The sequence below is a fragment of the Nuphar pumila genome, chromosome 7 (genome assembly GCF_984573655.1).
Source record: "Nuphar pumila chromosome 7, dmNupPumi1.hap1.1, whole genome shotgun sequence".
Taxonomy (NCBI): Eukaryota; Viridiplantae; Streptophyta; class Magnoliopsida; order Nymphaeales; family Nymphaeaceae; genus Nuphar; species Nuphar pumila.
This window is the reverse complement of record NC_143255.1, coordinates 108,143,236-108,215,324: the sequence shown is the minus strand read 5'-3', so window position 1 is coordinate 108,215,324 and position 72,089 is coordinate 108,143,236. Positions and strand designations below refer to the sequence as shown.

The 72,089-nt window shown below is 38.6% G+C and overlaps 4 protein-coding genes across 4 annotated transcripts; 3 read left to right on the top strand and 1 right to left on the bottom strand.

The window, feature by feature from the left end:
* Positions 1–5,849: 5,849 nt before the first annotated feature.
* Positions 5,850–6,633, top strand: LOC149832844 (abscisic stress-ripening protein 3-like). Its single transcript, XM_090012615.1, has 2 exons — positions 5,850–6,135; positions 6,314–6,633. Exons 1-2 carry the CDS (start codon positions 5,995–5,997, stop codon positions 6,488–6,490), a joined length of 318 nt encoding a protein of 105 aa, XP_089868741.1. The 5' UTR covers positions 5,850–5,994; the 3' UTR covers positions 6,491–6,633.
* Positions 6,634–36,639: 30,006 nt separating this feature from the next.
* Positions 36,640–37,334, top strand: LOC149832843 (abscisic stress-ripening protein 3-like). The gene is made up of 2 exons (XM_090014740.1): positions 36,640–36,798; positions 37,021–37,334. The coding sequence occupies exons 1-2, from the start codon at positions 36,658–36,660 to the stop codon at positions 37,195–37,197; spliced, it is 318 nt and encodes a 105-aa protein (XP_089870866.1). The 5' UTR covers positions 36,640–36,657; the 3' UTR covers positions 37,198–37,334.
* A 17,028-nt stretch (positions 37,335–54,362) lies between these two features.
* On the top strand, positions 54,363–55,153 carry LOC149832842 (abscisic stress-ripening protein 3-like). The gene is made up of 2 exons (XM_090014741.1): positions 54,363–54,659; positions 54,844–55,153. Exons 1-2 carry the CDS (start codon positions 54,519–54,521, stop codon positions 55,018–55,020), a joined length of 318 nt encoding a protein of 105 aa, XP_089870867.1. The 5' UTR covers positions 54,363–54,518; the 3' UTR covers positions 55,021–55,153.
* An 8,395-nt stretch (positions 55,154–63,548) lies between these two features.
* Positions 63,549–66,388, bottom strand: LOC149832841 (peroxidase 64-like). The gene is made up of 4 exons (XM_090012614.1): positions 66,185–66,388; positions 65,652–65,840; positions 65,201–65,363; positions 63,549–64,168 (listed from the first exon to the last, which is right to left on the bottom strand). Exons 1-4 carry the CDS (start codon positions 66,386–66,388, stop codon positions 63,774–63,776), a joined length of 951 nt encoding a protein of 316 aa, XP_089868740.1. The 3' UTR covers positions 63,549–63,773.
* Between the last annotated feature and the right edge of the window lie 5,701 nt (positions 66,389–72,089).

The window sequence follows — 72,089 nt, the reverse complement described above, 5'->3', positions numbered from 1 at the left end:
ACAAAACCTGTACATTGGTAATTCTTTTTAATAACGAATGACAAATATATTACAATTTATTTACGCATGATATGGCAACAACGATATGTACTACGGAAGACAATCCTGCAGCAATGGATACTTAAGAATACTAAACATTACAACAATTTATAATACTCAATGGTAAATGCTGACGTGATTGTAAACAATTTTAGAATGCTTACCTTATTTAGTTGCAACCCATCTAAAATGGACTTAGCATTATGAACTATGACGTTTATTCTAGCCTAATGACCGATCTTTGGAAAACCACAAATCAGAGGGCTATAACGTGAACGCAATGGGATAATATGTTCCAATGCCCAGGCCTAACAAAAACAATATTATTAGTAACACCACAACCTGCAATAAGATTTGTCTACAATTACTAAGTATGTAATCAACAAATACCTGAACAAATGACCAAAATCCCCCAACTGTTTTTGTACCATTACTCGCACGGTGGAGTTGACTGTACAAGTGTGCAAGCATAGCGACACCCCAGGCATAGTTGTCGACTTCGTCTAAGTCTGCCAGGTACTGCAGCCACATGAAACTTATTCTCGAACCAGAACAATCAGAAAATAATGTAAGACCAAAAAAATATAGAAGGAAGCCGCACAACTCTTGGTCAGCTATTTCAGATGCACAAGTAGCGGAGTGACCTCTCTATTTATTACGAAAAAATGACACTTTCATTGATGTGAAATTGATTCTACTAGAAATACACTGACTTCATTCATCCATCGACATTCCTAAAAGGGCCATGCATTTTTCCCTTGTGTTATAGTTTGAATGCCGTAATAGGACAACACTGCCATCACACTTAAGGCCAGTGATCCTCGCCACATCTTCTAGAGTCATGGTTATCTCAAAAGAATCAAACTGGAATGTGTTCGTCTTATCATTCCACTTATTTACCAGGTGGGTCATGGTATTCCAGTAAGTTTAAAAATATTGCTGGTCCAAAAGGCCATCAAAGTGCATATTTCGTAATCGGTCCTTCTGATATGCACTCAGCTGACCATACTACGACAGAACTACAAGCCATTGACACCAACCTTCGAGCTTTTCACCTGGTGCTCTACTTCTCTTGTGACTTCCCTGTAACACAAAATAACATATTATTCCTACCAATTGTAAATTAGTTTCATTTGTACTTATAAATAGTATTCTACTAATCGCTATAAATAATATTGGTTGCACACAAACTATCACAGTAATCGCTATACATATTAATACGTAACACAGTAATCACTATACCAAAATCGCTAAACATATTATTAAATCTTCACAGATAGGACAAATATATTTACCTTGGTCGCTATTTTCTCCTGTTCTCCCTCAAACCTGGGACTTTCTGGTGGGTCCACAGTCTCCAAGTGCCTTTCAATCTCCATCTCTATCGGCTCCACCATTGCCTGCCTTTCTCTGGCCTTCCTTTTCTCGCCCACCTTCTCCATCCTTTCTCTATTCTTCCTTTTCTCATCCTCCTTCTCCTTCCTTTCTCTCTCCCATTTCTCCTCCTCCTTCTGCTTCCTTTCTCTCTCCTTTTTCGCCTACTCCTTCTACTTCCTTTCTCTCTCCTGTTTCTCCTCCTCCTTCTCCTTCCTTTCTCTCTCCTTTTTCTCCTCCTCATTCTCCTTCCTTTCTCTCTCCTTTTTCTCCTCCTCCTTCAACTTCCTTTCTCTCTCCCTTTTCTCCTCCTCCTTCTGCTTCCTTTCTCTCTTCCTTTTCTCCTCCTCCTGCATCCTTTCTCTCTCCTTTTTCGCCTTCTCCTCGTTCTCCTTCCTCTCTCTCTCCTTTTTCTCCTCCTCCTTCTGCCTCCTTTCTCTCTCCCTTTTCGCCTCCTCCTCCTTCTGCTTTCTTTCTCTCTCTTGTTTCTCCTCCTCCTTCTGCTTCCTTTCTCTCTCCTATTTCTTTTCCTCCTTCTCCTTCCTTTCTCTCTCCCTTTTCTCTTTCTCCTCCTTCCTTTCTCTTTCCTTCCTTTTCTCTTCCTCCTACTTCATCCTTTCTCTCTCCTTTTTCTCGTCCTCCTCCTTCCGCCGCCTTTCTATCTCTTCTAATTCTTGTTTTCTTCTATCCTGCACTTCCTCCTCCTGCTTCTTCCTTTCTCCTTCCTTTTCTTCCTCCTCCTCCTTCCGCCGCCTTTCCATCTCCTCTAATTCTTGTTTCCTTCTTTCCTGTACTTCCTCCTCCTTCTTCTTTATTTCTCTTTCCTGCACTTCCTCCTGCTTCTTCCTTTCTCTTTCCCTTTCCTTTTCTTCCTCCTCCTTCTCCTTCTGTTGCCTTTCCTTCTTTTCCTCATTCTCCTTCTCCTGCCTTTGCATTTCCTTAGCTTCCTCAAACTTCTTCTCCCTCCTTCGCCTTTACTTTTTTTCCTCATACTGAGGAATATTCTGTTCCTTCTCTTTCTCCTCCTTATTCATTTGCCTTCGCCTCTCCTCCGCCTCCTTCAGTAGCCTTGCCTTGTTTCGCATCGCTCTACGCTCCAAGTCTCTCCTCTGACATTCTGCCTTAGTCTCCTCCACTATATTGCTAAAATACCTTTCCCACTCCTCCACATTCTTCTTCTTCCTTTCCATCTGCTCTGCGTTAATCCTCCGCCTTCTATTTATATTCTCATCAATATTTCTTTGCTTTGCCTTCTCTTCGTCATCCTTGTTCTGCATCATTCGTTCTTCAGAGTTCTTCCTTTGGTCCACAACCTCGATATCTGATGAATAATCCTCCACATAATACGATTTCAAGGCTTTTTCCCTGTCTTCATCGTTCTCAATCTTAAGTATATTTTGGTATCTTTCAAAAACCTTAGATAGATGGGACTGACAAATCACTTCTTTAATAGACAACCCATAGAACAACGGGGTATCTCTAATCTGATGAGGCACAAACATTGCTAACCTGCACAATACACTACACGATCATCATGATTAGAAATCGTCAAAATATTTGGGTTCATAAGTACACATCGTTGTAAGATTTATCATACTTACAAATAGTTGTATAAGAAGCAATTTTCAGATTGAAGAAAAAAACCTTACACGAAACTCACCGAAATGATGGGATTTTGGATATTCCAACTGTAGAGTAAGCAACAGTAACAACTAATACGCAACAGAAGGTGGCAACGATGCTGCGACTGCGCGTAAGACGGAAACCGATGCTCTGGAACAAAGGAAAGGATGCTCCGGCGACAACAGATGAAAGCATAGTATGCTCCGGTAGAGTTTTCTGCTTAGAGCGAGAATGGATTGTTTTGAACTATTTAAATCCTACAACATAAGACTTGCTACATACGCAAACTTTGCGGAACGTTTTGGCGCGATAACGATGAAGGGCATTTTTGTCCTTTTCACGAACCGACGATTCAGTTTTCTAGAAGGAGGGCATTTATGTCCGTTCGTGAAAGAGGAAGCGAATGGCGGTAAAGTGTACTTAAGTCTTTGCTGCGACACCAAATTACGATGCAGACACACATGGGGATACATACCGGTCTGCATCTTATACGTGGCACTATTTGGAACCCCCGAACATGAGATCTCAGTACCGGCCCTGTTCGGGGGGGGGGGGGGGGACATATAACCTGCTGATGACTACAATTATTATCTACGTTAATGGAGTATATTCTGTAATCTCAAAAAAGATTTCGGGGGTGGGGGAGGTTTTCCCTTGGACTATATATATATATATATATATATATATATATATATATATATATATATATATATATAGAGAGAGAGAGAGAGAGAGAGAGAGAGAGAGAGAGAGAGAGTAACTGAATTTGGAGTAGTATTTGGACAAGCGAAGAGATAACTTTAGTGCACCCAGTCTATTCCCCATAATTCTCTGATTTAAATTTGCCACAAAAATAAGCAAAGGAAATCATGCGTTTATCAAATTCAGATTTCTTTTATTAATTTTAATCAGATTCTGATTTGAAAGTCCTATACCAAACCTGACAGTTGTCTAGTCTGACTTACAAGGGGCTCACTAGTTCAGCTTCACATTTTCTTTGTAGTTGAACATTCGACTCAATCATGCACCTCACTGATGCAGGTATTCATGAAGAGTGTTCCTGAAAAATCCCACTAATTCTTCTCTCTTTTATCTCATTTCTAATTTCTTATTCTGAACTGTTCAATGGGTGACCTCTCGTCATCCTATTCTCTGTTAAACTTGTGCTGAATTCTTCCACAGTAATAAAATTTTCCTTAAAAAGTATCAGTTAGCATTCCTTTCTTATATTTGGAGGCAACACAAAGTTATCTTTTCTTTTTAAGGAATGACATATTTTATATAAAACTGCTAATGTTTCGACCTAAATGCTGATATTGTCAACATTCACGGGCTTTACTGGATGTTAACGATCCAACTAGTTTTAAAGAAACATGCTGATTCTATGTATTTGATTACCAGTAGCAAGAACAATATAAAATGTTATTTTTTTGGATTATAATTTGAAGAAATAGCACACGGCACAAAGACCCCGTCGCGTCGGCTAAGCCTGCCCCAAGAGACTATGCTACGCGTTGGCTTGCGTAAAGAAGGATGCCCACGGAAACCGAACCTTGACTGCCCATCTAGCAGCGAAGGCTGGGACTTATAAAATGTTATTTAAAAAAAAAAATGTTAACTTGGTCATTGTAATACTAAAACGACTTTGTATGTGCAACATTTATAAATTTATTACAAATGACATTGATGGAGATAATTAACAAAAAAGCTACCATGCCATTCAGTGGCAAAAAACTTGTGAATTGATTAACATACAATAAAACCTTTGTATAGTAATCAGGGGTGTCAACAGGTCAGGTTTGGTTTCGGATCCAGGTGGAACCAAACTTGGACCAGATTTTGGGATATGATATCTGGTCCAGACCTGGGTCTAATCAGGTTTACTATAAGAAAAATAATACCCGGATCTGATAAGAACCGCATGAACCAGACCCGGACCATACCTTGTCAAATAATATATTTTTATTATTTTTATACTAAAAAATTGCAGGTCTTAATCAAAATTCGGGTCGGGTTTGGGTCTGGTATAAAATTTACACTCAAGAATGTAATAAAACGCACCAAAGCATAGGCGCCAGCAGAGATAGTCCCAACTTCACCAAGAAGTTGCTAGAGCTTGTGATGCTTCAGTAGTTCCTGTGGGCTCTTGTGATGCGTCTCGTACAGTCGTACTCATGATGATGGAGGTTCTTTTTAGTAAACAAGATGATGGGGATTGAGATTAAATAGAACACAAATGGATGCTAAGGTTTCACATTTAAGAGATTAGCACAATCACTACTACAAGAAGGTGCCAAGAAGAACACTTTACGTGTGTCTGTGTGTGCGTGCGCGCTCCGTGTGCTCCTAACCGACAAATGAAAAGGCGTCAAAATTGTAAATGCGTGTATTCCTGACTTCTTTATCAAAGAATGTTTGCATATGTCCCCATCCATCTCTCACCATCCATGGAAGAAATGGACAGTTCAGATTAGACATTAATGCTTAGCGTTATCATCTTGAACCAGTAAGGAGGCCTTGAAAAGAGACAAAAAATACGTGTTGAATAATTTTTTTATCATAACAAGGTGGGACCGATCACTAGTGATCAATTTGGCGACACGTTATTGAATGAGGTTGGTTTGCTCCAACGACTCCTCTTACCTCCACATGCGTCCATTGATCTTCCACGGAGCTTCCTACAACATATAAAATTAACAATCTCAGATATGATCTTCCAGAAGCCTTAGCATGTAAGAAATAGAAAAGGGAAATTGGACAACTCTTTTCTTCATGATGTTTCTCTATAAATACTAGATGAAGACACCCATTTACGATCATCTCCAGCACTGCACTGCATCCTTCTCTTCTCTTCTCTGCTTTCCTATCTCTAGTATCATCACAGCATTAGTTTTTTGCATTTTCGGGGTAGGTTTGCTCTTATCTTAGACACAGCAGAAGCTACATTTTCCCGACACCATGCAGGCAGAAAAGCACAATCATCATCACCAGTTTCACAGGGAGAAGCCTGACAAGACTCCTGAGGAGCAATTGAAGCATCACAAGCACATGAAACTTCTTGGTGAAGTTGGAACTGTTGCTGCTGGTGCCTATGCTTTGGTAAGTATACGCTATTTCTGAAAATCAATATATATATATATATATATGAGAGCTGATCAGGTAAAATAATGTTCTATGTAAAAAGAATCAATTAGTAAAAACAAGAATAGTATTAGTATGAATATTATCTTCATAATTTACCAATTTTGTTGCTGACTTTTGGTTGGGACCCTTGCAGCACGAGAAGCACAAAGCAAAGAAGGATCCGGAGCACACCCATGGACACAAGATAAAGGAGGAGATTGCTGCTGCTGTGGCCGTTGGTAGTGCTGGGTTTGTTTTTCATGAGCACCATGAAAAGAAGGAAGCCAAGAATAAGATTAAGCAAGCAAAGAAGCATGGCGATGGCCATTGATTTTGACTATTTAGCTTATTGTTTGACATGAACTAGTTTATGTGATTCATGTACCTATACAGACTATGTGATCCACGTAATTATAATTATATGTATGATTTCTTTGATAGGCTTATTTAATAAAGAATATATATTTGATATAATCTTTTACACCTACAATCTAGTTGGGATCTTATGATTCTAGTCGTTTTGACTCAATCTAACCTTGTACATGTATTAAAGATGGTTGAGTTCCTAGGGATCGACCCTTGAAACACGTTTTTCAACAAAAAAAAAACATGTTCTTTTGTATCGATAAATTTAAGCGTGTTCAATAAAAAAACCTATACACAGGTTTTTTGCAATCCAAAAGCCAATCCCTACTACACGAAGCATGTAGATCACATTTATGAGGTTAGATTTGGCAAAATATAAAAATTAGGTTTTTTTTTTATAGGCAGCCTGGGGTTAGGAAGACCGCCACCAGTTATACAACTATACCATTGGGATTTGAACTTGCAACGTCCCAACACAAGGTGACGTGCATTCACTGCTCCTACCAGACCACTGGAGACCCCGTCGGTATGAAAAAATTGGGTTAAGTTATTTGCTAAGTCATTTGTACCTCCAAACATTACAACAAATGGGCAAAGTAGCGATGGATGCTGTCCAGTCGCATATTGCGACGGGGTTGTTCATTGCTACTGATCATCCCACCGCCCCGTAACGCATTGTGGCGAAACAAAGCTCCTGACTCCCTCACCCGTTGACGAAACAAAGATGAGACCACACAGAAGAACCCTCCCGTATTCATCTAGCATTTTTGTGCTATGCAGACTCACAATCGCTCTAGAATGTGGAAAAGCACAACTCATGTTACAAATCTAAGTATCGGGATTTTCTTGATAAGAGATATGTCCATAAGAATTTTGTTATTTCAAAAAATATACACATGCATCAGATTTTTAAATTTAAGATCTTGTATACAAACTAAAAACTAATATTTAAAAAATAAAAATGAAAACACGTTTGTGGTGTTTTGAAAAAAAAGTCTTAATGTGCATATTATGTGAGTGTTGCTGCATGGGGGCACTACCAACCATCTTGGCATTTCTTGATACGAGTGTGGTGTTCATGATCTTGAGAAATGTTGAGATGAATAGTAATAGTGCTCCTTGCATAAAAAGTGATCCCATCTTAAATATCAGCTATTGTTTTGTAAACTATGATCCACAAATGACCATGCATCGGTGGGAGGGAGGATCAGTTGCAATGTAATTGCTTTACTGCTATCTTTCAACAAAATCTACTCTTGCTGCAAAATTTCTTGTCAATATTTTTAAAATTACTCTAGACCGGACTCTTGTCATGGAATTGCATAGGTCCTGAATGTATTTTCATCAATTTAGATGAAATTATGGTACTTATTGGTAAGAGTTATAATTTTTCTTTTATTTTTCATAAATTTCTCGGGTTGTCTTACAATACATATCCAAAAATCAGCCAAAATATTCATAAATCAGTTTTACTGTATTTTTCATGATAACATCTAGCAAATCTGGTTCTATAAGCAGGCCTGATTTCTAGTTCGTGTTACAAAAATTGTAACCCCTCAAACGATGGACTTTTTGGTCAAGCCCTATTTCCTAGGACTATGTGAAACAAAACCGATTTGCAAATAATCTACAATACTACATAATTTTTCCAAAACCGGTTTTGGTAAAATCTCAAAGCGAATCTTGTTTTCAATGAAATTGATATTTTTAAAATATATTAGCATGATGCATGTCAAGTACATATATTTAAAACCTCTCTAATGCAAGGTCTATGGATAATTCAACATGGATCACCATAGATCTTGATTTTGTATTTTTAAAATATATTAGCATGATGCATGTCAAGTACATATATTTAAAACCTCTCTAACGCAAGGGGAATAGTTTTCTTTTTTAGAGAGTAAGAAAAGGAGGAAAGTTGGTCTTATCGCTTCTTTTTAAAAAAGTGACAAAATGAGCTTGATGCCCATATCCATCTCACCAACTACTGGGTCCCATTATTTGGAATGGTTTGGATAAACAATCAATCCCATCCACACTTGTGATTGGACCATGCAAATGCATATGGTCCACAAGATGGTGATAAATCAAGACAAGATGGTCCAATTCACGTGGTCATGTGTACACCTCCATCCCGTCTCAAAATCCTACCCTTTATCCTCGCATGGGTCATGATTTTAACCTTCATTCTTGCCTTCATCCTTGTTTCATGTCCTCCATCTCTGGTTCAAACGGGAAGAGGCGGGACAGGGCCCCGTCTCCCCTAGGTCCACTGCCATTCCTAAAGAAGGATCAGGGACATTATGGGGCAGGGCGGAAAAAAGTGTAAGTCCATCCTTGCATGTGTTTTGATTTTAACCTTCATCCCTACCTCCATCCTGGATCAAACAGGGCGATATGGGGCGGGACCCCGTTTTCCTCGGTTGCACTGCCATCCCTACTCTTGTGACTGTATTCCCTATATTCTCACTCAATAAAGGGTTCAAACAACGGCTAAAAGGAAACCAATGTGGAATTTGGTTCTCTGCATGGTTGATTGTGTCATATTTGGGCGTCCTACCAAAATTAGGACACCTTGGGCTGTAGAGACTGTCCTTCAAAATTTAGATGCTTGGCTAGAATCGTTGAGATAAATAAAAAAACCATCTCTATTTCACGGTATGAAGTTATCGCCCTTAGCTGCCCACGGGTCAGACCTTTGGCAGAATCTTGTGGATTCGGATGCAGATCCAACTAAGAGATACTGGTTCATAAGAAAAACCATATTTGGGCCTGATAGATCAGGTCGATACCTGGTAAAATAATAATTTTAAATTTTTCTTCATTAAAAATTAGAGGATCTTTAATCAGAACTCTGTAAGGTGTCAACGGGTCGGGTTTGGATCAGATCTAGGTGAAACCAGACTTGGATCAGATTTTTGGGTATGGTATCAAGTACAAACCTGAGTTTAATCGGGTCTATTATAAGAAAACCATACCCAGACCCGATAAGAACTACATGAACCATACCCAGAACATACCCCGGTAAATTAATATTTTTTTTAGCATTTTTACATTGAAAAATTGTGGGTCTTAATCGGAACTCCAGCTGGGCCCGGGTCTAGTATAAAATTTCACAAACTATACTCGGATCGATGTATTAATCGAATCTTTGGGTCCAGACCCATGTCTTATTATTTGTCACCATACCCGGACCCTATAGGGTTTTGTCCAGGTAAATCCGACCCGTTGACACCCCTACAACTCAGGTTGGACTTGGGTTGGTATGAAATTTGATGAACCATACTTGGCTCTGCATGCTAACTGGACCTCATAGGTCTGACGTGGATAGTTTTTTTTTTAAAGCCAAGTTGGGGTTAGTCAGCCAGTTTATAAAAACTATACCAATGGATTTGAACCTGCAACATCCCAACACAAGGTGATGTGCACTAACTGCTCATACCAAACAACCGGAGCCGCCTTTGGTGACCTGGATAGTTAATCGGACTCCTTCCTTGGTTACCAAACCTTGATTGTATTAGATTCGATGGCATCCCTAGCCAATGTTGTCAGTATATGAATCAGACATGTATCATTTGGCCAACGATTCAGGTGAATCAAGTCAATACTGATTCCCAAGTGAATCATTCTCAAAAAAATAATTAAAACATATTATATGTCAATCAAGCCCACTTTACTATATGGTACAGAATGTTGGGCTGCCAAGAGACATCATATTAAAAAAATGAGTGTAGTTGAGATGCGTATGCTTAGATGGATGTGTGAAATTACAATAAAAGATAAGATTCGAAATGAGGAGATACATAAGAAGGCAGGCACTGCATCCATTGAAAATAAGATGAGAGAGAATCGTTTATGGTGGTTTGGACATATTCGGCGAAGGCCTAATGATGCTCAAATTAGAAGGATGGAGAAATGGGAAAATATATTAGTTAAAAGAGGTCAAAGTAGGCCTAAGAAGACTTGGATGGAGATGATAGGAAAGGATATGAATGCTTTGAACCTCACGGACGGCATGGCATTGAATAGAAATGATTGGAAGAGAAGGATTCATGTGGAAGACCCAGAATGATTTTTTTTTGGTTCATATCGCCGACCCCAATTGTTTTGGGATGAAGGCGTAGTAGTAGTTGTTGTTGTATATGTCAATCAGAATGTGACACATGTTAAATCCATTAAAATAATATTAAAAAATATTTTTCAGCTATTTTTTATATTTATTAAAAATAGCCAATTCAAGTCAGTATCATATAGATTTTTTGGCCATACGAGATTCAGGCCGATACGCACCGATACTGACGACACTGCCCCTACACTACAAGAAAATTGTTAATTAGCGACGGAAATTAGCGACGGATTTTTCCCGTCGCTACTTAGCGACAGATTAGCTAGAGATAGAATATGTCGCTAATTTGCGACGGATTAGCGAGGAAACGACTTTTATCGCTAATCTGTCGCTACTTAGCGACGGATTAGCGACTGCATGTTTTTGTCGCTACTTTTGATTACAAGAACACCATTTTAGCGACGGATTTAGAGAGGGAACTCTGTCGTCGCTAATCCGTCGCTAATTAGCGACGGAGTAGCGATAGAATATATTCCGTCGCTTTTTTGGTATTTGGGTTTCGCGACGGCTTAGCGACGGAATTTTTCCGTCGCTAAGCCGTCGCTAAATGTCGCGTAAATCCCTAATCCCATCCCTCTTTCTCTTTTCCCTGTTTCGCTGTATTGCTCCCTCCCGCCGCCCGTCGGCTCTCGCCACCGTCCGGCCACCGCCGCTCGCCAGCCGCCGCTCCCCGTCCACCGCTCGCCAGCCGGCGCTCGCCAGCTACCGCTCCCCGTCAACCTCCCGCCACCGTCCGGCGAAGCGCAGGTAATATTCTTCTTCTTCTTCTTCTTCTTCTTCTTCTTCTTCTTCTTCTTCTTCTTCTTCTTCTTCTAAACGCAGGGGGTACGCCCCTTCCCTACCGGAAACGGAGGGGGTTTAACCCCCTGCCGTGCTTTCCGGCAGGGGGGGTCGACCCCCTGCGTTTCCGGCAAGGGGGGTCGACCCCCTGTCGGAAAGGCATGGGGGGTCGACCCCCTGCCGGAAACGCATGGGGGGTCGACCCCCTGCCGGAAACGCATGGGGGGTCGACCCCCCTGCCGTAAAGGCACGGCAGGGGGTCAACCCCCCATGCCGGAACTGCCTTTCCGGCAGGGGGTTTAACCCCCTTCCCTGCCGGAAAGGCAGGGGGTTTAACCCCCTGCCGGAAAGGCAGGGGGTTTAACCCCCTGCCGTGCTTTCCGGCAGGGGGGGTCGACCCCCTGCGTTATGCTGCCTAAGTGACTTGTCAAAAAAAAAAATTCTGTTTTTGAATGCCTATGCTGCCTATATGAATCGTTTGAAAAATAAAATCTGTAGTAGGAATAACATGCTGCCGATGTGTATTGCTTTTGAAAAAAACAATCTGTTATGAGATATATTATGCTGTCTATGTGAATTGGTTTCAAAAAAATCTGTTTTTTAATGCATATGCTGCCTATGTAAATCAGTTTGAAAAAAAAATCTTTAGTAGGAATACTATGTTGCCTATGTGTTTGTTTTTAGAAAAAAAAATTGTTATGAGATACCTACGTTGCCTATGTGATCTGTTTTGAAAAGAATTTTTGTTATGGATACCTATGCTGCCCATGTGATCTCTTTTTAAAAAAAAAAAAGTTATTATGTGATCCCTATGTTGTCCATGTGATTAGCTTGAAAAAAAAATTGTAATATGTGTATATAAGATGTCCATATGGTTTTAAGTGTAGTTTGCATATATGTTGTCCATATGGATTTTAAGTTGAAATTTTTTTTGTAATGTATATATACAAGTTGTCCATGTTGTTCAATTTGTTAGTTTGTTAATGTCTACTGGTAGTTAGTTTTACTTCAATTTGTTTTCTTGAAATCTGGTTAGTTAGAGTATTTCAATCTATTAGTCTTTTATAATTATATTTTTCTTAGATAGATTGGTATTTAATGTTCTCACAATCAGTTAGTTAGATTAGGGCTATTTGAATTCTTTATGATAGTGGTGGTTAAACGGAGTTCACATCTTTTCTAGTAAACTAATTGATTGATTTACTATTCCTTTGCTAAGTAGTTCAGATTAGAAATTGTCTATGACTTTATGTTAGTCGACTGGTTCAACATGTTATAGCTGGTTTGTTAAATTAGCATCTTCTAGTTAGATTTGGCTTAACATATATACTATTTTTCTTTTCTCTTCTTTCAATTAGTTAGAGTTGTTTTAATTTGTTTTAATTTTTTTAGTTAGTGTTTCATCTTGTTTCATGATTAGTTAGTTTGTTACTTAATTTGTTTTGTTTTTGTGCAGATTTTTCAACGGAACCAACTCGTGCTCGGCCACCTGTGGTAAGTAAATGACAAAAACAATGCAAATCGGGTAAATACCCGTGGTGAGTAAGTGATGCAAACGTATCACATGTTATTTAATTTATTGAATGCAGCACTTTATTGTTCACACACTCACTTAGTTGTTGATATCTAGGACTGCTTTGTTGGAGTTCGGAGATCATGCTGAGCATGATTTTAATGTAGAAATATGGAAGTGTTCTTATTTTTGGAGTACGGAGTCCATGCTAAGCATGGTAGTAGTTAGTGAGATATTGAAGTGTGTTTGCTGCAGGTACATGTTTGCCATTTATTTGATATGAATGATTATGATGTATTGCAATGTTTGATGTAATTGTATCCATGCTTGCATGTAGTTACTTTCAATTTGATTTTGACTTCCATGTGAAATTTTATAATAAAAGCATGCTTCAAATGATTATATCATGTCATTAATAGTTTGCACATGAAAATATTAAGTTATCAATGCATGCATCAAAATTCTTGTTATTGTTTGACATAGTATATTGCATGATAAATTTGATATTTTCTTCATCGTCGTATTCTGATTGTTTTTTTCTTAATTCGTTAGGATACTATTCGTAACATCATACGACAGAATGACTGCAAACCGTGAATGGATGTACCGTAGGATAGTGGACAATGAGTTATCTCATGAATATATGGATGGTGTCGATAGTTTTATTGAATTTGCAACGGCGAGTGTCAGTACGGTAGATCCCACAGGTCGGATTAGGTGTCCCTGCAAGATTTGTAAGAATAATCGATTTGTAGAACCTCATGGAGTTAGACATCACCTATACAGGAAGGGTTTTGTGAGTGATTATCAGAACTGGGCGTTTCATGGAGAAGAATTTAGAAACGATTTTGATGCACGGGTGAATGTGGTGCACGATAATCCATATACAAATTTGATATTTGATGCTGCAGGAACAGAACTGGGTTCTGCTATGAGTTCTAGTGATGTAAGAACTGTCATAGATGAAGAATCACCAAACGATGCAGCTAGTAGATTTTATGATTTACTTAAAGATGCTGATGAGCCACTTTGGAACGGTTGTGAGAGTCACACTATCTTGTCTGCAGTTCTTCAACTAATGAATTTGAAGTCCGAGTATAATTTGAGTCAATCATGTTTTGACCGTTTGTGCATGATTGTGAAGAGTATGTTGCCTAAAGATGAGAAATTGCCACAAAATTTCTATCGTGCGAAAGTTATGGTCAACGCTCTAGGTATGGGTTACAAAAAGATTAATGCTTGTCCAAATCACTGCATGTTGTATTTCAAGGAGCAGGAAAACGACATATCATGCCCGTCATGTGGGCATCCTCGGTTCAAGCCAAAGACAAGAGGCAATGGTAGCACGAGATCAAAGGAAGTTTCATACAAGTCGCTCCGCTACTTTCCTATCACTCCTAGATTGCAGCGATTGTATATGTCTTCAAAGACAGCTAAACACATGAGATGACATGCAAATAAAGTTCGACACGATGAAAACAAGATCACGCATCCTGTTGACGCTGAAGCTTGGAAGGACTTTGATCGTACTCATCAGAACTTCGCAATGGAAGTGCGAAATGTTAGACTCGGTCTATGTACAGATGGATTTAATTCATTTGGGGGTAGATCAACTCCATACTCATGCTGGCCAGTATTTGTAACTCCATACAACCTTCCACCAAGCTTGTGTATGAAACGTCCAAATCTTTTCTTGTCTCTGTTGATCCCTGGTCCGACCTCACCTGGCCAAAATCTTGATGTATATCTAAGGCCATTGATTGATGAATTAAAAGTACTGTGGGATGACGGTGTTACCACGTATGATGCCCACAAAAAACAAAATTTCAACATGAAGGCCGCTGTTCTATGGACAATCAGTGACTTCCCTGCATATGGTATGTTATCTGGTTGGAGCACACATGGGAGGTTGGCTTGTCCGTACTGCATGGAGGATTCCAAAGCTTTTAGATTGAGGCATGGAAGAAAGCCTTGCTGGTTTGATTGCCATCGTCGATTTCTACCCAGCGATCATCCGTTCCGACGTCAAAAGAATGCATTTACAGCAGGCACAACTGAAATGGAAGGTCCATCCTCAAGATTGTCTGGCATAGAGATTTTAAGAAGATTGCGATACTTTCCAGATGTATTAACAGATGCCCGCAGTCCTACACCCTTCCGTGGATTTGGGAAGGAACACAATTGGACGAAAAAATCTATTTTTTGGGAACTACCGTATTGGCCGACCCTATTGATACGACATAATTTGGATGTGATGCATGTAGAGAAAAATGTGTTTGATAATGTGTTCAATACAGTAATGAATATTAAAGGAAAAACGAAGGATAATTCGAAGGCCCGTATGGATTTAAAATTAATATGTAAAAGACCAGAATTGGAACTCAAAGAGTATAATGGCAAAGTACTGAAACCAAAGGCGAAGTACGTGCTCGGACCTGATCAAATAAAACATGTATGTCAATGGTTGAGACAACTGAGATTTCCAGATGGATATGTCTCTAACATTGCTCGGGCTGTGAAGATTGACGATGGACAGTTATATGGGTTGAAGAGCCATGATTGTCATATCTTTATGCAACGATTGATACCCCTAGCATTCCATGATATGTTAGACAAACCTATATGGGGGGTATTGTCTGAGTTGAGCGGATTTTTCAGAACATTATGCGCATCGGAGGTCATTGTATCAGATGTAAAGAATCTCGAGGACTCTGTCATCACCACTGTTTGTCTGTTAGAAAAGATATTTACGCCAGCATTTTTCGATGTTATGGAACATTTGATCATACATTTGCCATATGAACTAAGGGTTGGTGGCCCTGTGCAATATCGATGGATGTACCCATTTGAAAGGTATATGTTTTTTTATATTTGTCTCTTTAATGACAGATATTTAAAATTTGAAATGTATATTCTTGTCAGATGCATGTTCGACCTAAAAAAAAGGTTCGTAATAAAGCAAGAGTAGAAGGCTCTATTTGTGAGGCGTACACTTTAGAAGAGATTTCAAATTTCTCATCTATGTACTTCGAACCTCATATTTCAACACGTTACACATGCCCGCCCCGTAACGATGATGGAGAACAAGTAACTGTAGCTGACAAGCTGTCGATATTTCAACGACTTGGGCATGCATTTGGTAGTTGCCGATCAAGGCTATTGACAGATCGAGAGCAAGATGCAGCACACATCTATATTCTTTTTAATTGTTCAGCGATCGACCCATACATCGAGTAAGTATATGTATATGCAACTCAATTATAAATCCTTTTATGTTCTATATGTGGATACATGGCTCGGTAATATAAGTATTTGTGGTTTGCAGACGATTTGATCTGGAGTTGCAAAGCAAAGTTTCACATCTCACTAATGCAGAAGTACAAAAAGAACGTGAAACTAAGTTTGTGGAGTGGTTGAAACAGTTGGTAAAGAAGCTAACATAAATTTTGTACTTATAAACAACACTAAGTTACTTAATTGATCGTGATCACAATAATTGTTTATGTCTGTGCGTAGGTTCGCCATGGTGATGTTAAAGATCAAGGAATATGTGATTTAGAAAATGGTCCGACCAAAGTTGTGCAATGCTACAACGGGTATATCGTAAATGGTTATCGATTCCATACAAAAGACTACGGTATAAACAAATCAACGATAAATAGTGGCGTGTGTGTCAAGGGTAGCAGCTACGGTGAAAATGAACATGATTACTACGGTGTTATAGAGGAAATAATGAAGTTGACTTACTTAGGCATGAATAACAGGGTTACGGTATTCAAGTGTCATTGGTTTGATCCAACTGCAACAAGACTCGACAAAGCTTCAGGCATTGTGGAGGTGAATCATAAATCCAGGTTTGGAACATATGAACCATTCATATTAGCCTCGCAATCTCAACAAGTTTATTATACTTCATATCCGAGTATAAAAAAGTCAGATAGAAATGAATGGTGGGCAGTTTGCAAGGTGAAATCCAAACTATACCCCGAGTATGATCAGTTACAAGAAGATGAGTTAGCTGAAGACAGTGATTACTATCAATCAGATGATGTCTGTGACTTCGCTTATGGTCACGATGTTGCGCATGATATGCATGTCATATCTCCATTGGCTGATGAAACATTCATAGAGGAATGTGATCCAAATGATGTACCAAGTGGATGGGCAAACAATGAAGAAGAAGAAGAAGAAGAAGAAGAAGAAGAAGAAGAAGAAGAAGAAGAAGAAAGTCAAACTAGTGACGAGGAAGAATTCTCAAGCTAGTGAAAAAAATCTTATACTACAAACCTCTATTTAAATGCATTGTAATACTTGATGTGAGTTGTATTGCAATACTTGGTGTGAATGATTAAAAATTTTATTTCAATGTATTGTAATACTTGATACGAATGATTCGAATGCATTGTAATACTTGATGTGAATGATTTCAATTATCTGAATGTATTATAATTTATGCAATTAACGAATGATTTGAATTAGTGCAATACTTGATGTCAATGATTTGAATTATTTGAATGCATTGCAATGCTTGATGTGAATGACTTGAATGCATTGTAATACTTGATGTGAATTATTTGAATATATTGTATGACATATGTTATTTGTTAGAATATGGTTCGTGGAGGTTATAGTGGTCGCTCATCCAGTAGTAGCCAGGCTCAACCTTCATCTTCACGGGCTCCTGTGATAGGTATATCATATAACTAATTAGATGCTTGATTAGTTCAAATGCACATTCTGAGAACTTGGTGTGTATTTTTTTACAGATGATGTTGCGCCTGTACACGACCCACCTACACCAGTTGATCGCACAAGTCAACAGCCAACACAGGAAACAGGGTCTTCACAGGCTGGCACAAGAAGACTCATTCGAATAGTGTATATCGATAATCGACCGTAAGTATTTTGTTTTCAATTATTGCATATCTTTTAAATATTTTATATTGATATTTACTGTGTAACAATTCATGTGCAGCACGAGGTTTGAGCCACAAGAAGTAGTACGGGAGATTAGGAATTCACTTCTTCAACATCTACCAGGACCAGTTGCTCAATGGAAAGAGTACCCAAAGGAGGTATTAGACAGATTGTGGTCCTCATTAATGGTATACAGTTGTTCCTCATAGTTAATGTGTTTCATATTTAATTTATTTAAGCAATGTCTACTAACTTTCTGAAAATAGTTATAGGCTTCGAATCGCTTTGCAACTACGGTGGAAGAAAATGATGCAAGGAAGGTGTGGCAGAAGGTGGCTGCCAATCGATTTGCAGACATGCTGCACACTATGAAGACTGCAGCAAAAAAAGCATCTGGCGTAGTAGATGATCCATTACTGTGGAAGGGCCATGGTCCTATTACTATCAGGAGAGATTACTGGGATGAAATGTGCGATATGTGGGCGGGAGATGCATTTAAAAATCGCTCTGCGAAGGCTTCACAAAATCGATCGAAGATGCCCGAAGCCCATCTACACACAGGTGGATCTAAGACATTTGGGAGCCACCTAAAGAAAATGGTAACTCATCAATATATAATATTAATTTTATAAGTATAGTTGCAAATTTGTGTACTAAATCTTTTATCATTTAACTTCGCAGGAAGCAGAAAAAGGAGGCAGTGTACCATATAAGGATGTGTTTGTAGAAACACATAAACGGAAGACCACGGGAGTCTTCGTATCAGAGAAGGCGAGAACGACAACGGTATGTATTAATTCTATTAATAATCATTGCAATATATATGCAAGTCATCATAATGTTATCATTAATTATTAATGAATACTTTAAACATTATTTTGTAGGAGGCATATGAGCAACAAATGGTAGAGCGATATGGTGAAGACGCTACTCAGCATCCATCATTTGATCCTACAGCATGGGTGACTGCAGCAGGTGAACCCAAAAAAGGTCGCGTGTTCGGGTTTGGGAGTAATATGAACACTTCACCAGTTATTGGTTCTTCCAGTTACGGCTCACCAACTTCTTGCGCCGACATAAGCTCCAAGCAGTCGACTATTCTTTCTGGTGATGATGTACGCGAGATCATTAATGAATCACTGAATAACTACTTCCAATACACCGTCGCCCCCTTTCTCCGAAATGAGATCAAGGCCGCTGTTCAGGATAGGGGATCTTCGATTCCAGGTCCCTCTCAGGTATAATCACATATATAGTTTTTTTGACTATCTTAAAGCACATCTGAGCATGGTAGAATCACATATAAAGTTTTTCTAGATGCCTTAGAACACATATGAACATGCTATAATCACATATTCAATTTTTTTACTGCCTTAGCACACATATGAGCATGATAGAATCACATATATATATATTTAACTTTTTGTCTATCTTAGAGCACATATGAGCATGATAGAATCACATATAAAGTTTTTTTGATTGCATTAGAACACATAAGCATGCTATAATCACATATTCAGTTTTTTTACTGCCTAAGAACACATATGAGCATATTATAATCACATATTCTGTTTTTTGACTGCCTTAGCACACATATGAACATGCTATAATAACATATAGAGTTTTTTAACTGCCTTAGAACACATATGAACATGTTATATATCATTTATGATAGAATCACATATAAAATTTTTGGCTTTGCCTGCCTTAGAGCACATATGAGCATGCTATATTCACATATTCAATTTTTTTACTGCCTTAGCACACATACGAGCATGATCGAATCACATATATAGTTTTTTGCCTGCCTTAAAGCACATCTGAGCATGGTAGAATCACATATAGAGTTTTTTTATATGCCTTAGAACACATATGAACATGCTATAATCACATATTCAATTTTTTGACTGCCTTAGCACACATATGAGCATGATAGAATCACATATAGAGTTTTTTTATTGCCTTAGATCACACATGAGCACATGATAGAATCACATATAGTGTGTAATTTATTTTATTATATTTTGTTTATCAATACTGACTGTTCTTTTCTTGTGTAGGCTGCTAGCGATAATCAGGGTAGTGGAGCTGAAGGGACAGATAAAGACAATGAACAAGAAGACGCACAAAATCTTGGCGATGATTAGAGGACTGTGTTGAAGAAGTTCTATTTTTTTTATTTTTCCTAATTGTAATTGTTGAATTGTAAATAATTAAACTTCTTAGTTTTAAGGTGGAACGATTAATTATTATAGATACTTGTTATATGAATTTTTTTGTGTGGTTTGTTTTTTATTTACAGGAAATATAAATTGTACAGGAAATATAAATTGTACAGTTCTCCGTAATTAATTTTTAAATAAATTTTTTTTGATTTTTTTTTGTTTTTGCGACGGATTAGCGACGGATGATTCCGTCGCTATTCATATTAATCTAGCGACGGCTTAGCAACGGAATTAAATCCGTCGCCACGCCGTGGTCGCCGTTTAGTACCGGCGGATTGGCGACGGAATATAGCGCTCGTTATTCCGTCGCAATTAGCGACGGACTTGGCGACGGAATTATTCCGTCGCCAGTTAGCGTCGAAATATTCGCGACGTAAGCATACTGTCGCCGCGTTGTCGCTAATCCGTCGCTAACATGGTTAGCGACGGATTAGCGACGGATTAGCGACGGAAGGTGGTCGTCGCTAATCTACTGCTCTGTTGTAGTGCTAGCCCTTAATTTAGTTTACAGTGGTCATGTTAAGGCATCTTTTTTTATATCTTCAGCTACCTCAATGACTTGTGTTTGATGGACCAATCGTCTCACCAACTGGGATATAAAATCCTTTGAGAACCCCTGAGTCATCTTATTTTCAAGTCATGTTGAAAATTTGGACATGTTTTTGGGCCAAAACTAGAACAGATTATGGTCTAATACGTCGGATCTTGTTTGGGAATAAGTATCAACCAAATCCAGTCCAGTGGGCTTGGTTCTTTGACATATCTAGTTATATACCCTGATGGGCTTGGCTCAACTTCTAGGCCAAGATCTGAGCTTAAAATTTCCAAACAGGGCCCTGTCAAGCCCAATACTTCCTTGCAGAACATAAGACATGTACAGCATGAGTAGAAAACAAAAAAAAAAAGAGTTTATAGTGTTGAGTTCTAGCTTGATAACAAATTTAGTCATGTTGATATGCTCATTATTGAAATTTATTTCCCTCTTTTCTAAAATTAACACTAAACAAGTGAATATCATGGAAACAAGATGATTAATCTTTTTTTATTGAATAACAAAAAGATAATCAATCAACAGCCAGATGAAAGTATAAGTGGAAACGTAATTAATTGTTATTTTTTTACATGAAATAACAAATGAAGCTGCAACTGACAAAGATAAATGCATGCAATATTAATGGTGATGGCCATGATTCTTCTTCTCATGCTCAACCTTCTTCTTGGCTGCCTTCTTTTCATGGTGCTCAAGGAAAGCGAACCCGGCGCTTCCGACGACGGAGATAGTAGCAAAAATCTCCTCCTTTATCTTGTGTATGTGTGTGAGTGCTCTGGATCCTTCTTTGCTTTGTGCTTCTAATGCTACAAAAAATTTAACCATGATTGACAACAATAAGAATTAATCAGGAAAGAACCTTAAAACTGATCAAAGCATTTATTCACTCTTGATAAAGATCAATGATTTAATTGGGCATAATTTCTCTACTAAAACTAGAGCACTATTTGACACCATACTCACATTAGGGAAGACCTTGGTGAGGGAAAATAACTTTCCAATTTTTAAAACTAAGTTTTTCTTGGGAGAATTATTGATATGTAGAAATATAAATTATATATTAAAACATGAATAAAAGTATAAATAATATAAAAAATACCCAAATAAATATTTTACCATGTGAAAAAATGTGATATTTTCAAAATAGATGATATTTTGAGGTATTATATTGGCTTTTATTGTGATATTTTCAGAATAACGATATACGTTGGTGTAAAGTGTAAAATGGATGGCAAACATGCAAAGGAATCCAAATTTTGGGAAATGCATAGAGGCAATTGGACACATATTTAAAGCAATAATTGCCCCGTATGAATAGATCCTTGGGGATTTGCTATCTCACTTTAAGAAATACAACCAAGCCCATGCCTACTCATGCCTTGTCAGACCTTGTTTTTGCACTAATAAGATTGCCGATCGTGACACGGCGTACCGTGACCAACTTTTTAGGTGAAAAGTGCACAAAAGAAGACATACAGTATGGAGGAATAAGAATGTTTCAGGACATTTGGGATTTATAACCATGGTTTATATTAGGGGTGTCAACCTGTCGGGTTTTCCTCGACCCGACCCATACCAAACCCTATAGGGTCCGGGTATGGTGATAAATAAGAAGACCCGATTAAGCCCGGATCTGGATCTGAAGATCCGATTAATACATGGATCCGGGTATAGTTTGTGAAATTTTATACTAGACCCGGGCCTAAACTGAATTTCGATTACGACCCACAAATTTTCAATGTAAAAATGATAAAAAAATAGTATTTAGTGGGTATGCCCCGGGTCTGGTTCATGTAGTTCTTATAAGGTCTGGGTATGGTTTCTTTTATGATGGGTCTGATTAGACCCAGGTCTGGACCTGATACCATACCCGAAAATTGGAGCCAGGTCTGGTTCCACCTATGTCCGAATCAAACCCGACCCATTGACACCCCTAGTTTATATACACCCTAGAACAAATGACTAACTCGAAACTGTACACACACAAAAAAAAACTCAGCTGGTTCCGTGGTCAACGGTCCAAAAAAAATCAGCTACTTCCGTGGTCAATGGTCCAAATGCACTCAACTTGGCTGACATTAATGGCTAGCCTAACTTCCTTATAAGCATTTGACCCAAAAATGGACTTACCCGCTTGACAGCTTAATGAAGCAAAAACATGGTAAAAGAGAACCTTTGACTAGGTTAGTCAAGATACCAATTAGTTAAACCATCAAACCAACATTAAAGATGTTTAAAAAACAAAACTTGAAGTTCAAAGTCCAAAGTTCAGTTGATCGATCTTTATGGCCATTGGTGACTCCAGATAATATAAATCCCATGGGGGTTCTCCTCCATGATCAATATGGGACTAAAGAATTGCCATAGAGTAGGGAAAACTTAAGGTTGATGATTTGGGTTTGAAAATTAGCGACAGAACTGACCTGTCGCTACTTTCGTCGCTAATTTGTGATGGATTAGCGACAAACATGATCTATCGCGAGTCCGTCGCTAAATAAACACTTATTTGGGTTTGCGATAGAATATATTTTATCGCTAATTCCGTTTCTAAATTAGCAACGGAATATAATCCATCATAAAATATTAAAAATTCATCGTTGAATATTAGCGATGGATATTATCCATCGCTAATCCGTCGCAAAATTTAAAATAAAAGAGCCCCGAGGCATGTGCCTCATACACCTTGAGGCGCACGCCTCGAGGCAAAGCGCGTCTCAAGCCGAGGCATACACGCCTCAAATTTTTTAGTCAAATGACCAATGAAATGCTTGAAGAGGAGCTGTCAATTTCAGCAACATATCTGTAATTTACAACACATTCGTTGCACTAGAAGTAACTTGATTATCTGCTACAATTCAATATTCAGGACTTCATTGGACTGAGATTTACTCACACCATCCCTGATTGTCAACAAAATGAAATGTAATGAAGTTAGAAGTATAACTATTAACCATTACATTTTGCCTAATGATTAAAAAAGTAGCACAATTGCATCGAAAAATGATCATCTTCTCAGGCTTCCTTTGCTTGGCACTATGATAGAAGTCAATCAACAATTCTCTGCAAACAAACAAGCAATGAAACTGAATTCAGGAATACACTATAGTAACTCAGGAGGTTCAGGTAGTTTTGATTTTATCTGATCAAACATTTTTTCCACTCTGATTGCAGGTGGAGCATTCCGAAACTTAGGATACTCTTCGAATGTGGCGAATGGTGGTAAAATATTCTGATAATAAGAGTGTTAGTATTAATGAAACAAGCTATAACATAAAAATTAAAGACAAGATGAAAACAAGCTATAATATACATTTCCTGTGTTGTGCAGAATGTATAGTGAAACTTTGTCATCTAAACTAGCATACTTTAAAGTAAGGAAAACTAACAAGAAACCAATATAGAATACTGCATGTATGTTATGTACATGCATTTGGAAGTAGTGCATTCTCAAGGACGATCATCCTTTGATAGATTAAACCACCCAAAGAATAGTGCTTAAGAGGAATCTATAAACTAAAATAACGTCTACAAAAGCCACAGTATAAAGACAACTGCAGAAAAAAAAAGCTCAAAGAAAATTACCGAACATCCGGTGCCATAACATGCTCAATGGTGGTTGAAACCAGAACAGACAGCTGTCCAACAAAGACATCCTGAGTAGAACTAACGCTCACAAGTTGGTCCTTTGGAAAAATCAAATTTCGTAACCTAGGAATTGTCTTATAATTGACACTTCCTTCTTCAGTTTCTATCTTTCCATATGTGCAAGGGCCTGCTGAAAGGTCGATCACAACATATCTGCGTAGTGTATAAAACTTTCAATTTACAACATTCCAAAAACAAAAAAGACACGAAAAACCACATGTATTACAATTTACAATAGAAGAACAAGGGATATCATAGAAGTTATGAGTCCTAGAAAAATAAAGGACAAAGATGTTCAAAGTTCAAAGTTCAAACTTCAGCCCATGTTGTCAGTACCATGCATCCACACACTTGTAGCAGAATGTAATGGCTTTGAAAATAGAAATGGTTCATTAGCTGCAGAACATCCATGAAAAAGAAAATAGAAATGAAGCTTAAACCACCCACCATACCTACAATTGAATCATCTCAGATGTAACCATTTCAATGGGACAGATGACTCCTAAACTGCAAGCATCCATAAAATCTGCAACGAAGATTACTAACATTATACAAATTCCTCAAACACTGTAATTCCATTACTTATTGGGCAATCTACAATTAACTAAATCAAAATAAACAAGCAAAACCAAATGAGAAAAATTCATAACGATGATGCCTGCAATTTTAATAACAATAGAGAAAGAGAACCAAGAACACCTACAAAACACACAAGAAGAGCGACATAAAAATTATTCACGTTAGACATTTTCTATAATTCTAAACATTTCCAACATCCTGGAAAAGGATTCGTGTAATGCTAACACAACAAACAGTATCACGAAACAAGATGCTAAGCCTCGCCATTAAATGGTACAAAATCTTTGCAATACATTGTGCACAACCAACCGGTCGATCCCAAGAATTTGCAAAGCAAGGCGAACACACACACTTGATCCAACAAAGCTCCACCCGAAAAAGTGATGCGCCGATGAGGGAATATATGCAGTTTGCGCCAGTGCCGATGTCAAACCCCCAGATTCGATCTCGGGCCATCGACCTCGCTACGACATCCGACAACAGCAAATCTTCGATCCAGTGTATGTAATTCGATCAGTTGGACACCGTGGGACAGAGCTGTCCATCAGGAACCCACCTGCACAATAGAAGACTAAAGCCCTAAAAACTCTGGATCCCGTTTGAAGAAAATAAAAAGCGAAGAAAAAGAAAAGGTTCAGGTGTGGTTGTGGGGGCTTGGTTTACCATTGGATGCCGTGGTCGTGGTGGAGGAGAACCCTGGTGAGCTCCCTGTGTGGCACCCCAAACCCCGACTTTGGAAAAACTTAGAATTTTTTGTGATTTTTTTTTTGAAAGGGTTTAACTAGAAAACAACGAAAAGCAAGGTGCTAGAAAAACAACAAAACTGCGAGTCTGGGCGGCCACCACAGGTGAGTGCAACAAGTAAAAACAGTATAACCAAAGTGTAACCACAACGTAAAAAGGGCATACAGCCCAACAATTTAAATGTTTACAAAAATAAGAGTACAAAAAGTCCAAAATAAGGAATACAACTCAACAACACCCAAAACCCAAAAGGCACGGGATCTGCAAAACAAGTGTGGGTCGTCCGAGCCTCCACCGCATATCATCGCATCCACACTATACCTGTTCATCACCTACATCCCCATAAAATGGGGTCAGGCCTCTTGCGAGGTGGTGAAGAAACAACCACAAGCAGATACATACATACATATATATATATATATATATATATATATATATATATATATATATATATATATATCATATAAAAAAGGAAAGCAGAAACAGAACTGACAAGTGTAAGTGCCGTGTCAGGAAAGTGTAAGGTGAAAAGTACTAGTCAACTAACAAGTAACAAACTGGAGTAATAGTAGAACAAGTACTAAAAGCAGTAACCAACTGTAACAAGTGCTGAACAGTAAAGTCTACAGAACAAGTAAAGTAGCAACTACAGTAAGTCAGCTGTTTGGTTAGTCTTCAAGTTCTTCTGATTACTCATTTGGGTATGCGAAAGAAACCTCGCATTCTGTGAGACATGCACCCAACATCTGTTATTCAATTATAGTGTGGTAATCGGGGAAGCTACAGACCGAGTCAACCTCATGCGAGCAACACACAACTAGTAGAAAATACTCGCATAGGCAAGGATTGCTATCCATACTACTGCAGTAGTGAGGTCCTAAAAAGGCAACCTCGACCTCCCTGACTCTGAGTGACTGGAAGCCAAAGGACGCTACAACTCCTGTCAAAACACGTGTCGTAGTAATGACAAGTCACTCCGGGTTGTATCATCCACCCTCCCACTAGGTGAACCGTTTTGTGAATGGGGCGAAGCAGGTTTATCTTTCTTAGGCTCATGTTCATTCATACCTCTCAACGAGGAATTTGCCTCGTGGTCCCCGTGGGGTACGCAAAATGAGGACTTGGTCTGCCCATTCACGTGCTCAGCCTCACGCGGCCAACGAAGCACATCGCTCGTGAAAGCAGTCACAACACCATATTATTTATTTCATATTTAGGGTATATCACACACGAGTCCATTCACAACACAAGGGCCACTGTCCAAGGACTCCAACTGAGCTCACAACAAGTTATATTTGTTCATACCCTATGGTGTTCAATTTCATTCTTTTCATTCTTGAAGTAAGTGCACGAGGTGCGCTTACCAATGCCTCAAGCAATGTATCTCTTCAGGGTACGCACTACTCAGTAACCGTGTCAGGATGTGCTAAGTGCAAAGTGAAAGAGTATCACATGTTTCTATCTTTTGCACAAGTATAAACAACAGAGGCATTGCATATATTATTTTTGAGAGACAATTAAGTGTACAAGAAAATACACATTCACATGCATATGATATTTTATCAAAATTTCATTATATAAAGCATTGTCTCTAAAACATTACATTGGTACTATGCATGATCTTGCAATAATTTTCACAGTCAAGTTGTACTATTTTGCATACTTCAATGTTAAGATTGTGTTTAGCAATATTCACATACGTGGTTCAACACACTTACATGTTTATGGTGAAATCTAGGATATTCCTGTCTTATGGGAATAACATTAACTATTTCCACGGTATGGGTGCCGCGCCTGCGGACCCAAAACAAAGATATTTAAACAACACTTGTGTTTTTAATCGATGAAGTCCTTAAGTTCATGAATTTGCAAAAGTGTTCAACTGCATACTTTTCTAGTATGTCGAATGAAACTAAAGCGTAAGGGTTTTCCTTACGCAACACGACACACATACGTGTCGAAGGTGATTCTAAAATAACCCATCTAATGGGTATTACATTGGCATTACCACGATTCGGGGTGCCGCGACCGCGGACCCTAAACAACCCATTTGCCACAACGAACTAAGGACAACACTATGGAATTTTATATTTAGTTCAGAGTGTAACATCATTTAGAGAAAATGTCTGGACGGGACACAGGAGTGTCGCATGTCCATTCGGTCATACCGAAATGGTCGTTAAGTGTTTTAGTGACTATATACATATATATATATATACATACATCAACACTATCAACATACTCGATGAGACACATACATATATGTATACGTATATACATATTTACATTCACATTTAAATATATGTATATATACATCCCCATACAGGTATATATATAGGTATATATATATATGGAAACTTACTCGGATCCGGTGCATCCTAAGGCAAGAGTACGTATGCCAAAACCATAACCGAAACGCGAGGAGGATACGGGGCAAGGCAAAGGCTAACTTGAACTTAATAGGGTTCGGCTCGAAGTAGGTGCGAGCTGGTTGTTGATAAAACGTGTTGACAGCCACAATAGTGGCATTACGGGGCTGCAAGGATACCAATGGGAAGTTCACACACTTGCGGAAAAAGGGGGTTCCAACTCAACGATGGTTTGGTCCTCCGGACCAGACTGTCACACATACTAAAGGGGTTCTGGTCCGACACATGGTTCGGACCAGACTATCTCAAGGATTCGGTTGGGCTGGTTCCAGCCCCTAACAAGGTCAAACAACAGTCCTATCGAAAGGGGGTGCCAATCGGCAGGTCAAGGTGTCTGGTTCCTCGAACCAGACAGTTGCTAAGATAGATTAGGGTCTGAACTTTTCAGTTCAGACCCGAGCCCAAAGTGACTCAGTCGAAAGAGAGGCCCCGGGGGATGTCCAGCATTAATTGGCTGGCACCCGGCTCCAACTAGGTGGAGTCGCGGCTAGCACTAGGTGCTAGCTGGGCTGCCAAGGGTTCAGACCTGAACCTCGGTTCAGACCTACACCCACTAGGCGCTAATCAGAATGCTAAGGGTGCACAACACCCAAGGGGTGCGCACCCAGCCCCAATCAAAGAGAAAACGGGCTGGGCTAGGCTAGCGCACACCACCGGTCAAACAGGGTCGTGGTGCTGGTCCGAACCCCAGGTTCAGACCGGTACCCAGCCAAGCGAAGGCCCGAGAAAATGAAACCCAACTGAACCATCTAGGATTGTCACACCAAAAACATTTTTATAAAATATATAGTCCTTTTTTTTTTGGCTAGTGCTGGGCGCACGGGCCACCCGCATGGCGCCCAACTCCAGCTATGGCGCAAGTGGGTTGTCAAAAAGGGTCTGGTCCGCTGAACCAGAACGTGCCAACCCCCAACAGTATAGACCAGAGCCTAAGAGCTCGGTTCATGGACTTCCAAGAGGTGTTGGGCGCCTGCACAAGGTCGGCCCCAACCCCAAGCTGGTCCGGTTGGTCGCGTGTGCCAACCAAGTGAACCGACCAAAAAAAAAAAAGAAAGACAAAACAAAAAAAAAGAACTACAAGAAACAAGTATTAAGGGAGTGCTGGGTGTGGGCTGGACGAGCTCAGCTCAGTCCATCACACCCCAGCATGCTTCCCAAGACCCCGGGTGCACCGAAAACCCAACAACTAAAATGAGAGGTGCCACCGGAAGCACTTCAAGGTAGGATGAAAAAAAACAAAACAAGAAAAGGGCAACCCATATTGCTGTTATAAAGGAAATGACATGCATAAACTACAGCAACCCACAACGTAACTAAGAGAGATTTGAGAGTCAAAACATCGACAAGAAGAAAAATCTCAGTCAACTAATCTGCCTTGAGATTGCATGCATATGTGCTAAGGAAAACGAAAATGCATTTAGAAAAGAGAGGAAGGAAATCGATTACCCAACATGCAGCCATTAGGACAATGAAAACCAACATGAACACCCATAGAGAAAATACTTTTTCTAGAGTTAATCCACCTCTTTGAAGCATGCACACATTGAGTGCATTGCTTCATGGGTTTCATATATTCCGAAATCCTTGAATAAAAAAAAGAAATGTTGAAATTTCACCTTAGCAACTAGAAAAAGATGAAAGAGGATGATGTTGCAGCTCTCTACCCCAAGAGACACCCACGGCTGGAGGAAGGAGACAAGAGAGAAAGAGAGAAGGATTTTGGAAGAGAGAAGAGAGAGAGAGGGAGTTAGGAAAAATCGCCCACTAGAGAGGGGCCCAATTTTTTTTCAAGGGTTTTTATAAGGTACAAATTGAAAATGGACGACTATGATCATTCCCTCCAAGATAGAGGGCTGAGGAGCTCCACGCCCCCCCATAGCCTATGCATGTCAAGCTTTTAAAAAGTTTTAAAAAACTTTTCAAAAACACCATTTTGTAAAGCCATTGAAACTTCAACAAAATTACAAGGGGGCGCCCTTGGCTGCCACCCAACTAACCCAATCGATTTTGGGTATTTAAAAACTTTCAAAAGTATTTCAAAACTGCCATGGAGCGCCAGCCCCATGCTCTCCTTTTGGAAATGACGCCCTTCATGATGGAGCCTAGGCTTCATCATGAGGTTTTGGAAATGATTTATGGTTAATAGAGGCCTTCTTTTTAAAACCATGCAAGTTTATTTCAAAAATGCCACCCAGCTGGTCAACCATGGCCATGGACGTCCACTATAGGGCTCGTCCAAGGGGTTTGGATCCTCTAGTCGACCCGGATCCAAATCCAAAATCGCATATGGTACTAGTTCCAAAATAACGCTTATTTAAAGCATTAAAATATTAATTTAATTCCAACAAACCATTTAGTTATCTTCATAATCTTAATTAACATGAAATGCTCAATACCTCTTAAGAAAATTACCTTTCGTTTGCAAGAATTAAGCATTTTAAGATTCGGGTCCAAACTTGAAGCAAAACTCGTAATTCACATGCACTAACGAGGTTTTTTCGTCGTTCGGATCTCAAATTCGGAGTGAATCATCACAACCCTAATCCAAACTTGTCCTAGAAGTTCTGGAAGTCAATTCGTTCTAGATTTTCCGAAATTTCTCTTTTTACGCAAAATTACGCGATTTTACCCGATTCTCAAGATAAGCAAATTTTCAAGAATTGCTAAAACATAAAAATTCATCGATTTCAACATAATTAGGCAATATTACATCAATATTAAAATCGTGGATCTTACACCCTGGTGGCGTTGAAGTCGGTCCAGTCGATCCTGGGGTTACTGTTGTTGGGCGAGTAGAAGATGAAGGGCCGGAAGGAAGGGTAAAGAGACGCTAGCTGCCGGAAATCGGGGGGGGGGGGCGCTCAGAGTACTTGCTGCGTGGGTGTCCTCTTGGCGGGTCCACCCTTCTATGTTTGCTCGGCATCACCGGAGAGGGGATCTTTCGAACGCTCAGGCGTCTTTTCGACGACTCTCTTCTTCTTCTTCTCGTCCATTCTTTGCTTAACTAATCTATATATATATATATATATATATATATATATATATATATATATATATATATATATATATATATATAGAGAGAGAGAGAGAGAGAGAGAGAGAGAGAGAGAGAGAGAGAGAGAGAGAGAGAATTTCATACTCTCGATGGGCCAATTTGAATCAAAACTTAGCGATGGAATTTTTTATCCTAAAATCCATCGATAATTAGTGAGAGATTCATGACAGAAAAATTTTGCCGCTCATTCGTGGCGAAGTTGCGATAGAGTTTTGCGACAGAAAAATTTCGTCGCTAATTCAAATTTTGGCAATGACTAGTTTTCTCTAGCTAATCCATCGTAAATTTGCGATGGAAAAAATTCATCACAAATTTTCATCGCTAATTAACGTTTTTCTTGTAGTGGTTGTTAGTGAATGCGGCCGACGACAATGAGGGTGAGAGCCCCGTCGTGTCAACGCGGTGCTCGTCGATGACGGTGGGTCGGGAAAGGTGACGAGAGGGAGAGTGCTCGGGGGTCGGCGGCGACGGCACATGGCGGAGAGAGAGATGGAGTGAGGGAAGAAGGAGGAGGTGAAGGAGAGGGCGATGGACGACATGATGAAACATAAAGAAAAAAGAAAGGGACTTGCATTAGGGTTTTACGGAAAATTTAGCGACGGATTAGCGACAGAAAAATGTTGTCGCAAACGCCATCGCAAATTTGTGACTGAGAAGCGACAGAAAAATGGTGTTGCTCATCCGTTGCGAAGTTGTGATGGAGTGTGAGACGAAATTTTTCTATCCCTAATCCGTCACAAATTTGCGACGACGTTTGTGATGAAATTGTTTCGTCGCAAATTTCGTAACTAATTGCAATTTTAGGGACGGATAGTTTTCTCTCGCTAATCCATCACAACTTTGCAACATATTATTTTCGTCATAAATTTTTGGTTCTAAATAATGTTTTTCTTGTAGTGTGTGCTCACCCTTAACCAGATCACTGCCATGTTTCTCAGAGATGAGTAAGGGTGTCAACGGGTCGGGTTTGGTTCGGACTTTGATGAAATCAGACTTGGCTTTGATTTTTGGGTATGGTACTGGGTCCTGGGTCCTGATCACTCTTAACCCTAACGGAGCCCACCAGTGAAAGATACCTAAACAATTAGTGGGAGTCTAACAGCACCTTCTCCCAAGACCTGCTACTCTGGCGGGTATATAACAATACTAGTATTACTGTAATCTTCACAATTACTAATTCCAATGCTAACTTTTGATTGAAAATCTTGTAGAATGAGAAACATAAATCGAAGAAGGATTCAGAGCACACTCGTGAACACAAGATAAAGGAGGAGATTGCTGCTGCTGTGGCCGTTGGCAGTGGGTTGTTTGCTTTCCATGAGCACCATGAAAAGAAGGCAGGCAAGAAGAAGATTGAACAAGCCAAGTAGCATGGCAACTGCCATTGATTTCACTATTTACCTTATTGTTTGACCTGAACTAGTTAAAGTGATTCATGTACTTAGTTACCTGTATAATGTCCTTCAATGAGCTTATTTTATAGTCCTTGACCATATCTCCCCATTGACAGAACACGTACGTATCCCCTCTTTTATTTCAAAATTTTGCTACAGAAAATTGAGTAACTGCAAATTCTCAATATAGGTATAACTAAATCTGGTAAGGACAACTTGTGAATGTCACCAAGTTGAGGGAACCTTAAATAAGAAACTCACGGGTGGCGTCCCTTGCTGCAGGGTCGAGACTGGGTGTACTCCCTGGTGGATACAGGGGACCCCAAGGGTTTATCAACCGGAGGCCAGCCAACATACGATCGGTGATTTGGGGCGGGGGGGGGGGGGTAGGGGGCTATCATGGCTGGGATGCTTGTCCTTCGTATGGTTTTTCTGATCCGTACATTGATTTCTTTTTATGTTGTAGGGCTTGATCTCTCGTCACACGCCGCCAAATTGATGACTACAATTATTATCTACGTTAATGCAATATATTCTGTAATCTCAAAAAAGATTGGGTGGGTGGGTGGGGGGGGGGAGGTTTTCCTTTGGACTATATATATATATATATATATATATATATATATATATATAGATAGAGAGAGAGAGAGAGAGAGAGAGAGAGAGAGAGTAACTGAATTTGGATTAGTATTTAGACAAGCGAAGAGATAACTTTACTGCATCCAGTCTACTCCCCATAATTCTCTGATTTAAATTTGCATCTAAAATAAGCAAAGGAAATCATGTGTTTATCAAATTCAGATTTCTTTTATTAATTTTAATCAGATTCTGATTTGAAAGTCCTATACCAAACCTGATAGTTGTCTAATCTGATTTACAAGGGGCTCACTAGTTCAGCTTCACATTTTCTTTGTAGTTGAACATTCGACTCAATCATGCACCTCACTGATGCAGGTATTCATGAAGAGTGTTCCTGAAAAATCCCACAAATTCTTCTCTTTTATCTCATTTCTAATTTCTGATTCTGAACTGTTCAATGGGTGACCTCTCGTCATCCCATTCTCTGTTAAACTTGTGCTGAATTCTTTCACAGTAATAAAATTTTCCTTAAAAAGTATCAGTTAACATTCCTTTCTTATATTTGGAGGCAACACAAAGTTATCTTTTCTTTTTAAGGAATGACATATTTTATATAAAACTGCTAATGTTTCGACCTAAATGCTGATATTTTCAACATTCACGGCCTTTACTGGATGTTAACGATCCAACTAGTTTTGAAGAAACATGCTGATTCTATGTATTTGATTACCAGTAGCAAGAACAATATAAAATGCTATTTTTTTTGGATTATAATTTGAAGAAATAGCACACGGCACAAAGACCCGGTCGCGTCGGCTAAGCCTGCCATACCTACGGTGGTTGTGCTGGTGTAAAACTCCAAGGCTAGGACCCTTGCCCCAAGAGACTATGCTACGCGTTGGCTTGCGTAAAGAAAGGTGCTCATGGGAACCGAACCTTGACTGCCCATCCAGCAGCGAAGGCCCCATCTCACTACGCCAACCCTCCTTGGGATTATTTTTAAAAAAAAATGTTAACTTGGTCATTGGAATACTAAAAACGACTTTGTATGTGCAACATTTATAAATTTATTACAAATGACATTGATGGAGACAATTAACAAAAAAGCTACCATGTCATTCAGTGGCAAAAAAGTTGTGAGTTGATTAACATACAATAAAACCTTTGTATAGTAATCAGGGGTGTCAACAGGTCAGGTTTGGTTTCGGATCCAGGTGGAACCAAACTTGGACCAGATTTTTGGATATGATATCGGGTCCAGACCTGGGTCTAATCAGGTTTACTATAAGAAAAATAATACCCAGATCTGATAAGAACTGTATGACCCGGACCATACCTTGTCAAATAATATATATTTTATTATTTTTATATTAAAAAATTGCAGGTCTTAATCAAAACTCGGGTCGGGTTTGGGTCTGGTATAAAATTTCACAAACTTTACCCAGGTCCATGTATTAATCGGACCTTCGGGTCTGAACCCGGGTTTTAATTGGGTCTTCTTATTTGTCACCATACTCAGACCCGGTCCGGGTAAACCCGACCCGTTGACATCCCTAATAGTAATCAAACCCACCGAAAGGGCCGGCCCAACCCATAAGAAGGTAAATGATCTTGTACAAAGTTATGAACTTCTATATGATTAAATTCCTGCAGATGGGGGTTGCACTATCATAACCAAGGGGTCTCGGTTCAAATTTCACTACTGAAAATTTTTAATTTTCATTTTTTCATCTTTTTTAAAACTTGAACAATTTGATCAACAAGAGAAGGTATAAAAAAACTCGAAACCATGTGTAATATAATCTATAGCCAAATGAAAGTACAGACACAAGTGACTAAATAATTCACAGTTATTTTTTTTACATGAAATAACTAACTAAACGGCAAGAGAGAAAGACAAGGGCATGCAATATTAATGGTGATGGCCATAGTTCTTCTTCTCATGCTTAATCTTTTTCTTGGCTGCCTTATTTTCATGATGCTCATGGGAGGTGAATCCGGCACTGCCGATGGGGACAGTAGCAGCAATCTCCTGCTTTTATCTTGTGTTTATGTGCATGCTCTGGATCCTTCTTTACTTTGTGCTTCTCATGCTACAAATTTTTTTAATCAGAGCCAAATCATATATTTGGCAACCGTAGACAACAATCAGGAAACAAACTTAAAACTAGCTAATATAACTATTTGTTCACTCTAAACAAAGATCAATGTTTTAATTGGACATAAATTTTCTCTAAAAAACATGGACATAATTTCTCCACTAAAAGAACTAGACCATTGTTTAACACCATAGTCACAATTTTCACTGGTCTCGACCAGGAAAGTTTTCCCCAAAGTTTTAAAAGTTTTTGTTTTTCCAGGGAAAATATTGCTACTTATAAAAAATATGAAAGTATTTGCATAAAATATATTTAAATCTGAATAAAACTGTAAAACAAATATAAAAAAAATCAGAACAACTGTTTTTTTTTTTTACAAAAACACATTTCTTCTAAAGTAGATATTTTAAAATTAAAAATCACGTTTGTTTGGCAACATATTGGCTTCTGGGAATATCATGATAAAAGTCGTGATATTTTCAAAGTATCGGCGATCTCTGAGACTATGTGTACCACATGGTCTAGGAGTCCAGATTACTGCCCAATGCCAACTGCAACTGTAAGATTGACATATATATTCTATTTATCACTACACACTATTCAATTTACACTCAAGAATGTAATAAAACGCACCAAAGCATAGGCGCCAGCAGCGATAGTCCCAACTTCACCAAGAAATTGCAAGTGCTTGTGATGCTTCAGTTGTTCCTGTGGGCTCTTGTGATGCGTCTCGTACTCATGATGATGGAGGTTCTTTTCAGTAAACAAGATGATGGGGATTGAGATTAAATAGAACACAAATGGATGCTAAGGTTTCACATTTAAGAGATTAGCACAATCACTACTACAAGAAGGTGCCAAGAAGAACACTTTACGTGTGTCTGTGTGTGCGTGCGCGCTCCGTGTGCTCGAAAAAGCATTCTTTCTTATCATCAAAATTGTAAATGCGTGTATTCCTGACTTTTTGTCAAAGAATGTTTGCATATGTCCCCACCCATCTCTCACCATCCATGGAAGAAATGGACAGTTCAGATTAGACATTAATGCTTAGCGTTATCATCTTGAACCAGTAAGGGGACCTTGAGAAGAGACAAAAAATACGTGTTGAATAATTTTTTTATCATAACAAGGTGGGACCGTTCACTACACATCAATTTGGCGACACGTTATTGAATTAGGTTGGTTTGCTCCAACGACTCCTCTTACGTCCACATGCGTCATTGATCTTCCACGGAGCTTCCTACAACATAGAAAATTAATAATCTCAGATATGATCTTCCAGAAGCCTTAGCATGTAAGAAATCGAAAAGGGAAATTGGACACCTCTCTTCTTCATGATGTTTCTCTATAAATACTACATGAAGACACCCATTTACTATCATCTTCCTTCTCTTCTCTGCTTTCCTATCTCTAGTACCATCACAGCATTAGTTTTGCATTTTCGGGGTAGGTTTGCTCTTATCTTAGACACAGCAGAAACTACATTTTCCAGACACCATGCAGGCAGAAAAGCACAATCATCATCACCAGTTTCACAGGGAGAAGCCTGGCAAGACTCCTGAGGAGCAATTGAAGCATCACAAGCACATGAAACTTCTTGGTGAAGTTGGAACTGTTGCTGCTGGTGCCTATGCTTTGGTAAGTATATGCTATTTCTGAAAATCAATATATATATATATATATATATATATATATATATATATATATATATATATATATATATATATATGAGAGCTGATCAGGTAAAATAATGTTCTATGTAAAAAGAATCAATTAGTAAAAACAATAATAGTATTAGTATGAATATTATCTTCATAATTTACCAATTTTGTTGCTGACTTTTGGTTGGGACCCTTGCAGCACGAGAAGCACAAAGCAAAGAAGGATCCGGAGCACGCCCATGGACACAAGATAAAGGAGGAGATTGCTGCTGCTGTGGCCGTTGGTAGTGCTGGGTTTGTTTTTCATGAGCACCATGAAAAGAAGGAAGCCAAGAATAAGATTAAGCAAGCAAAGAAGCATGGCAATGGCCATTGATTTTGACTATTTAGCTTATTGTTTGACCTGAACTAGTTTATGTGATTCATGTACCTATACAGACTATGTGATCCACGTAATTATATGTATGATTTCTTTGATAGGCTTATTTAATAAAGAATATATGTTTGATATAATCTTTTACACCTACAATCTAGTTGGGATCTTATGATTCTAGTCGTTTTGACTCAATGTAACCTTGTACATGTATTAAAGATGGTTGAGTTCCTAGGGATCGACCCTTGAAATTAACACGTTTTTCAACAAAAAAAAACATGTTCTTTTGTATCGATAAATTTTAGTGTGTTCAACAAAAAAAGCTATACACAGGTTTTTTGCAATCCAAAAGCCAATCCCTACTACACGAAGCTTGTAGATCACATTTATGAGGTTAGATTTGGCAAAATATAAAAAAAAAAAAAATTTATAGGCAGCCTGGGGTTAGGAAGACCGCCACCAGTTATACAACTATACCATTGGGATTTGAACTTGCAACGTCCCAACACAAGGTGACGTGCATTCACTGCTCCTACCAGACCACTGGAGACCCCGTCGGTATGAAAAAATTGGGTTAAGTTATTTGCTAAGTCATTTGTACCTCCAAACATTACAACAAATGGGCAAAGTAGCGATGGATGCTGTCCAGTCGCATATTGCGACGGGGTTGTTCATTGCTACTGATCATCCCACCGCCCCGTAACGCATTGTGGCGAAACAAAGCTCCTGACTCCCTCACCCGTTGACGAAACAAAGATGAGACCACACAGAAGAACCCTCCCGTATTCATCTAGCATTTTTGTGCTATGCAGACTCACAATCGCTCTAGAATGTGGAAAAGCACAACTCATGTTACAAATCTAAGTATCGGGATTTTCTTGATAAGAGATATGTCCATAAGAATTTTGTTATTTCAAAAAATATACACATGCATCAGATTTTTAAATTTAAGATCTTGTATACAAACTAAAAACTAATATTTAAAAAATAAAAATGAAAACACGTTTGTGGTGTTTTGAAAAAAAAGTCTTAATGTGCATATTATGTGAGTGTTGCTGCATGGGGGCACTACCAACCATCTTGGCATTTCTTGATACGAGTGTGGTGTTCATGATCTTGAGAAATGTTGAGATGAATAGTAATAGTGCTCCTTGCATAAAAAGTGATCCCATCTTAAATATCAGCTATTGTTTTGTAAACTATGATCCACAAATGACCATGCATCGGTGGGAGGGAGGATCAGTTGCAATGTAATTGCTTTACTGCTATCTTTCAACAAAATCTACTCTTGCTGCAAAATTTCTTGTCAATATTTTTAAAATTACTCTAGACCGGACTCTTGTCATGGAATTGCATAGGTCCTGAATGTATTTTCATCAATTTAGATGAAATTATGGTACTTATTGGTAAGAGTTTTAATTTTTCCTTTATTTTTCATAAATTTCTCGGGTTGTCTTACAATACATATCCAAAAATCAGCCAAAATATTCATAAATCAGTTTTACTGTATTTTTCATGATAACATCTAGCAAATCTGGTTCTATAAGCAGGCCTGATTTCTAGTTCGTGTTACAAAAATTGTAACCCCTCAAACGATGGACTTTCTGGTCAAGCCCTATTTCCTAGGACTATGTGAAACAAAACCGATTTGCAAATAATCTACAATACTACATAATTTTTCCAAAACCGGTTTTGGTAAAATCTCAAAGCGAATCTTGTTTTCAATGAAATCGATATTTTTAAAATATATTAGCCTGATGCATGTCAAGTACATATATTTAAAACCTCTCTAACGCAAGGTCTATGGCTAATTCAACATGGATCACCATAGATCTTGATTTTGTATTTTCTACATACCTGAAATTTATTTTCGAGCACATACAATAGAGGTACCTACCTCGAATGTGAATTCCAATGGTTTGGATGTCTCCTCCTTTTGATGCAACCTTTGTTAGCAGCTCCAATGGTTGCTAGAACCTCCTCCAAGACTAGAAGAAGAAGAGAGGCTAAGAGAGAGAGAAAGAGAGAGAGAGGAATAAAAAGAGAGAGATAGGGTGGGATGCCCGCCCCCTTGAGGTCTCCCTTTTATTGGATTTTGGGACTTGCTAAGGCAAGTCCTTAATTCGGCTTACCTTAATATCCCAATACGCTAGGGAAAGAGAGTCGGTCGACCCCCCTTTCCTTGTTTCTTTTTTGTTTCCAAAAATCCAACACAAGTTGAAATTTCAAAGTTTTCAAATCTCTTTTTCTTTCTTTTTTTCTATTTTATTTGCGTTTGATTTTTTTTTTTTAGCATCCCAAGCCGGTAGAGACGTCCCATGTGGGTCCCTCATTGCCTTGGTTGCCTCTTGGCATCCATATTGGTTTCAAGGCTTCTCAAACCAAGCCTTTATTCTAATATGGAAAGTTTTGACTTTTCTCACCTATGCTTATTTACTTGATTTTTCAAAAGGGATTTGATTTTAGAAAACCCAAAATCCAACTAAGAGCTGTGGGCCGACCTAGGGGGATGTCTCACCCTCTTAGGCTAACTTGCTTCTTTAAATTAATTAATGTATTTATTAAATTTAAGAAATATCAAATTTCCAAATTTGATCTTGAATCCATATTAGGTCTTGGATTTCATACCAAATCCAATAAAATTTAAAACCTAATTCAGATCCAAATCAACATACTAAATCTAAATTTAAGTGAAATTAATTTCTAACTCAAATTTAATTTAAATTCTAACTCCGCCTGTGTAGTTATACACTGCCGGTCCCAAGCCCGGATAAAGGAGGAGGGTTGCGGTAGGCCTGTGACAGCCAGCATAAAAACTTTGTCATATCCTATGAAAATGAACCAATATGAGAATTTTGTTGGGGCGTTCCCTACTGAGCGACGTGCTGTACTCTCTAGGCCCGGAGGCAGTGATAAATGTGCAAGGGTTGCTAGGTCGTCGCCCAGAAGCGACGCGTCACACCGGCGCCCGGGTGTGGTGTCAAATAGGCAAGGGTTCCCTCACTTTGTTGGACGGGTGGGGGTAAAGAAGTTAGTCCAAGACCATAAAATTAGGTTAGCCACTTGGAACATAGGGTCTTTAACTGGTAAGTTGGTAGAGTTAGTAGATGTTATGTGTAGGAGAAAGATTGATATTTTATGTCTTCAAGAGACCAAATGGGTAGGTGAGAAAGCTAAAGTGATAGAACCTTGGGGATATAAGATTTGGTATACAGGAATAAATAGGAATAGGAATGGAGTAGGGATTGTTATGAGTCGTCGGTTTATAGATAATGTAGTTGAGGTCCGTAGGAAGGGTGATAGAATTTTACTTATTAAATTAGTATTAGGTACGGATATTATTAATATTATTAGTGTTTATGCACCTCAAGTAGGTTTAGATGATTCCATTAAGCATCAATTTTGGGAAGATTTAGATGGAGTAGTACAAGAGACATCTTATGGAGAAAAGCTTTTCATCGGCGGTGACCTTAATGGACATGTAGGCATTAGTAGGGATGGATTTGAGAATATCCATGGAGGCTATGGTATAGGAGAAAGAAATGAAAGTGGAGAAAGGATTTTAGATTTTTGTTTGTCCTATGATATGATCTTAGCAAACACCTGGTTTAGGAAGAGGGAGTCTCACCTAGTAACATTTAAAAGTGGGGTTAATACGAGTCAGATAGATTTTTTCCTACTTAGAAAGAGAGATAGGGGTTGTTGCATCGATTGTAAGGTTATACCAGGAGAAAGTGTAGCTACACAACATAGAGTCTTAATTTTAGATCTTAGAATTAGACAATGCCGCAAAAGGGATAGACATAGGATAGATCCTAGAATTAAGTGGTGGGCACTGAAAGGAGCTAAACAAGGAATGTTTGTAGAGCAGGTAGTTAAGGAAGTTGATTGGTGTCTCGAGGAGGATTCAGAATCAATGTGGAATAAGATAGCGGGTGGTATGAGAAAGGTAGCTAAGGAGGTATTGGGTGAGTCTAAAGGCGGTGCACCACTAGGTAAGGATACATCATGGTGGAATGAGGATGTCAAATTAGCTATTAAGGTTAAAAGAGAGTGTTATAGAAATCTAAGTAAGAGTCGTGATAATGAGAATTTGGAGAAGTATATGATAGCAAAGAAGGAAGCTAAAAAAGTTGTTCGAAACGCGAGGGCTAAGGTATATAAGGAGGTTTATGACAAGTTGGATACCAAAGAAGGCGAGAAGGATATTTATAGGCTTGCAAAGATGAGAGATAGGAAATCGAAGGATTTGGGTATGGTTAGATGTATCAAAGATGAAACGCAAAGGGTTTTAGTCAAAGATGAGGAGATTAAGGAGAGATTGAAAGATTATTTTGATAAGCTATTTAATGATAGTCATGCTCAAGATCTTGGAGACTTCTCCATTCCTTTTCATGAGATAAATCGTGACTTCATGCGCAAGATTCAAAAGAAAGAAATTGCAGAGGCTTTGAAGAAAATGAAATCAAGAAGGGCAGTTGGCCCAGATGGTATACCTATCGAGGCTTGGAAATGCTTGGGAGAGAAAGGTTTAGAATGGTTGACAAATCTTTTTAACTTGATTTGGTGAACAAATAAGATGCCTAATGAGTGGAGGAAGAGTACTTTGGTGCCTTTATATAAGAATAAGGGTGATATACAAGATTGCACAAACTATCGTGGTATAAAACTCATGAGTCATACTATGAAACTTTGGGAGAGGGTGATTGAGTCTAGGTTGAGGAAGGTTGTCATGATATCGGAGAATCAATTTGGTTTTATGCCTGGAAGATCAACTATGGAAGCTATACATCTTCTTAGACAACTTATTGAAAGATATAGAGAGAGGAACAAAGATTTGCATATGGTTTTTATTGATTTAGAGAAGGCATACGATAGAGTACCTAGGGACGTTCTCTGGTGGACAATGATGAAGAAAGGTGTTTCTCTCAAGTACATTAGTATAATTAAAGATATGTATGAAGGAGTAGTAACCAATGTCCGCACTTGTGGAGGGGTGTCAACCAATTTTCCGATAACGGTTGGGTTACATCAAGGATCTGCTTTAAGCCCTTTCCTATTTGCGATAGTGATGGATGAGCTTACGAGATCAATTCAAGAAAATGTACCGTGGTGTATGTTGTTTGCTGATGATATTGTTTTGATTGATGAGTCTAGAGCTGGGGTTAATGCTAAGTTAGAATTATGGAGACAGACATTGGAAGCTAGAGGTTTTAAGTTGAGTAAGAGTAAGACTGAATATATGGAATGTCGGTTTAGTAAGCAACGAAGTAGTGATGGGAGTGTAGTGAAGCTTGGTGAGCAAGATATACCGGTGAATGATTATTTCAAATATTTGGGATCCATCATTCAAAAGTATGGAGAAATTGATGGAGATGTAAATCATAGGATAAAGGTTGGGTGGATGAAATGGAAAAGTGCTACTGGAGTGTTGTGCGATCGTAGAATGCCATTGCGGTTGAAGGGAAAGTTTTATAGGACGACTATTAGACCCGCTTTACTATATGGTACGGAATGTTGGGCTGCCAAGAGACATCATATTCAAAAAATGAGTGTAGCTGAGATGCGGATGCTTAGATGGATGTGTGGAAATACAATAAAAGATAAGATTCGGAACGAAGAGATACGTAAGAAGGTAGGTGTTGCACCCATTGAAAATAAGATGCGAGAGAATCGTTTACGGTGGTTTGGACATATTCGGCGAAGGCCTAATGATGCTCCAGTTAGAAGGTTGGAGAAATGGGAAAATATATTAGTTAAAAGAGGTCGGGGTAGGCCTAGGAAGACTTGGATGGAGATGATAGGAAAGGATATGAATGCTTTGAACCTCACCGAGGACATGGCGTTGGATAGAAATGATTGGAGGAAAAGGATTCATGTGGAAGACCCTAAATGAATTTCTTTTTTGGTTCATATCGCTGACCCCAATTGTTTTGGGATGAAGGCGTAGTTGTTGTTGTTGTTGTTGTTGTTGTTGTTCTATTTAAATTCTAATTTACACTATTTTAACCCCGAATTAAATTCGAATTTCATTTTAATTTTGGATAAAATTATAATTCTCTTGAAATTACATTTAGAATAAATGTATCACATAAATTCTAGTTCACATGCATATTTAAATAAATAATAGCCAAATTTAAGATAATAAATCAATTTTATTTATTTAAATAATTACCAAGAATTTTGTAGGTATTACATCTTTATTGGAGGAATAGTGAACTAGGCATGAAATTAGATGGAAGCAAAGGGTAAGAATTAATTGGCTAAGGGATGGTAATCACAACACAAGGTACTTTCAATCTTTCGCCTCCAAACGTAGAAGAGTCAATCATATATCTTATGTTATGCATGAAATTTCTCAAATTCAAGGTAATGAAATTCTTGCCCTCTTTTCATTTTTATTTGAATAAAGATACACTTGCAATGCCAAGACGTTGATTTGAGGAACTTGAATTTAAAAATTTTGAGTTATATTCAAAGGGCCTCTCTTTCAAGGCCATTCACGCTTGAAGAAATTAAAGCAGTTGTGTGGTCCATGCCCACCAGTAAGGCATCAGGTCCAGCTTGGATCCCTATTGAGTTTTTCAAGTGTTTTTGGAAAGATTGTCATACAGACCTTTGTAGCCTAATGAACAAATTATATTCTAATGTCTCCCTTCCCAGGGTTCTTGGAAGGTCTTTGACTGTTCTCATCCTAAAAGATGAATCTATAATCACTATTGATAGTTTTCGCCCTATTGCACTTAGTGGCTCAATTTATAAGATGATTTCAAAAGTATTGGCTTCAAGGTTGCAGTTGGTGTTGGATCATATTATTTCTCTTAATCAACATGTTTTCATTAAAGCGAGAAGGTTACATGAGGGTTTTTTTGTAGCACATGAAGCGGCTCATTGTAAACACCCCAAATTTTCACTCTTATCCAGTGCTTACATTTCATGTGTCATTGCAAGCATTCAGCATGCCATTTCATTGCATTGCATGACATTGCATCTCATTTTCGAGATCCAACACTCTTGTTTTCAAAATATTTAATCCATATTTGAGTTTTAAAACTTTTCTTTCAAAATCAATTTTAAAACCTGGGTTTTTAATCAACATTCTGTCATTTGCCAACCCTCAGGACCTTATATTTTGAAATGTTTTTCTCAAAAAATGATCTAGATTCCTTTTAAACTCAATTTTTTAACCGATTTCAATTCTCAGATGAGACCCATTTAGGTGGTGTCGCTTCTAGATGCCTTCATTTATCAAATTTCTCAAAAATTTTAGAGTCCTAGTTGGATCAAGACTCTATCTTTTTATCTTTTTAAAACATTTTCAAAACTCCATTTTGATTTTAAACCGGTTAGGGTCATATCCTTTGAACATTTCCTCCATTTTGGCCAAAATCTTAGAGTCCTAGCACTACAAGAAAATTGTTAATTAGCGACGGTTTTTTTCCGTCGCAAATTAGTGACAAATTAGCTAGAGAAAACTTTCTTCATGAATCTATCACTAATTAGCGACAGATTAGCGATGAAAGTTGTTTCATCGCTAATCCGGCGCTAATTAGCGATAGATTAACGACAACAATTTTTCGTCGCTAATTCTCAATACAAGAAAACCATTTTAGCGAGGGAATTTTTCCGTCGCTAATCCATCGCTAATTAGCGACAAAAAAACTCCCTCGCTAAATCCCTCGCTAATTTTCGATTTAAACCGAGCGCGAAATTTTCCCTCTCTCCTCGTTCGAAATTTAAATCGACCGCGCATGATTTAAACCGCTCTCTCCCTGTCGAAGAGCGCGCTGGAGAGCATGACAGCGATGAGGCAGTTTCACGAAGGACGGCGACGCCGGCGGACGACGACGACAAAGGACAGCGGCATCGGAGGATGACGACGCCGGAGGACGACGATGATGGAGGACGACGACGACGGAGGACGGCGACGATGGAGGACGGCGACGACTTCGGAGGACGCAGTTTCATGGAGGACGTCGACGCCGGAGGACGGCGATGACTTCAGAGGACGCAGTTTCACGGAGGACGACGACACCAGAGGACGGCGACGACGCCGGAGGACGGCGACGATGGAGGACGACGACGACTTCGGAGGACGTCGTTTCACGGTGGATGGCGACGAGGTTGAGCGATTGTTGGAGGACGGCGATGCCGGTTCACGGAGGACGGCGATGCCGGAGAGCACCGGTTCACGGAGGACGATACAAGTCTGTGCAATGCCTGTCGGGTGTGGTATAAGTCTGGCTTATTGCTGCCGGAATACCGCCCGACAGAGATCAATTTTTTTTTTTTTTTTTTTAAAAATTTAGTGACAGATTAGCGATGGATAATGTTCGTCGCTAATTTGTCGCAAATTTGCGACGGAATTAACGACAGATAAGTTTTTCGCCAATTGGCAAGCAAAAATTCGCGATGGCCTCTATCCATCGCTAATTTGTCGCTAAACTGTTTAGCAACGGATTAGCGACGAATTTAGGTCGTCGCTAATCCACAAGTTTCTTGTAGTGTAGTTGGATCAGGACTCTTTTTTCAAAGTCCCAGTTGGATCAGAACTTTACTTTTTACTATCTTTTTTACCTGTTTTGGAAAAATACCTTTCAAAACCATTCATTTTGGCCAAAATCTCAGAGTCCTAGTTGGATTAGGACTCTTCTTCAAAAATCCTAGTCGGATTAGGACTCTTCTTCAGAGTTTCAGTCGGATTAGGACTCTGTCTTTTGTCACTATTTTTACTTGTTTTTAACCAAATCTTTCAAAATGAGTCAAAACTCAGAGTTTTAGTCAAAACAAAACTTTGTTCAGAGATTCCTAGTTGGATCAGGACTCTGATTCTGATTTTAATTTTGAGAAAATCTTTCAAAATTCTTTCCATCTATCAAAATTGTTACACTTTTATCAAAGAATTTCAAAATTCTAAGGTTTTATCCCAGAGTCCTGATCAAATCAGGACTCTACCCCAGAGTCTTGATCGAATCATAACTCTATCCAAAATTGGTTTTCATACTTTATTTTCACTGGTTTTCAAAAGCTTTGCTTAAATTTCATTATTTACTTATCAGAAAACCAAAAATTTTTAGAGTTCTGATCGGATCGGGACTTTTTCTCAGAGTCCTAATCAGATCAGGACTCTGAACCAAAACTTCAGTATTATTCTGTTTTAACTATTTTTCAAACTTCTCTCATTTGTTTTCTCAGAAAATCTAAGCATCTGAGAGTCCTAGTTCAATTAGGACTCTGTCCCCAGAGTCTCAGTTGAATCAGAACTCTGGTTTATTTCAATATTTGTTATTATTTTCACTACTTTCACAAGTTCTTTCATCTATTTTTCAGAGAAATACCAAAAAAATCTAAAGTTTCAGTTCGATCAGGACTCTGTCCCGGAGTCCTAGTCCAGTCAGGAGTATGTTTTGAAGTCCGTTTTTACTGCCATTTTTCGTTTCTTTCTATTTGGTTTCAAAAATTAGGTCATTTTACAGAGTCCAGTTAATCCAGGTTTCTATTTTAGAGTTCTGATTGAGTTAGGAGTCTAACCCTGATTGTATTTTCTGACTTATTTTACCATTTCTGAGAAAATCTTTCAAAAACTTCTTCATTTGGCTTTTAAAATCCTAAAATCTTAGAGTCCTAAAAATTCAGAACTCTAGCCCGGAGTTCCAGTTCGATTAGGACTCTATTTCCATGTCTTTGAATCTCATTTATTGATTTTAACCCCTTTTCAAAGCTATTTTTAGTCTTTATTTCAAATTTTCAAAACTTCAATGTGAGCCCCCCTCAGTTGGCGCCATATCCAGAGGAGTTCTGACTCAGTCAAGACTCTTTACCATTTTAAACCTTTCAATCTCAAAGTCTACTTTTGAATCTCTTTTGAAAAAGATCTCATTTTCAAGTTTTAAAATCGTTTTTGAAAATTCAAGTGGGGCCCACTCAGGGTGACGCCACATTTGAAGAAGTCAAGGTTAGACTAGGGTTAGTCAATGTCCTAGTTAGGTTAGGGGTTTAGAGGAGTCAAAATCAATTTTGAAAATCCATTTTATTTAAGTTTTAAACCATTGGTTTTTAAAGGTTTTAAATTCAAGTTTTAAAAACCAAATGTGGGTCCATACTAGGTGGTGCCACATTTGGACTTTCTAGGGTTTAATTAGGGATTAATTAGAGTCCATTTAGGTTAGAATTCTTCAAAAAAATCCTCCTCTTCATGTGGTTTATAAAAAATAAGTAAAAAGAGTCCAAAAAATCAAAACTCTTCCTAAACAAATCCAAAAAAAACAACTATAAATAGGGGACCTAAAGGGGGTTAAAAGGAGCTCTTTTCTCTCTCAAATTTTCGTGGTTTTTCTCTCCTCTCCAGCACCTCCACCTTCCTCCATTGCATCTGCAGCCCCAAGGTGAATTATTTAATATTATTTTATTATTTTTTATTAGTTTTTTATGATTTTATATTAGATTTCACCATTGGCACCTCCTCTTTCATGGATTAAACCATGAATTCAACCTCAAGAACCTCAAGTTCAATTCAAGAAGATGATCTAACCCTATTCCATGCTGTTTTTCATGATTCTAATCCCTTAGAATCATTTATTGCATTGTTTTTTATATTTTTAACCAAGAAAACATGAGATTTATCCGATTAAATGGATTAAATCAATGATTTCAAGGGTAAAAGCAATTCCAGTTGTGGATTCCCTGTGTTTTATTTATTTTTTTACTTATTCATGTTTATTACATGTATTCCAGCATAGAAATTAATTTTGTTTTACTATTTAAGTATTTTTTTTTATTGTTTTCATTGATTAAAGCATGTTTTATTGAGTTTTATTAAATTTTTGTGTGTTTTAAGCTTAGATCAGTAAAGAGCATGTTAGTTCGTATTGAAGTACTCACTATAAATTTTTGATTTTTTTATATGTGAAACACGGATATGTCAGTGAACTACTGTAAAAAATTCAGATGTTTTGGGATTTGGGAACTCTGTTAATAAAATAAAAAGTCAAATCGGGATTTCTGTTGATTAAAATCGTTGTTTAATTTCAAGCCTAACTTGCAGATGTGTTATTTCTCTCATCCAATATCCGATTCTACATCCGTAAAGTTCAGTGGCTTTATGTTGATGTGAAATATTTACTATGAAATTTTGATAATTTTTTGTCTCTGTGCGGTATTCTTCCTCTGTCAGAGAGTCGGATTTTAAATTTAAAACTCGTTAGGGTTTACCAAAACCCTAATCAGACTTGTGATGATCATAGATCTCAAACTATAGATCCGATTCAGGATCTGTCTGTAAAAAAGGAAGTTTATTATTTTTCTGTCTACTACTCACTGCTGAAATTTCAGGAATTTTTGATGAAGTCTTCTATTTGTTTCTGTATTTTCAATCAGAAGTATCTGTTTTAAACAATGTTAGATTCGTTATATTTTAGTCCAGATTGCCGGAAGGGTTTCTCCCTCATCGAAGATGCTTTTTCCGATCTGTAAAAAGGGAAATTTCTGTTTTTTGTCTAGTTTACCTCTGTAAAATTTCAGACTGGATCTGAATTGAGACCCAAGACCCAGTCTGGTTCAGACTCAGACCAGGTCGGTGTGTCTGAGTCAATCCTAACTGGTTTAGTTCTGAATCGATTCAAACTGACCCAATTCGAGCTTAACCAGTTTGGTCCAAACTGGTATAATTCTGAACTGATTCGAGTTGAACTGGTTTATCATGAGTTGACTCAATCAGAACCAGTTCTAGCCAAAAAAAATTTCTTTCACTCGCCTGACACAGACTGAGCCAACCCACTTTGACCTTTTTTTTTATTTTTATACCATCTGATTCAATCTGGGTGTGACCCAGACGGACCTGACCTTTTTTTTTAAAGGAAGCAAAAGCGGAATGGGCTCTGCCCCTTTTGTCTATTCAGTTGCAGAGGGGGCTGGCATCTGAGTTGACCCTCTCCCCTTTGCTCTACGACAGAGGGGTCGGCCGGTCGGCTGGCCCTCTCTCTCTCACTCTCCCCCCCTCTCTCTTTGAGTGCCATTTTTTTTTTGTTGTTTCTCTGCAGCTCATCGGCAGCCATGGCTGCCGGCCCTCAAACAACCAGAAAAGGGAAGAAGAAGAAGAAGAAGGTGGCAGGAGGTCATTGGTCTAGAAGAAGAGTTTAAGAAAGTGTTCCTTTGACCTCTTGAGAACTTGTCTCTAGTCTTCGGGAGGCAAGAGGTTTAGGCATTCAAGAATTAAGGTGATGGAACAAGGCACTCTAATTCAAATGACCTTGGTTTTGTTTATTGATCACAAACAATCATTAAAATCAATGCCATACCTTTGCTTGTAACCTTTTACCACTAGCCGAGCTTTGCATTTTTCAACTTCTTCATTTGAGTTGAACTTTGTTTTATATACCCACTTGACGCCAATAGATTTGTGTACTCTTGGGAGCTCAGTCAACTCTCAAGTATGATTTCTTTCAATGGAGTTCATTTCTTCATTCATAGCAATTCTTCACTTTTCTTCTTGAGATGCTTCTTCATAAGTAATTGGATCGGTGTCCGCAAATAAAGCAAAATTCACCAAATCTTTTTCAAGATTTTTTCTTGTTGTTTCATAAATTTTTTGAAGACTTCTTGTCTTCATAGGAGGAGATTCAAAACTCCTTGAAGATGAGGAAGACGATGATAAATGTGCAGATGGAGAGGAGAGTGAAGTATCTCCTTCGCCTCTATCACCATTAGGTTCATGACTCTCCTCCTTATTGATGAAATGTGAATTTTTATTTTCATTCTCCCCATCCCAATTCCAAGATTCTTCTTCATTGAATTTTACATCTCTGCTTATGATAATTTTCTTGGTGATTGGATTGTAAAGCTTATAATCCTTTGAGCATTCACTGTACCCAACAAGGATACATTTTTCAGATTTATCTTCAAGCTTGCTCCTCCATTCATCGGGAATATAAGAATAGCATATGCTGCCAAATACTTTCAAATAAGCAACACATGGTTTTTGCCCACTCCAAGCTTCTTGAGGAGTTAGGTCTTGAACACTTTTAGTGGGGGCACGATTAAGAAGATAGATAACACATGCCACTGATTCAACTCAGAATATGTTAGGCATACCTTTAGATTTTAACATACTTCTTGCCATCTTCATGATCGTGCGATTCTTCCTTTCTGCAATGCCGTTTTGTTGAGGTGTGTACTGAGTAGTCAACTGATGACGGATACCCTTCTTTTTTAAGAATTCCTCAAACTCATTGGACATATATTCAGCCCCATGATCAGTAGACAAGGTTTTAATAGAAAGATCACTTTGCTTTTCAACAATGTCATAAATTGCTTAAAATATTTGAACACCTCAGATTTTTCTTTTAGAAAATAAACCCATGTCTTCCGACTGAAGTCATCAATGAATGTTAAAAAGTAACGATTACCTCCAATAGATGTGGTGCACATAGGGCACCATAGATCAAAATGAACCAACTCAAGTGGTTTTGATGCTCGCCAAGATTTGCCACCAGGAAAAGAGTCTCTGTGATGTTTTCCAAGAACACAACCTTCACAAATTTTGTCTTGCTGATGAATGTTAGGCATGCCTTTGACCATATATTTTTTGCACATGAGAGATAAAGAACTGAAATTCAAATGCCCATATCGAAGATGCCATAACCATGATGGATCTTTAATAATAGTATTGAAGCAAGGAAGAACAAAACTTTGAAATATAAATAGAAACATTTTGTTTTGAGTCATTTTCACCTCGGCTATGAGAGTATTCTTCTTGTCCTTGATTTCACATATTTCTCCTTTGAAATGAAGATCATATCTTTTTAGAATAAGTTGCCCAACACTTAAAAGATTGTGTTTGAGGCCTGTAACATAGAAAACATCGGTGATGTGCTTACTGCCATGGTTAGTTTTAACAAGAATATCACCACGTCCCTTGACAACAAGCCTATTATCATCACCTGTTCTAACTTCAGTTTGAACCATTTTATTTAAGTCTATAAATATTTTTTTGTTTTCAGTCATGTGGTTACTACAACCACTATCAATATACCATACTTCATCATGTATTTCTTCTTTGGTATCACAAGCAAAAAAGAGAATATCATCATCAAGAATTTTATTTTTCTCATGCATGAAAGTTACCTCCTTTTGGTTTTCTTCTGCCAATCTCTTTCTACAAAACTTTATGGTGTGACCATACTTCTGACAATGAAAGCATTGAACTTGTGAGAGGGAGCGACCACGACCTCTATCTCAACCTCTTCCTCGCATAGAATAAGATGAATCACAATCATCTTCTTTCGTCTCTTGATTTCTACCACCTCCATATCCTCTTCCTCTTCGTCCTCGAGCACCACCACAAATAGAGAGTTGTGTCTGAAAAGCTTGCTCGATTGGAGGAGAATCAAATTGCTTTATACAAAGTTCATGGGATTGAAGTGATCATATTAAACTATCAATAGACAAGGTGGATAAGTCTCTGGATTCTTCTATAGCAACAACAATATGTTCAAACTTGCGAGTTAAGCTTCAAAATATCTTTTCAACAACTCTTTGATCTTCAAGTTTTTCACCATTTACTCGCATTTGATTAACAATGGAGAAGACTCGATTAAAAAATACTTCAATAGTTTCAGATTCTTTCATTTTTAAAGAATCAAATTCACTTCTAAGAGTTTGGAGTCTCATCATTTTTACCTTGTCTTCTCTTTTATATGTTGTATAGAGAGTATCCCATGCTTCCTTTGCCGATTTCTCCGTAGATATCCTTTCAAAAATGCCTTTATCAATAGCTTGATAAATATAGAACAATGCCTTATTGTTCTTCTTCCGGTTTTCCTTCAACTTAGTTTGTTGTCATGGAGTGATGCCCTCCACATTGTCCATCACATCGAAGCCACTTTCAACAATGTCTCATAAATCTTGAGAACCAAAGAACGACTTCATTTGAATACTCTACTTGTTATAATTTTTTCCAGCAAAGCAAGGAACTTGTGGTTGCACCATATTGTTAGAAGTCATCCTAGCTCTGATACCACTATGTTGGAGATAAAATAACAAACTAGAGAAGAAGATTATTCTCTAGAATGAAAAACACACAGAAATGGTGTTAGAGAAGAAGAAGGCTATAAAAGGCTTCAAAACATTCCAATGACTTGTCAAAATGATGATACATGGCTGCTATATATATAGCATTCAAGTCCAACCAAAATTTAATTACATAGTAAATTTCTACCATAGAAAAACTAAAAAGCTATTACATTTTCAAGGAGAAGAAATAAATGGGAGAGGAACCCAAAGAGTTTGCATAGAAAAACTGCAGATAGCCTTAATGTAAAACGAATTCTCAAAATGAGGAAGGAATACGAAGAGTCTAGCTTACAATTCCAACAAGCCTTAATGTAAAATGAGTTTCCAAAAAATGAGGGAGGAATACAAAGAGACTAACTTATAATTCCAACAAAATCTATCTCCATTTACTGCACGTGAATGGATGTGCCTAATTTATGAGTGGGAGTTCATTAAAACCCACTCATTGATTTTGCCCCACTTTGGCCTCATTCTTCTAATGGTGAATTTTCAGTTTGCGCTTGCCTTGGCCCTCCCTTGGCTCAATGGTTACCGGAAAAAACTCTTTGGGATCATGCCTTTCTTATTCATGATTCTTTCAGTGATTGGTTACTTTTGCAAGATTGCCTTCTAAGGGACCAAGTAATGAAGAAACAAGGTTTCAGTTTTTCTAGTAAATGTGTGTAAGGCAAATCTAAAGAGGAATCCACCATCCATCTTTTCTGAGAATGCAAGTTTTCCATGGAATGCTTCAGTTTGGCGGTGAATAGCTTTTGGTGTGATGTGCAGAATCTTAAGGATGTTCTTATTGCAAGTTTTATCCAAAGAAAAAGTAAATTTCTGTTGTTCACTTGGAGATGCTTCTTCCTGATCATATGGCGCTTGCTATGGCTACAAAGGAACAAAAGGTGTCATGAGAACATGGAGACTTCTGCAAGGGTGTTGGCACAACCAGCCTTGGGTGAGCTCCATCAAAGAATCATGTTCAAATGGATATATTTGTAAGAACACTTTCCGCTTCATTTCTGAATTACAATTGTATATTCGAAGAGTGAATTCCTGTCATTCCTCATGTAAATTGCCTTCACGAATAATATAATAAAAAATAAATTTCTTTTAAAACTATATTAATAGTGATGGCCATGATTCCTCTGCTCATGCTCAATCTTCTTCTTGGCTGCCTTCTTTTCATGGTGATCATGGAAGGGAAACCCGGCACCGTCGATGGTCACACTGGCAGCAATCTCCTCCTTTATCTTGTGTTTATGTACATGATCTGGATCCTTCTTTGCTTTGTGTTTCTCATGCTAAAAAATATTTAACCATGGTGGGGTCTTGTGATGCTTCTCCTTCTCAGGATGATGGTGGTTCTTTTCAGTAAACATGGTGGCCATTTTGGTTGTATACATGTCAACACAAAAACTAAGAAACCAGAAAGTCTGGTACTGTGTATGATATGACAAGGGGAAGGTTTTGAGCTTTTGGTGCTGAGAAGATAGTATGGGGATTGAGATTAAATAGAACACAAATGGATGATTGGTTTTGCTTTCGTGCTAAGGTTTCACATTTAAGAGATTAGCACAATCACTACTACAAGAAGGTGCCAAGAAGACCACTTTGCGTGTGTGTGTGTGTGTGTGCGCACTCCGTGTGCTCCTACCCAACAATTGTAAAGCATTCCTTCTTATTGTCAAAATTGTAAATGCGTGTATTCCTGACTTTTTATGAAAGACTGTATGCATATGTCCCTATTCATCTATCACCATCCATTGAAGAAATGGACGGTTCAGATTGGACATTAATGCTTAGCGTTATTATCTTCAACCAGTATGGGACCCTGTGAAGAGACAAGAAATACGTGTTGGATAATTATTTTTATCATAACAAGGTGGGACCGATCATTACACATCAATTTGGCGATACGTGAGTGGATTAGGTTGGTTTGCTCCAACGACTCCTCTTACGTCCATACGCGTCATTGATCTTCCACGGAGCTTCTTACAACACAGAAAGTTAATAATCTCAGATATGATCTTCCAGAAGCCTTAGCATGTAAGAAATCGAAAAGGGAAATTGGACACCTCTCTTCTTCATGATGTTTCTCTATAAATACTACATGAAGACACCCATTTACGATCATCTCCAGCACTGCACTGCATCCTTCCCTTCTCTTCTCTGCTTTCCGATCTCTAGTACCATCACAACATTAGTTTTGCATTTTCAGGGTAGGTTTGCTCTTATCTTAGACACAACAGAAGCTACATTTTCCAGACACCATGCCGGCAGAAGAGCACAATCATCATCACCAGTTTCACAGGGAGAAGCATGACAAGACTCCTGAGGAGCAATTGAAGCATCACAAGCACATGAAACTTCTTGGTGAAGTTGGATTTGTTGCTGCTGGTGCCTATGCTTTGGTAAGTATATGCTATTTCTGAAAATCAATATATATATATATATATATATATATGAAAGCTGATCAGGTAAAATAATGTTCTATGTGAAAAGAATCAATTAGTAAAAACAACAATAGTATTATTATGAATATTATCTTCATAATTTACCAATTTTGTTGCTGACTTTTGGTTGGGACCCTTGCAGCACGAAAAGCACAAAGCAAAGAAGGATCCGGAGCACGCCCGTGGACACAAGATAAAGGAAGAGATTGCTGCAGTTGTGGTCGTTGGTAGTGCTGGGTTTGTTTTTCATGAGCACCATGAAAAGAAGGAAGCCAAGAATAAGATTAAGCAAGCAAAGAAGCATGGCGATGGCCATTGAATTTGACTATTTAGCTTATTGTCTGACCAGAACTAGTTTATGTGATCCATCTACTTATACAGTCTTTGTGGTCCACGTACTTATATGTATGATTTCTTTGTTGAGCTTATTTAATAAAGAATATATATTTGATATAATCTTTTACACCTACAATCTAGTTGGGATCTCTTGATTCTAGTCGTTTTGATTCAATCTAACCTTGTACATGTATTAAAGATGGTTGAGTTGCTAGGGATCGACCCTTGAAACACGTTTTTCAACAAAAATAACATGTTCTTTTGTGTCAATAAAGTTTGGTGTGTTCAACAAAAAAACCTATAAACATATCAGATTCCCTACTACACCAAGCATGTAGATCACATTTATTTTGTCAGATTTATCAAAAAATACAAAAATTATAAAAAAATGGGTTTTGCTAAGTCATTTGTATCTAGGGGTGTCAACCGAACCGGTTTACCCAGACCCGACCCGAACCAAACCCTATAGGGTTTGGGTATGGTGATAAATGAAGACCCGATTAAGACCCGGGTCTGAACCTGAAGGTCCGATTAATACTTGGACCCAGGTATAGTTTGTGAAATTTTAAACCAGACCCAGACCCCACCCAAGTTTCGATTAAGACCCGCAAATTTTCAATGTAAAAATGATAAAAATATAGTTTTACCTTATATGGTTCCTGTTTGGTTCATGTAGTTCTTATCGGATCCGGGGTATAGTTTTTCTTATAATCGACCCAGGTCCGGACCCGATACTATACCCGGAAATCTGGTAAAAGTCTGGTTCCACCTGGGTCCAAACCATACCCGACCCGTTGACACCCTTATTTGTTCCTACAAATACTACAACAAATGGGTGAAGTTGAGACGGACACGGTCCGGTCGCAAGTGGTTGTCACCATATTGAGATGGGGTTGCTCGTTGCTACTGATCATCCCACCACCCCCTAACGCATTGAGGCGAAATGAAACTCCCGACTCCCGCACCCGTTGATGAAACAAAAACGAGACCGGACGAAATAACCTCCCTTCTTCATCAAGCATTTTTGAGCTCCACAGACACACAAATGCTCTAGAATGTGGAAAAGCACTACGCATGTTACAAATCTAAGTATCAGCATTTTCTTGATAAGAGATCTGTTGATAAGAATTTTGTTATTTCAAAAAATATAGACATGCATAAGATTTTTAAATTTAAGATAATGTATACAAACTAAAAACTAATATTTAAAAAATAAAAACGAAAAAACGTTTGTGGTCTTTTGAAAAAAAAAAATCTTAAATGTGTTCACATTATTTGAGTGTTGTTGCTTGGGGGCACAGCCAACCATCTTGGCATTTCTTGATACGGGTGTGGTGTTCATCTTGAGAAATGTTGAGATGAATGGTCATAGCAGTCCTTGCATAAAAAGCGACTTCATCTTAAATATCAGCTATTCTTTTGTAAACAATGATCCACAAATGACCATGCACCGGTGGGAGGGAGGTTCAGGTGCAGTCAGCTTCAGCCATAACGTTAGTATACGATATCTTTTTTTGAGAGAGGAAAATTAATATATTCAGAATAAGAAGAATTGTTACATAATATACTAGGAATTGATGAGAAGTCAATTCCTAGCAGAAAAATAAGGAGATACAGAATAACTGCGGCAAATCATATGCTGATCCTTGAGCGGACCACCCAGGATAAATCCTTGTTTGGCCATTTCAATTTTAATCTCTTTGAGCTCCCACCGAATTGCTGATAGTAGAGCACTTCAGTTCGGTTTTCCTTCTCGAAACACAATGGCGTTCCTATGAAACCAAATTCCTCTCCATAACAGTAGCAACCAGTACCTCCATACAAAGAGCCATCTATGCCTTCTGCCCCACATTTTAGTGGTGAGGAAAAGGTCTCTAATAGAGGTTGCATGCTCCCAAAACTCTGCATGCTCTAACCAGGATTCATGCTGTATTCTCTAGAAAAAAAAGCAAGTCCTAAATAAGCTGTCCACCGACTCATGCTGCATTCTCTTCATCCATTTCTCGAAGATGACACCTGCTTGATAATTGAATTCCCCATTTCCTTATATTTGCCTTTGTTTTAGCCCATTATACAACACCCACAACCCACAATTCAATCCACTTTGTGCTAAGCCAGCCCCCCAAAGACAATCGTCTCGAAGCCATTGGACACCCAGTGGACATAGAATTCCATAGCATGATGGACTCCCTGTGGAAATCACCGTCTTTAGAGAACCTCCAAGATGCATTGTCACGTCCTTGAGTAAGTTTGAAATTTCAGAATGTGTGTATTTGTGACAACCCCGATACACCAGTTCCTCTGGGGAAGCCAAATACTCATGAGATCAAGACTTTGAACAAATGACATGGCTAACCAAAACAGCACGTGCAAAGGTGTGCATGCATGCATGTGTGTGTATCAGAGAGAGGAAGAAGAAGGATGCAAATGAAACAAAGGTTTGTTTTTTAATCACCAAATGAGAAGTGCAATTTCAATGGTAAAGGATACAATTACCTTTGGTGGTCTCCGTAAAATATACAACATCGATTTGAAGCTTAGTAGAAATGAATTCTTAGCGTAAGACAATGAGTTCTTCTCCCCTTCAGCTGTCCCAACCTCCCTGTCATACCCGGGCTTGTTGAAGTATGGTTTGGAGTTGAGAACCAGACCGTCAAATGAAACAAGAACTTGAAGTATGCTAGAAGATGATGGTTCCCCAACTTCATTTCCATCACCAGTCCATGTGTTCAGAAGGCTGAGTCACACCCTTCCATTCATGTATAAATTTGGATTTATCCACAAACCACCAGAATGATAATATGCCAACTGGGTTTTCAGAAGCAGTCATGAAAAAATCCAACATATTTCCATAAACCCAAACCAGATTCAAGATTACAATAAGAAGACACTGTTGTAGTTTGCTCACCGGTGGAACAAGTGGGTACTCTGGTGGAAGGTAAAAATCAAAGTAAAAAAGACCATCCTGCCAGGTGTCCCATATGCACAGACTATCACTGCTTGTAGAATTGAGAGAAGAAGAAAGACAGGTATAACGTGGTTCGGATCAAGAGATCCTACATCCACGGGAAGAGCCACACACTCAGGATTTCTTATTCCATACCTCAGACAATTTACAATGGATACATTTATAGGCTATTTAAGATAAGCATGAAGCAATATCACAAAGAGAAAACGGTTGAGATCAATCCGATAATTGAGGATGAAACACAGCTGGATAACAACCTTCCAAAGAAACTGGGTCCCTAGAAGTATGGCAACTTCCTGAGCATTCCATCACTCCCCCTCAAATGGGGCATAGACGGCGTAGCAGCCCCACTTGTCAAGTGCTTCAGCTAATTTTTGTTTGGTTAGGCCTTTGGTTAGACCATCTGCCCACTGTTTTGAGCTTGGGGTGTATGGAGTCTAAAGTTCTCCATTTTGAACTTTTTCTCGCACAAAATGACAATCTATTTCTATTTCTATTTTTGTTTGGTTAGGTCTAGAATGCTAGATACAGGTGCTAGGTCTACTACATGGGTGGGCGACTAACCATAAACCACTTGAAACGGAGATTTGCCTATAGACCGGTTGATGGAGCTGTTATATGCGAACTCAGCTTGAGGCAAAACTAGGTCCCAAGTTTTGACGTTCTCCCCTACTAGACTCCGCAACAGGTTTCCTAAGGTACGGTTGACAACTTTGGTTTGACCATCTGTTTGAGGGTGGTAAGCACCACTGAGCTGAAGCTTTGTCCTCAACAGGGCCCATAACGATTTTCAAAAATGGCTCATGAAACACGTGTCACGATCTGAGGTGATTGTGTGGGATAACCCATGAAAGCAGGCCACGTCCTTGAAGTAGTATGAGGCGACTAATGAGGCATCAGTGGTTCGCTTGCATGGGACAAAAATAACCATTTTAGAGAATCGGTCAACGATGACTAAAATGGAATCGAAATGACGCAGGGTTTTGGGCAGGCCTACAAAAAAATCCATGGACACATGCTCTCAGGGACGTTCAGGGATGGCTAACGAAGTATACAAATCACTATTCTGACGATGACCCTTGGACACTTGACTCATGCGACAACTCCAAACAAACTTGACAACATCTTTGCTCATTTTAGGCCAAAAGTAACGTTCATCTAATAGACCAATCGTCCTATCATGTCCAAAATGCCCAGCTAGTCCCCCTTCGTGTAACTCGAAAATCAACTGGAGTCTTAGAGAGAAATCAGGCACACATAACTTGTTACCACGAAAGAGGTAACCGTTATATATACTAAATCGTGGGTCGATAGTGTGATTAGAGGAGAGACACCCTTTTAAGACTTGTTGGAAATCTGGATCTGTCGGGTACAACTCCTTACATTGCTCGAACCCAATGACTTGCACTGACATAATCATCAGAAGACTGTTCTTCCTACTAAGAGCATCAACTACCTTGTTCAGAGTACCAGATTGATGGTGAATCGTGAAGGTGTACTCTTGCAAGAAACTGACCCACTTGGCATGACGAGCGCTCAACTTCTTTTGACTATTCAGATACTTTAATGCCTCATGATCTGTGTACAAGACAAACTCCTTATAGATGAGATAATGCATCCAATAACGGAGGGCTTGTATGATGGCATAGAACTCAACATTATAAGTGAAATATTGGCACTTGGCCTGAGTCAGTTTCTCGCTAAAGAAATAAATAGGTCGACGATTTTGACACAAGACGGCACTAATCACCGCTTTAGAGGCATCACACTCTACCTCAAAGACTGCACTGAAATCAGGAAGGGCTAAGATAGGGGCACTAATCATTTTTTCTTTGATGATCGTAAAGGCCTTTCCTGCGGCAGACGTCCAATGGAAACTAGTACCTTTCAGGCATTCCGTGATAGGGGCCATAAGGGTGCTGAAGTTTCCCACAAAATGATGGTAGAACATGGCTAACCCATGGAAACTACAGATCTCTCCTATAGTCTTTGAGGTAGGCCAATCTACGATTGCGCAGACTTTCGTAGGATCTGCCCTAACTCTATCAGATGACACAATAAAACCTAAGAACACGACACTGGACGTCATGATCTCACACTTTTTTACATTGACATACAATTTTTCTCTCCTCAAAATCTCTAAGACCTGACGCAGGTGACTCATATGATCAGACAACGATGAACTATAAATCAAAATATCATCAAAGTATACAACAACAAGCTTCCCCATACAAGAGCGCAACACTTGGGACATCATATTTATGAAGGTACTTGGGGCATTAGATAGCCCAAATGGCATGACTAACCACTCATACAACCCATCACGTGTTTTGAATGTTGTCTTCCACTCATCCCCCTCCCAGATACGAATATGGTGATACGAGCTTTTTAAATCGATTTTGGAGAAAATGGAAGCACCAGCCAACATATCAAACATATCATCCAAGCGAGGGATGAGAAAACAGTATTTGACAGTGATGCGATTTATCGCTTAACTGGCTACACACATGCACATGAACCCATCTTTCTTAGGGGTGAGTAGGGCAGGTATTGTGCAAGGGCTCACACTCTCACGAATAAAGCCCTTTCGTAGTAACTCCCGGACCTGCCTCAACAACTCAGCATGCTCGGATGGGTTCATGCGGTCAAGGTTTTAAAACCCGTGACTCAGAACTTGACTCGTTCTTTATTGACTCGTGACTAGGCGGGTCAACTCGATGACTTGGACCGGGTTTTATTAACTTTTGATTTTAAAAGAAAAAAAAATATAATTTGTCTCAAACCATGTTTTTGAGTAAACATATAGTCTCCAAATGTCTGTAAGAATATAAAAATTTGAATTTGATATCTATACAAGCACTTTGACTAATTCATGACTTGAATTAGAGAATGTGGTCACCATGAGTTCAGTCTGCTACTACCTCCGATTCTTAAAATGGCCAATCATATATGCTAGCTTTTTTTAAAAGTTCCAATTCCCTCTCTAACAAATCCATAAATGTAAAATAGAGATATATGTGCATAATGCCCAATATCAACATAAATAAGTAATTTTCTCATGTATGAAAACTATGCAAGAAATATATTAATATTTGAATATGTACAATGCTTGTTCACATAACAAATGGATGATGAAACCTAAATGTGACTTCCTATAGGCACATTTGACCCTCCATATATAGTGAGAATCATTTCTTTAAAATATTTTACTAGAACAAGTTGATAGCACAGGGTGAACAGTAGTTCGAACAACATGGCGATTTTATTCTATGGATTTAAATGATTTTTTATCTTTAAATGATTTTTATTTTCTTTTTTATACAAAATCTGGGGGTAACCCTTGTTAAAATATATGTACTTATATATTTCGAAACTGTAATTTGAAACTCAAAAATCAAATTTCAATCATCCCAAAACTCGCCCGAGTCAGGCCGAGTCAAGCCCGAGTTTTGGCAAACCGAGTTTGCCTTGCCGGGTTGACTCGCTGAAGGGACGAGCCGAGCCGAGTCAGCCGAGTCAATGAGTTGACTCGGCGAGTTTTAAAACACTGCATGCAATACGCGGGGAGATTGGGGAGACTCGACCCTGGCACGAAATCAATAGCATGCTACACAACACGCATGGACGGGAGGCCATCTGGAAGATCATCTAGCATAATATTACTAAATTCCTTAATAAGGGCGCGATGTCCATAGGAACTGGTAAGGATGTACTCGTCGACGGCTTAGCCACCAGGGCATAACAATAACCATCGATCCTCCTGACAATGGCTCGAGAAAGATAGGTAGGATAGGCCTGCAAGTCGGGGAACTCGCTCAGGCTTATCTACCGTGGGGAACTCCGTCTCCTTGATGGGGAGAAGGACTATCTTATGACCCTTAAATATGAACGAGTATGTGTTCCTATGACCATCATGAATGGTCTTGCGATCAAACTGCCAAGGACAACCCAAAAGGGTGTGGTACACACTCATAGGGGCTACATCACACCACACCTCATCGTGGTAATGCTCCCCCATGGAGAACCGAACTAAGCAACGCTGAGTGATGGGAACCTCATTTTCTTTCTTGAACCATGTCATCTTGTATGGTTGGGACAATTTCTCGATCTTCAGGTTCAAGGTACACATAACGCTCTTGGACACCATATTCTTACAAGCACCAGTGTCAATAATAACATCACACGCGTGACCCTCACAGTTGCACCGGGTTCCACAAATGTTGTTCCACAACCATTTTTCAGGGGTCGACTCATGGGGTGCGGTCAAAACATGACGGATGGACAATAAATTTTTGACGTTGTCGTCAAACTCTACGACTTTCCTCTCATCCTCATCCTCGACTAATGCCTCACTCTCACTCTCGAATGCTGACTCCATAATACCCTCGACGAGATGGGTATTCTTGCCCACAGTGGGGCACTTAGATGCGACATGTCTCAATTCATGACACCTAAAACAACGAATGGTAGGCTCACTAGGTTTGGCTTTGGAATGGGTATTGTATGTGGGTCCTGACTGGTCAGGTTTGCTAAGGTCTACTCTAGGCTTTGAGTCCTCGTTCGTAGGGGAGCTTGCTCCCCTGGTTGGGAAGCTCAACTTAGGCTGACTGGACTGTTCACTACGGGTGGTCCTATAATTAATGGCTATGAAGACATCAATTTTTTCTAGCTCATAAAAACATATTTTTTCGTCAAAAAAAACATGATTCAAGTGTCAATTCTCACTAAATTAAGCATGCAAAATACATCTAACTGATCATAATTAAATATGTTCCATTATCACACACACACATGTGTGTGTATATATGTGGAAGAGAGTAATGTCGGATGAGATGGGCATCGAATAATGGTTGGACGGAGTGTTGTGCACCACACATCCAAAAAAAGATCCTTTGCCCAAGATTTTTTACTGCAGCTAGAGGGTCCGGTAGAATAAAAATTAGCTGTGATCATACCACTGTTAAAGGGTTGTTTTTACGTAATTTTAAAATATTTATGAGTTCGATGTTACTCTTATATATATATATAATATATATATATATATATATATATATATATAGAGAGAGAGAGAGAGAGAACTGAAGATTTTAGGCCCACTTTCTGGTTCTGCCCCCATTAGGCCCCCTAGTTTGAATTGTTTTATGATAGATCTGAACCATTAGATGTGTTTAGCATGCTCGATTTAGTGGGAATCGACTCTTAAATGATGTTTTTTTGTTGAAAATTTGTGATTTTATGAGTCAGAAAAAACTGATGCCTTGATAACCATTGATTTTGGATCACCGAAAAACCCTGCATACAGGTCAGATTAGGGTAATCCAAAACTTATATATATATAGTGAGTGGTAGCTGCCTGGCCACTTTTTGAGCCTATCGCAAGCCTACCAAGCTTTGGAAGGATTTTTCTTATTTTTTCTAAAATCTGACCATACAAATGTGATCTACATGCTTGATTTTATACGAATCTACTCTTGGATTGTTCGATTACAACACCCAATTTATAACTGAAAAAATTTATATATACCACAGGTACACTTGGACAATTTATAACTGAAAAAATTCATGCAATCATTATTTATCCTTGTTTTGTTTGTCAAAAGCACAAATAAGTTGCACTTTGGATTACAACAGCAAAATCTTCTACCGTCATTCACTCGTATAACATTATGGATGATTCAAGAACCGATCGACCTCACACTATTACACTTTGATACCACTCATCCAACAATCACAAGTAACAATTAATCAAATCAAATCAAATAATGGTTCTACCTCACAAACCTGCAGTCCAACCTCACCTCGCCATCCCCAGCCAGGCTGCTCATCTTGAGCATGGATTTCACAAAAGCCTTCTCAAAGTCCCCTTGTGAATTGGCAAACTTGCCCACAAGGCCTTTGGTTTTGCCGTTGGAGAGCAGGGCTTGGTCAGAAGAGAAGAGGCCCTTCCCCTCCAGCAGTTGCTTGTAGTACATGTTGTCGAACACTGAAGCAGTTGAGTCCATGGTTGACCCTGCACTCCTCACCTTGTTATGCTTGGGGCATGTCTTCTTCAGGCTCACAGCAAGGGCCGATGCCATGGTGGGATCCACATCATGGACCGAGTTGAACTTATGGATCCTCTTTTGGAATGATGAACAATGGGAGAACCCAAGTGTATGCCCACCTGCATTTACCCACAAGGGTGTGCTTTATCATGGTAACTTTTTTTTTATTGTCTATTCAGGTAACATTTTGGCAAATTTGTTCCCCCCATCCCTTATGTCATTCCTATCTTCATACCCCTTCTTGGGATCTCATCGATGCAAATTGTTTTGATCGAATCGGACTCCATAGATGTGATCTACATCCTTCATTTATTTAAGATTGTCATTTAAATCGCTGAAGTCTAACTTGTGCTCAGGATTTTTTGGTGATTCAAAAATCAACAACACAACATTTTGTGATTTAAAAAAATCATATTTTCACAAAAGAAATGTGATCCAAGGGTCTATCCTTATTAAATCGACCATGCTGAGGTCAGGTTTCATCAAAACAACTTGCATCATAAGATTTAAGGGGGGTATGAAGAAAGAAAGAAAGATCTATGACTAGATTCAGAAACAGATGCACCTCTTAGTGGAATCAACCCCATGGAGATCACCAGGATGCATATCAAATAACAATCAATTATCAAGATGCTCATATATAGGCTGCGCATGAGCCAGGCTCGGGCAGAGCCTGAACTTTAAGACTTGGCTTGATGCAAAATATAGAGGGCTCGAGCCCAAGCCAAGCTTGAACAGCCTTAACTTTGAGGGGGCAGGATTCGAAATCACCAGCTCTTGGTAAATGAAAAACTTGGTGCCTGGGCTCGGCTCATTTTACCATTTCAGCCGAGCCCGTGCCATGCTTAAAGAAGCCGAGCCCAAGATCGGGCTGAGATTTGTACAGGCCTAGATGTGCATTCGTCTTAAGGTGAGTTCGATCTGACTACTTATATATGGATGATGTTCAGCCTTTGAGAAGGCTGCATTTCAAATTAGTGTTCCAAGTCCCAACTAACTAACTAACTTGGTCTCTTGAATCTGTGTTCGGCTCTAGTGAACTTGGTTAGCCACATTTGTCAAGGCTGTTCAAACTCAAACTTTGGTACCACGTTCATAATCAGGGAGGTTAATAAGCGTGACTTTAATTATCTTTACTAAATTATTGTCACCTGAGAGTGCCACTAAATCATCAATTGAAAGGCCCCTGAGAGAGAAGCTCTGGTTCAGTTGAGAGAGGTTGAATGTAGGAACCGGTAATAATTTAGTTTCAGCGGCTTTGGAAATTCTTCCATCTTTCCTTCCTTTGGGCACCTCCCAAGTTGGTCCTCCAGACTAAAAGAGAAGCAAAAGATGAAACAAACATTATCAACTGTTGTTTCCCACTGAAATAACAAAAACAAAATATTATAACTTCATTAAAATATATGGTAAATTAATGACACCGACATATTCCACTCCTACAATACAATGCAGCTCATGAATGGCAACTAGTAGAACAATCAATTTCCAACAATGGCCCATATACAACAAAGACGAAACCGGAACAATCGATCTTTTCGTCAAATATTATGAACAAATTAAGTTCCAATTTGGTCTAATGAAATTGGTGTCACTACTTACAAGTAGCACTGCATCCCGAGCAGCAAGTGCAAGAATATCAGCACAAGAAACAACACCCGGACACTGAACTTCCAGCTTCTTCTTAGCTGCATCAATAACATAGAACGCATGCAAAGAGATGTTGGGTGGCCCGTCTTTCTCAGCAGTGTTGGTCTTAGTAGAATTCAGCAACACAGATCCATCACAGCCCTGAAAGAGAACTCAAGTCAATCAGATAATCTAAACAAACACATTAAGAACTCAAGGCTCAAAACTTGGTACACTGGACCAACTTAGCCCAGGTCCAAGGACTAGTCAAGTGAAATTTTGTGGATGGTTAGACCTATTTTTCCATGTTATCAGACTTCACTTTATATATGGAACAACCATGAATCTCTTTAGGCACTCAGGCTGATCGAGTTTAAAACCTCTAAATGTGATAGGAGTAACTTGACTCCATTGGCATTGCGGTAGATTTAAGAAGTCCGTGTAGGCTAGCTTGCTCAATTTTTAAATGGATCTATTACAAATATGAGAGAGAGAGAGAGAGAGACCCTGATGAAACAGTCGTGGAAGTGCATCCGGAGGAGTGCAGCTGGAACAGTTTGGTCACGATTCATGGCCTTCTTGACAGTTTTTGCCACAATGGAATCAACCTTTGGGCATGATTTGTCATAGTAATCTGTGCTTAGTGAGCCAGCTACAAAAACAACAATGGACAATACCACAAGAAAATGAACAAGTACCACAGCCCCCATCTCTCTCTCTCTCTCTCTGAATGCTTAATGTTGATGTGAAGAGCTAAGACAGGGCCTCAGGATATATATAGAAGGGGAAAGATTTGAGAAAAAAGTATTTGGAGGGAACAAATTTTGAGTTCATTTGTTTCTTTCTCATTAAACTTACTTTCATGGAATTCTTTAATTTGTAAGGTAAAGGAACATGGAGCCTTTAAGACTAAGAAATATAGTAAAGAACTTGCCTGGTATTTGATCGTTTGAACGGATTGGTTAGTAGAGTGGTTCAATCATGTTGGAGGGATATTCATTTCGTAAAATGAACTAAATTAAGCAGCACTTCAAATTGTCTTGATTGGACTTCTCTATCTAATAGATATGCACTTGGGTGAGAGGGAGGTAAGCAAGATATAGTTTTATTAGGATAAGTCTTTGGTGCCGATGTGCATAGAGTATCAATGAGTTCAATCTTACCTCATGCATTTTTAAGTGGATGGGACTATACAAATAGGCTTAGTTACAAATGATGCTTTAATCAAACAGTTTGGATGCAGAAGTCTTTTTTTCAATTATATTTTGGTGCAATATGGACCAATTTTCGGCTGTGCACATCCACATCAAAGATGCAACCATTTTGTTGCGGACAGTTAAACATCCATCCATATTTATTGTATGCATATGCGTAAAATCAAAGTCAGTCCCAGTTTCTTAGAACCAAGTATTAATCCTAAATTATTATGGATCCAAAGTTGGCCGGGAGTTGTAGGGGTGGTCCCCTACCCGTAAGGTGGGGGTTCGTGTGACAGTTTTTCTCCTTTTATTTTTTTGTGTTTCTTTCTTCGATCTATCTATCGGTAGGTCAAAGGGCCGTTTCCTAACAGGCAAAACGCGATTGAGATCGCCAACCAGGCGTGCCCATCCATCTCTAACCATCATTTGAAATATGATGGGTTCCATCATACATTCAATCATAGCCATCCAATCAATGGATAAATAGTTCTAGCTGGATGGCTACGATTGAATGTATGATGAAACCCATCCTATTTCAAATGATCGGATTCGTTTCCCTGCAAATGTTATGATGGATCTTACTATATCATTGGCTTTTGGTAATTTATGTTAGTTTCTTTGATGTAAACAGACGGCTTTGAACTGTATAAATCACAGTTTAATGTCAATAATGATGATTATATATATATATATATATATATATATATATATATATATATATATATATATATATATATATGAGCTTACTCAAAATTTCACTTGGGGCACTCTTGATTAGCTTTCACGTAGGGATGTCAACGGTTTGAATCTAAGCATTACCAAATTCGATTTATTTTTTTTCTAACCATGAGAGCAATGAAAGCACACATGCAAGCTTTCATGGTAGAAAAATAGGAAAAAATTGCTCTCTAACCGGACGGCGAATTTGAAAAGCAAGTCTTGAATTTCTTTGTTGCCGCGGGCAACATTGTCTCCTCAAAATCTCCTTCATTGTTGCATTAATTATATATACAATACAATGAACTTTTATATACAACTGAACTAATACCCTCGACAAATGGGTTGGAGTATGCTAGGTCTCAAATCATTCTTGGGGAATGTGGACGATACCATATTCGACTAATTGGATATTGGCTAAACAGATTCTGATCAGTTTTTTACATGTAAACTTATTCAGATATCCATCAAACTCGAATATTTATCACATTCGGTAGCAAAAAATCAACAGTACTCTCTTTGTAAAATGGTACCATCTTCGAAATGCCTTACACCAATTTGCCAAAATTCTCTCCACATCCAAAATTTCAATTCTTGACTTTTTTAGGCCATTTTTATCTTTTGCATAGGTGAACCGCCTGATGTTTCCGTGATAGATGCACACATTGTTTGAAATTCACATAAAAGAATTTGCGAACCTGGCTAAGTTGAATCCCAGAAAAGAAGATTCGCATATCAAATGTGCATCTTCTAAAGTTCGCAAGCCCTATGCAAACCTTCTAAAATTGAAAAAGTTCTAGCTCGACAGATTCACTCTATACATGCGTGGCAGTCATATCATTCACACAAGCATCATGTGAACCTCTTTTAACTAAAAAAATGCTTAAAGTCAAGATGTACATAAACAAATATATGTTAGACCTTTGCAAATTTGTATTGTGAATGTCTCTAAACTTTGACTATTTTTATTTGAACTCTGCAAGTTGTGTCACCTATTTGTGGATGTCACAATTTTTGGGCGGATAATATGCAAACCTCCTTTAACTAAAATTGCATAAGTCTAGACGTACGTTTGTAAGTGTGTGTTTTTATTTTCGTAAATATGTATTGTGAAAGTCCTTATCTTCGCTTGTTATCTGATTCAAGTTTGGCTGGTTCGTGTCATTCATTTACGGTCATTCCCTACCTTCTCTCATATAACATTTGAACCTCCTTTAACTAAAATCACATAAAGTCTAGATCCACAAAAATCAAACATTCACACAAGTCCTATATTTGCAAGATTTATATGTAAGACAACTGCTAATTCAAAACAAATATAATTAAAATATGAATGTCCTTGCCTGTTGTATTGGCGCACCCTTGGAGGTAGTGCCAGTGTAAAATGTGTTCTATTGGCACAAATATTGACTTGTGTCACAGAAAAGGCTTGCCAATAAAACTTATTTTATCAACAAAAAAAAAGTCATGGGAAACCAAACCGGGGGCATTTGGATACAAGAGGAGGAGGCAGGATGGAGTTTGTTAGAGCGAACGTCTTCCTGTCACATAGCCTCATCACCCTCGAGATCTTCAACGTTGTCCATGATGCCCTCTGATCCAACGATGCCCTCGTCGCCCTCTGTTGCGACCTCTCTTGCAACTCCTCCGATGACTTCCATGCCATCTCCTCAAAAAACTTTTCACTGACACAAAAGCCGCGTCAATGAAAACTGGTTCGCTGGTGCAAAAATTGCACCAGTGAAAGTCCTTGCGAAGTTATAATTAGTTACAAGTTTGTCAAACAAATTAAACAAAAAAATCTAATCCTCGCCAAGATTTTGGGCATCATCCTCTTCATTTTCTTGATCTGCCCCTTCCTCCATGCCTCCATCAGTTCTTCTACGCTGATCATCTCCATCATCCTATAAAAGAGAACCAAAATGTTAGTATTTATAAACAAAACCTAATGAAATAAATTATATGCAATTCATCTAATCTAATGTAACAAAGTAAATGGATGAATGACAAATAGACTAGTAATAAACTGAAGGACATTAACAAAATTATAAGAAAAATTTTATAGCAATTCAATCATGCATACCTGACGCGTACCTGAGCTCATGTTGAATGCAGATAAAGTTCTCCTGTCCTAAAAAAAGTTGCATAACTCATTACAGACATGGTTGGGAATGACTTTATTTAAAAAGTGTTGCATTTTGTCCTCAAGACGCTGATAAACACCATCCCAAGACATAGCAGGGTCAATAGGACATTGGGAGTTGATGATGCCTGGAAAACTCTGTGAGCCCGGGCTGTAGGAGGCAACGACTGGTGTGGTTTTCATGTTACTCTCAAACCCAAATACACGACTCTTTTTTGGTTCACCTGTAGCAGTCACCCATGCTGCAGGATCAAAAGACGGATGCTGAGTGGAGTCATCGCCATATCGTTATATCATTTGTTGCTCGTATGACTCCTACAAAGTAATAATTAGAATATGGATTACGAATTACAATGTTTATGATAACATAATTCAAAGTAACTTGTATATTACAATATTTATTAATACAATAAATACATATCATTGTCGCTCTCGCCTTCTCTGATACAAAATCTCCCGTGCTCTTACGTTTATGTGTTTCAACAAACACATTCTTGTAAGGCACAATGCTTCCTTTTTCTGTTTTCTGCAATGTGACATGATATAAAAAATTGATTAATAAGTATGCAGAAATACTCACAAATTTGACAATATATATATATATATATATTGATGACTTACCATTTTCTTCTGGTGGCTCTCCAAAGTCCTAGATCCACTTGTGTGTAGAGGCGCATCGGGCATCGCTGCTCGGTTTTGTGCACCCTTTGCTGAGCGGTTTCGAAAATCATTGCTCGCCCACTTGTCGCACATGCCCTCCCAATAATCTCTCCTGACAGTAGCCGACCCATGGCCCTTCTGCTGCAGGGGATTATCTATCCCACTAGTTGTTTTTTTTTGTTGCAGTCTTCATATTGTGCAGCATGTCGGCAAATCGATTGACAGTCACCTTCTGCCACACTACCCTCGCATCCTTCTCCTTGTTTGCACTCGCAAAACGATGAGAGGCATACAAATACTTTCAGTACGTTAGCACATATTTCAATAAAATGTTGCTTGTTATGATAAATGATTACATACCATGAATGAGGAAATTAAGCTGTCTAACACCTCTCTCGGGTACTCTTTTCATTGCGCTACTGGTCTTGAAAGATGATGCAGTAATGACTTCGTAATTTCTCGTATTACTTCTTGCTGCTCAAACCTCACACTGCACATGAAAAGATACACATTAACAATCGACCATCAATATATATTTTTTATAAGTTAAATATTGAACAAGTGACAATGAAATACTTACGGTCGACCATCGATATATACTATTTGAATTACTTATCGTGGGTCACACGGAGAAGACCTTGCATCCAGCGTATGTGGGTCATGTGTAGGCAAAATAACACCTACCGAACAATGAGTTAGAAATTCATATAATGTAAATTTCAACTAATCAAATATACAATTATTTAAATGATATACCTATCTATTTCTATATGTTTTGTTCTCTCATGAAACACAGGATTTGCAACAATATAAATTGCTGCCTGATTATCGCAATGCATAGGAACTGGTGATGAGAATGTAAACCCCATTTCAGTCAATAAACTTTTTATCCATATAATTTCACTAGCGGTAGTGGCCATTGCCTAATATTCTGCTTCCGCACTGGATCTCGACACCACCTTCTGTCTTTTACTCTTCCAAGACACCATATTACCTCCTATAAAAACACAATACCCTGTAGTAGACCAACGTTGTATACCGCCTGCCCAATCTGCGTCAGAGTATCCTTTGATTTCCACGTGATTATTTCTTTTATACCACAATCCTTGACCCAAAGATTTCTTCAAATATCTCAAGATTCTCTCTATAATGTTTACATGAGATATACTTGGATTATGCATGTGCTGCCTTGCTATACTTACCGCATGAGTGATGTCCGGTCTGGTTACGGTGAGGTAAATAAGCCTTCCCACAAGTCTTTGATATTGAGCAATGTCTAGAGCCATCTTCTCTGATTCTCCTCTATCTCTAAAATCGCTTTCAAGGGGGGTGTCCACTGGACGACTGCCTAACTTTCCTGTTTCTTTTAGCAAATCCAGAGTATATTTACTCTAAGACATAAAAATACCCTTTTTTGAATGGGCAAATTCGATTCCCGGGAAGTATCTCAATCTTCCAAGGTCCTTAATATCAAACTCACTTTGAAGCATTTCTTTGGTCTTCTGAATATAACCTGCAGTGATTATCAAGTCATCAACATATATAAGAATAAGAACCAAATCTTTTCCATCCCTGCGCATAAACAATGAATTATCAGCCTTGGATCTAATAAACTTGTTTCGTTCCACGACCTGGCTCAATTTGACATGCCATTCTTATGGAGATTGCTTCAGCCCATAAATTGACTTTTTG

Excerpts from the sequence above, each read along its gene's own strand:
- LOC149832844 (XM_090012615.1), top strand. The coding sequence starts at position 5,995 with ATGCAGGCAGAAAAGCACAATCATCATCACCAGTTTCACAGGGAGAAG. Across the intron at positions 6,136-6,313 it reads CTGCTGGTGCCTATGCTTTG|CACGAGAAGCACAAAGCAAA; the intron begins GTAAGTATACGC and ends GGACCCTTGCAG.
- LOC149832843 (XM_090014740.1), top strand. The coding sequence starts at position 36,658 with ATGCAGGCAGAAAAGCACAATCATCATCACCAGTTTCACAGGGAGAAG. Across the intron at positions 36,799-37,020 it reads CTGCTGGTGCCTATGCTTTG|CACGAGAAGCACAAAGCAAA; the intron begins GTAAGTATATGC and ends GGACCCTTGCAG.
- LOC149832842 (XM_090014741.1), top strand. The coding sequence starts at position 54,519 with ATGCCGGCAGAAGAGCACAATCATCATCACCAGTTTCACAGGGAGAAG. Across the intron at positions 54,660-54,843 it reads CTGCTGGTGCCTATGCTTTG|CACGAAAAGCACAAAGCAAA; the intron begins GTAAGTATATGC and ends GGACCCTTGCAG.
- LOC149832841 (XM_090012614.1), bottom strand. The coding sequence starts at position 66,388 with ATGGGGGCTGTGGTACTTGTTCATTTTCTTGTGGTATTGTCCATTGTT. Across the intron at positions 65,841-66,184 it reads TCCACGACTGTTTCATCAGG|GGCTGTGATGGATCTGTGTT; the intron begins GTCTCTCTCTCT and ends GTTCTCTTTCAG. Across the intron at positions 64,169-65,200 it reads TGATTTAGTGGCACTCTCAG|GTGGGCATACACTTGGGTTC; the intron begins GTGACAATAATT and ends GGGTAAATGCAG.